The 72,089-nt window shown below is 42.3% G+C and overlaps 1 protein-coding gene across 3 annotated transcripts; it reads left to right on the top strand.

Moving 5' to 3' along the window:
* Positions 1 to 13,908: 13,908 nt before the first annotated feature.
* LOC135514429 (transducin-like enhancer protein 1) lies at positions 13,909 to 50,351 on the top strand. Of its 3 annotated transcripts, none has more exons than XM_064937924.1 (20): positions 13,909 to 14,937; positions 15,299 to 15,399; positions 15,846 to 15,909; positions 16,256 to 16,300; positions 32,419 to 32,481; positions 32,608 to 32,712; positions 34,239 to 34,425; positions 34,677 to 34,693; positions 38,575 to 38,691; positions 38,769 to 38,822; positions 41,216 to 41,368; positions 41,594 to 41,732; positions 42,060 to 42,268; positions 42,438 to 42,514; positions 42,642 to 42,891; positions 44,597 to 44,844; positions 45,101 to 45,248; positions 47,554 to 47,704; positions 48,632 to 48,708; positions 48,851 to 50,351. In XM_064937924.1, the coding sequence occupies exons 1-20, from the start codon at positions 14,914 to 14,916 to the stop codon at positions 48,956 to 48,958; spliced, it is 2,337 nt and encodes a 778-aa protein (XP_064793996.1). In that variant the 5' UTR covers positions 13,909 to 14,913; the 3' UTR covers positions 48,959 to 50,351. The 3 variants fall into 3 exon arrangements, with proteins under 3 accessions (XP_064793996.1, XP_064793997.1, XP_064793999.1); XM_064937925.1 differs by having other exon boundaries at positions 42,078 to 42,268; XM_064937927.1 differs by having other exon boundaries at positions 32,608 to 32,682.
* Positions 50,352 to 72,089: the final 21,738 nt, after the last annotated feature.

Raw genomic sequence — 72,089 nt, forward strand, 5'->3', positions numbered from 1 at the left:
CCATACGACACCATACACACTCCCTGCCATTTGCCATGTACAGTTGAAAGCTGGTTTTATCCGTGAAGAGCACACTTCTCCAGCGTACTAGTTGCCATCGAAGGTGAGCATTTTCCCACTGAAGTCGGTTACGAAGCCAAACTGCAGTCAGGTCAAAACCCTGGTGAGGACGACGAGTAAGCAGATTAGATTCCCTGAGCCGGTTTCTGACAGTTTGTGCAGAAATTCTTCGGTTGAGCAAACCCACAGTTTTATCAGCTGTCTGGGTAGCTGGTCTCAGACGATCCTGTAGGTGAAGAAGCCAGATGTGGAGGTCCTCGGCTGGCCTGGATACACGTGGTCTGCGATTGTGAGGCCATTTGGACGTACTGCCACATTCTCTAAAACAACATTGTAGGTGGCTTACGGCAGAGAAATTAACATTCAATTATCTGGCAACAATTCTGGTGGACATTCCTGCAGTCAGCATGCCAATTGCACGCTCCCTCAACTTGAGCCATCTGTGGCATTGTGGTGTGTGACAAAACTGCACATTTTAGAGTGGCCTTTTATTGTCCCCAGCACAAGGTGCACTTGTGTAATGATCATTCTGTTTAATCAGCTTCTTGATATGCCACACTTGTCAGGATGATGGATTATCTTGGCAAAGGAATAAATGCTCACTAACAGGGATGTAAACAAATTTGTGCACAAAAAGCTGAAAGAAATAAGCTTTTAGTGCTTATGGAACATTTCATGTTTGTTCAGTATAATAGCCTTAAAACGTTTGTGGTGGTATTATAACACCAGTCACTGTAAGGATCAACACTGAAGACGAGAAGCAGGTACAGGGAGTGAACATTTAATGAAACCCAGACATAAAACAGAACAGGAACAGCGTCTGGACAGAGGGAAAATAACGACATCAATGCTGACACAGGGCACAAAGTGAGGAGCAGACAAATATAGAGGGGGTAATCAACAAAGCAATGGAGTCCAGGTGAGTCCAATATTGCTCAGCTGCGCGTAATAATGGTGACAGGTGTGCGTAATGAAGGGCAGAGAGGGAGAGCGGGAGCGGACAGATCACCAATAAATATGACCACCTTTGTCTCTCTACTCTGACATATATTTCACTTAATCTCTCTCTGTTTCAGTCTCTCTCACACACACTCTCTCACACACTAACTGTTTCGTCATGTCCATAGGGGACACAAAGGCATGTGCCCCGTCAGATTTATACATTTAAATTGTTTTCAGATGTAAACTTAATTACTTAACTGAATTTTTAAGCCCACGTTTTATCATCATTATTTATAAAAGAACTGTCAGCTGTATTTTGTGGAGGGGGAACACTGACTGAACCAAGCAAAGGGTACCCCCGCCCCCTAGTAAGTGGTTCCTTCCAAGGTGCACAGAGCAAAGAGTTGCCTAGACAGGTGGAGGAGGAGAGAGCCTGTGAAGTGACACATGCAGTATTTTATTTGATTTTAGCTGCAGGTGATATGCAGGAGGCATGTTTGTAAATTAATTTTATCATCTAATTAAGATTACATTTGAAAAGGTACTACAGATGACAATTTGCTATCTCGTTAAATCTGGTGCATTGACATCTTGGTCCCTGACAATTAAAACAATTAAAAATACAAAATCAAGCTATGTAGCCGATTGATCCCTTCTTGATGAATTAATCAAACTAAAATGGTTTGTTTTTTCTCTGTAATACTATCCACCTAGCAATTTTATGAAGTTGGCTTTAGCTAGCCCGCTAGATATAGGTTCCCAATCTCATAACTACATATCAAGGCATTTCAGGCCATCAATCATGTTACCGTAGCTTGTCTAACTAAATATGCCTACTGGCAATGTTGCTAGACTTTAGGGTAATACTCTGACTACAACGTCCGCGTCGCGTGCGCGAGCATTGCAAATTAAATTTTGGAATCTATGTTATTCAATTATTCCACACTGCTCACGCGCGAGCCCACGAGTGTCTGCGTTTCCAACAGCTAAAAAATAAGTAATTCCTATTTCTGACACAGATCGCGCTGCAAGTCCTGCCTCTCCCATCTCCTCATTGGTTTATAGAAGCAGGTACCCACGTGCCATCTCCTCATTGGTTATACCCACATGGGTGATTAAAAGATGAACTGTTTTGTCGGTTGTCATGGTAATACTATGAATGTGTAGATGCCAATCACCATATAAATTCAAAGATGAAAAAGCCTAGAAGGAGGAGAGATGACTAGAAACGATTCGGTAGTCCGTTTTATGTGTGGATTAATTGTCAGAGAAGAGGACCTTGTGCATTTCAGGTAAAATAACAACTCAATGTTTCTATCCGAGGACAAATTAGCTAGCAACAGCAAGATAGCTAAATAGGACGAATTATCTAGCAAGTGCAAGCTAACTAGCTAAATTGCCATACATGTTTAATGCTTTTTGACCTGTCCCCAAATTAATGACATTGGTTCAGAGTTTGTTTTGATATTTTAACCTGTGCGTCGTGATCGCGTTTGTTGTAGGGGGACAAAATAAATGTATGCAAGATGGCGCACGCTCGCAGCCGGTATGGTTCCGTGTTAGGGATTGACAGACATTTAGATTGTTATTTTCAAAACTCATGTGACAATAAATAGATACACAATTGACAAAAATGACTTTAATTATTGGGTTAAGATACTATATACCAGTGTGGCAGTTGTACTAAATTCACAAGGCATAAAAGTTATTAAAATTCAATGTGCATCATGAATTAAAATGTTAATTGAACAGGTAAAGAGGTATGATTAAATAACCTATGTAGAAAAATAAACATGAATTGGGCATAATTATTATGGCTCTAGATTGCAGGAAAAAGCTGTTTCAGTTATTTGAAAAATGCTAAATTGCATGATGCCCCTGCACACACACACACACACACACACACACACACGCACGCACGCACGCACGCACGCACGCACACACACACACACACACACACACACACACACACACACACACACACACACACACACCATTTTGAGCCATTTTGAAAGAGGCCTTGATTATTGTTAATCCTGGATCAGATTGGGTTAACAGGAGCTGCTCAGTCTTGGGCCTGCAGTGCACACTGTTGTTGGATAACAGGCTCTTTTGAACTACTTTTGGAGTATGAGGTGCAGACCTGCTGTACTTTATTTGTACTACCCCTGCTGAGACTGAGGCTGTCCAAATATGGACACTGTACTTATGGATCACACAGTGGCTTCATTGTGAAACCTGGACCCATTGTGAAACCTGGACCCATATAAATCAGCTGGGCTAGACAATCTGAACCCTCTTTCTAAAATGATCAGCCGCCATTGTTGCAATCCCTATTACCAGTCTGTTCAACCTCTCTTTCGTATCGTCTGAGATCCCTAAAGTTTGGAAAGCTGCCGTGGTCATCCCCCTCTTCAAAGGGGGTTGACACTCTAGACCCAAACTGTTATAGACCTATATCCATCCTTCCCTGCCATTCTAAAGTCTTCAAAAGCCAAGTTAATAAACAGATCACTGACGATGTTGAATCCCACCATACCTTCCCCGCTGTGCAATCCGGTTTCCAAGCTGGTCATGGGTGCACCTCAGCCACGCTCAAGGTACTAAACAATATCATAACCACCATTGATAAAAGACAGTACTGTGCAGCCGACTTCATCGACCTGGCCAAGGCTTTCGTGTCAATCACCACATTCTTATTGACAGCCTTGTGTTCTCAAATGACTGCCTCACCAACTACTTCTCAGACAGAGTTCAGTGTGTCAAATCAGAGGGCCTGTTGTCCAGACCTCTGGCAGTCTCTATGGGGGTACCACAGGGTTCAATTCTTGGGCCGACTCTTGTCTCTGTATATATCAACGATGTCGCTCTTACTGCGGATGATTCCCTGATCCACCTCTACGCAGACGACACCATTCTGTATACATCTAGCCCTTCTTTGGACATGTGTTAACTAACCTCCAAACAAGTGTCAATGCCATACAACACTATTTCTGTGGACTCCAACTGCTCTTAAACGCTAGTAAAACCAAATGCATGCTTTTCAACCATTCGCTGCCCGCACCCTAAACTGTAAATACTTCGCTACTATGGCCTATTTATTGCCTACCTCCTCACGCCATTTGCACACACTGTATATAAAGTTTCTTTTTTTTCTATTGTGTTACTGACTGTACGCTTGTTTATTCCATGTGTAACTCTGTGTTGTTGTTTGTGTCGCACTGCTTTGCTTTATCTTGGCCAGGTTGCAGTTGTAAATGAGAACTTGTTCTGAACTTGCTTACCTGGTTAAATAAAGGTGAAATAAAAAAATAAAAAAATAAAAAAAATGTACAAACCTACATGAACAACCATTGTACAGTTGGTCAACCTCAGCTGTACTACAGTGACCTCCTGGGTTTTTGCTTTGATGCCTTGTTGTGTGACAAGTAGAGCAATCATTTCATTTCAGTGAAGAATTAGTGTTTACAAAGAGTAATGTATGTACCCACACAGACACACGCAGGCACATGCATAGATCCACGCACACAGACATGCACACACAGACAGACAGACAGACAGACAGACAGACAGACAGACAGACAGACAGACAGACAGACAGACAGACAGACAGACAGACACTTTTAATATGAAAACCAGTGATCTGTTTTGTGGAATGCGGGATCAGTCATGGGACGTGTTTGATGGCTCTAATAAACACCATGGATCATTGTAGAACATTAGATTAGGGCAAGAATGTGTCACAGTGGCTAGTTGCCATGATGACGGAGGAGCTTTATTGCCAAGGAGGTGATGTGGAGATCAGAGGATCAGAGAGAAGCCTTGTTCCTAGAGGAAGTAAACAAGAAAATGGATTCCGCACCATAACACATTACACAATAGCTCATTGTGTCCTCAGAAACATCAAACCATAAAAAATCCCTGAATGTCTGGTCTATGGCCTTTCTCCTTGTCAGGCAGGCAGAGAAAGGGCACCCCTCCATCCCTGTAGGCTGTATATCCTGTGTTCTTTGTAAATTTCATTTAGTATGGATCCATCAAGCAAACAGTGGAGGGGGGGGGGGTAAATCTGATTTGTTTTTTTCATATTGTTTCACATATTTCCCTGGGTGTAATCTGCTGTTGTGTGTGCTCCCCCGCCCCGGGCTCTGTGACCTCGTCTGATCTGCTGTGATCCGATTGCCTGGCAGGCAATGTGGGATGCAGGGCTAAGCCTATTTAGCACAAGTGTTTAATAACTCAGCAAAATCTGCTTACGTACCCCTCTTGTCCCCCCCCATACAGTCACTGCTCACTGTGATAGTCAGGATTTTGCACCCTTCCACACCAACACACACACACACTCCCACCCTCACAGAATAATCATGTGTTTTGAAACCAAAGTTATCATATTAAACTAAAATATTATCTTTGACACCAAAACTAACATCATAAATTATGTTCCGCTTTAGTTTTTTCTCTTCTGAACTTTGGGCAAAAATCCAATAAGGTTTTTGTGCTTTTTTCAAGCAGGTAAATGATGCCAGGAGATGGTGATGCAGTTTCTCTAGACAGACGGATTGTCTCCCGCAATGTACCAATGTTCCAGCATATACAGTGGGGCAAAAAAGTATTTAGTCAGCCACCAATTGTGCAAGTTCTCCCACTTAAAAAGATGAGAGACCTGTCATTTTTATCATAGGTACACTTCAACTATGACAGACAAATGAGAAAAAAATTCCAGAAAATCACATTGAAGAATTTTTTATGAATTTATTTGCAAATTATGGTGGAAAATAAGTATTTGGTCACCTACAAACAAGCAAGATTTCTGGCTCTCACAGACCTGTAACTTCTTCTTTAAGAGGCTCCTCTGTCTTCCACTCGTTACCTGTATTAATGGCACCTGTTTGAACTTGTTATCAGTATAAAAGACACCTGTCCACAACCTCAAACAGTCACACTCCAAACTCCACTATGGCCAAGACCAAAGAGCTGTGAAAGGACACCAGAAACAAAATTGTAGACCTGCACCAGGCTGGGAAGACTGAATCTGCAGTAGGTAAGCAGCTTAGTTTGAAGAAATCAACTGTGGGAGCAATTATTAGGAAATGGAAGACATACAAGACCACTGATAATCTCCCTCGATCTGGGGCTCCACGCAAGATCTCACCCCGTGGGGTCAAAATGATCACAAGAACGGAGAGCAAAAATTCCAGAACACACGGGGGGACCTAGTGAATGACCTGCAGAGAGCCGGGACCAAAGTAACAAAGCCTACCATCAGTAACACACTACGCCGCCAGGGACTCAAATCCTGCAGTGCCAGACATGTCCCCCTGCTTAAACCAGTACATGTCCAGGCAAGTCTGAAGTTTGCTAGAGAGCATTGATCCAGAAGAAGATTGGGAGAATGTCATATGGTCAGATGAAACCAAAATATAACTTTTTGGTAAAAACTCAACTTGCCGTGTTTGGAGGACAAAGAATGCTGAGTTGCATCCAAAGAACACCATACCTACTGTGAAGCATGGGGGTGGAAACATCATGCTTTGAGGCTGTTTTTCTGCAAAGGGACCAGGATGACTGATCCGTGTAAAGGAAAGAGTGAATGGGGCCATGTATCGTGAGGTTTTGAGTGAAAGCCTCCTTCCATCAGCAAGGGCATTGAAGATGAAACGTGGCTGGGTCTTTTAGCATGACAATGATCCCAAACACACCGCCCAGGCAACGAAGGAGTGGCTTCGTAAGAAGCATTTCAAGGTCCTGGAGTGGCCTAGCCAGTCTGGCTGACTAAATACCACTGTACGTCTGTAAAAGTACCTGCGTCAGTCAAGGCAGAAAGGAGTCAGAACAGGGAAGACAGTCACTGCCTTTTCCGGTGACGTCACCCCCTTATCCGCTTGCTGCCCTAGCATAAGCATCCCTTCCGGACACAAAGTAGTAGCTAGCTAGCGAGATGGAGAATGCAGAGGTTATTTGTAATGAGTGAATTTCGGTAGTTTGCACCATCTACTATTAAAACCGCGGCAAAGGTTTTGCTTCCAAACTTTGGTTTCAAATCGCAACGTTCTGAAATGTCTGCCTACAGACTACGGAAAGAGTTCAATTTTTCAGGATTGGCCCGGAGAGTCTGGAGACTTATCTGTCTGAAGAGGACCCTCCCAGAAATTTTTTCCCTCCGAAATGTCTGACATCCTCCCCGGACCTGGTGCTGTTGCTCTAGGTCTGGGATTTCCAAGACGACTAGCTATCACTAGCTAACAGGAAAGAAAAACAACCTACAACACACACATGGCTACTAGCCTTCCACGCATAGGCTACTTTCTGTTCCTAACACTTAAACTAAAACTGAAACTTAATATTATAAAAACGAAATAGAAATGTTTTATCAAACTAAAACTGAATAAAAACTAGTAAATTCAGTCAGAAAACAAAATTAAACTAAACTGAATTTTTCATAAAAATAGAAAAACACAAAACTATAATAACCTTGTCTGAAACTAATCACTTTGAATTTAGCCACATACAACAATAAACAAGCTGAGTTGTTGATTTAAGGTGACATAACAGACATAATAGAGTGGGAGAAACAGAGGGATTTAGACCAGCTTAAAGAGAGAGAGAGCAAGAGAGCAAGAGAGCAAGAAAGAAAGAAGGAAAGAAAGAAGGAAAGAAAGAAAGAAAGAAAGAAAGAAAGAAAGAAAGAAAGAAAGAAAGAAAGAAAGAAAGAAAGAAAGAAAGAAAGAAAGAAAGAAAGAAAGAGGGAGTGTCGGTCAGTAAAGCAGGCATAAGCAATTGAAAAGCGAGGTTTGGATACAGGAGGTTGAGAGGTTGTAAGGCATGTGTTTTTCCTGATGTTGCTTCTTACTTTATCCCATTTCTCAGTGTGTGTTTTAGTTTTGTTTAATTGTACTAGAGGTTACTCATAGGGCTGAGAGTCTCAGTGTCTAAGCCTGTCTACTGGATTAGAAAATCAGCTGAGGAGATTTCACACACATAAACACACACCATCCACACTCACCACATTCAAATTATACACACACAAATACAGACATGCAAAGTCTACAAACATATGAACCTCCCACAAACAAACAACGATATACAAAAACTATGCTGTATGCGCACACACACACACATGCATGCACACACATACACACAGGGCCATTAGTGTGAGTATAAGCCTTTATAGGGGCACATGACCACAGCAAGTTGCCATTATTAGCCTGAGTTAGGGTATTTCCCAAAGTGTGTTTTCATTAGTGTTAAAGAAATGTTGTTTATCCAACTATGGAGCCATCTTTGTTCCCCTTCAGCTTTACAGTGACCCATGTCGCTCAGATCACTGGTTCATTATAACTGAGCTCTCTGTAAAAACACAAAGTGAATGCCTTTTACAGAGAAACGTTTCAATGTATAGAGACACATCAAAAGTTGATTGAGCTATATGAATTTTTTTCTTTTACAGACATAAAATAATCTTATGCTGTTGAGTGAATTGACAAGTACAGCCCAGAAAAATACTGCTTTCTTTGTTATGTCGTCAGAAAGAGAATGTTTCAAAGAGAATGGGGAGATCAAGCAGAATGCTCTAACATACATAAGCACTGTCATGGTGTTTGCTTGAAAGAAAATGTACTTCTCGTGTGTGTGTGTGTGTGTGTGTGTGTGTGTGTGTGTGTGTGTGTGTGTGTGTGTGTGTGTGTGTGTGTGTGTGTGTGTGTGTGTGTGTGTGTGTGTGTGTGTGTGTGTGTGTGCACTTATCCCCCACCCCTCTGCAGGGAGAACATGACCAGTGCAGTTCAAACAGCCAAACCACAACAAGTCAAAAGTCAAAATAACAAAAAGCACAATACACACACACACTGGTGCTGGTACTCTGTCCTAACTGCACATAAGTAATTCTGTGTTTCATTGATGAAATTAAGCATCTGTCTTTATGCTTATGATAAATGTCATGCACTCCACCGGTTAGAGAGCTGTGAGCAGAACAGGGTTGCAGTATGGCCTGTGTGTTGTTGGGTCGTGTTAAGCATTTCTAATCGGAGGGTAAAGCCCCACCTCTTCGCAGAGAGTTTTATGAGTCACTCAGGTGTTGGACACCTGATTTGCATTATGAGTTCCACAGCTACACGTGTAAGGAAACACAGACAGAGCAACCACCACGCCCTCCTTCTCATCACATACACAAGCATGCATGCACGCATGCAACCATGTCACACACGCTCACACACGCACAAGCACACACACACACACACACACACACACACACACACACACACACACACACACACACACACACAGTGTTATATTTACAAATACCCTACTGAAAGTAACTAATCTGTGCGGGATACCCATCAGAACGGCTGTCGCCCATCTGGGCCCAATATCCCGGTCGGTACCAAAGCAGCTCCACATGTTGCCTTTGAAGTGGCTCTGAGCCCAGCTGAGGCTAATAAACCAGGGGGTTTATGTTGGTTCAGAGGTCGGCCTGGAGGGGGAGGGAGTGGGGAGGTGGGGGTGCACAGCGTGTCATTTCCATACTGTCTGGTACTCGCCCCCCACGTTTTCCATTTTTTTTCTTCTTCAGCCCTCCTGTGAAATCTCATAGCCCTTCTTGGGGTGGGGCTGCTGTGGCTGCTATATCACTGTGTGATCATGGGGTCCATCTGCTAGTGTCTCTGGTGGATTCACTCACCCTTCTGTGCTGTTCCTAAGTCAGTGGTAGACAAACACACAGACATAGTTTATTTTTGTCAAATTATGCCCTTGGATATTAAGACAAGACAGACAGGAATTGTGCCCCCTTTTTCTTTTCAGTTTCAACGCAATCAAACACAATGCATTCAGGGGCTATAAGGGAAATTAGTGCAATATAATGTGGCACCATCTATCAAAAATAAATATCTTACTTAGTCTTCACAATTGAATAACACCATCGTGTGGAACGTCCACCACTATGCCTGAATTACTGCACCATGAAGCCGAGTGAAACAAATGACTGGCTCCATAGAACAGCCCAACTGAAAACCACAAGACAATGTCCATTGCTGACACACCTCAGGACCATGACTCCTGCGTGGCAGTCCTCTCCTCTTCTATTGTGGTGAGTGACTAGAGTGGGATCACTCCATTTAGCCTCCCACACGAAGTTGCTCGTTCAGCCCTTATCTGTGAGAGTTTCTCATCACTACAGCAGGACTGACACGGTCACTGCTGAAATAGCCACTTCTCCTGGCTGTCTCTCTTGTTCTTTATAAAAGCACAGTCATTTGTTTAGCCACCAAATCAGAAATTAATGAACATTTGCAAACCAAATGGAGGCTTGCTTTGCTGGTTATATTTGTCCTTCAAAGCAGGCGATAATGGTGTGCGTCTCCACTCTAAACAAATGTAGGTGGGGGGAACAGAGAAACAGGCCAAAGAGTGGTTTGCGAGGGAAATGAAGTGACACTGATCATGTCATGTCAAGATCTACCCTGTCTGTCAAAATACAAACAGACCAAACATTGTTGAAAATGTCAGGCAGCGTTCTACCTTTGGGGTTTGCCTGGAATACACCTTCTTGTTTACACTAAACTGGATAGCACAGATGGAATCAACATATAGGATTGGATTGTAGGGTTAGTAAGTCATGCACTTACATCACTTACTTATTTCGACAAGCATAAGTACTTAGACGCTATAGATATAGCTATAGATAAGGTGTACGTATCTAGACGTATATGTGTGGCAGAAAGCGTATATACTAGTATACTAGTATACTTAACAGCTTGTTAAAGTCTACCCAGAACTCCCAATCCCCTTATCTACTCACTCAATACTATAGTTTCCAAATCTTGCCACAGGACAAACATCAATGAGAAAACCATCACAAATTCTAAGGTTGAATACATATTGTAAGGCTAATCCCACCTGTTTTATGACAAGACTAGCATTGGGTAAAGACGTGCAAGATTCAATCATAATGTCTACATGTCTATTATGGTTGGGAGAGGCTATACGGACACGCCTGCTGCCCAAATTGATGACGTTTGAGAGTCGAGTGGATACAAACGAATTCGGTTTAGGCAGTGGCTACACTATCTAGCTACTTCCCTCTCCTTACTGCGGCAAGTGGGAGCGAAGGACACTGTGCCCGGTGATGTTGTATTGTAGACTTGCAGCACAAACTCTCCCCATTGAGCAGTGTAGACTGTTTCCCTGTGACATTTTTATTTTATTTTATTTTACCTTTATTTAACTAGGCAAGTCAGTTAAGAACAAATTCTTATTTTCAATGACGGCCGAGGAACAGTGGGTTAACTGCCTGTTCAGGGGCAGAACGACATCAGATAGTTAGTATCAATATTACAAGTTATTAGTCATGTAGGCTTGCTATCCTACTCAAAATAAAAAGAGGGATGGAACAAATTGGAGATGGTGACCAAATCCAAATGGTGACCAATACTACAAGTTTTTTCTCCCACACCCATCAAAATAGACATCACTTTATTTGATAGGTTTTAACTAGCGCCATGCTGCTGTTGTTGCCATCTAGCAGGCATAAACTAGCAAGCTGCGATGGGCTTATCAGGACAACCGACTGAACCAAATCCATTTGTCGCCCCACTCAACTGTTGTCATGTGTTGTGTTGTTGCCTTAGGTTTCTCTTTATGTAGTGTTGTGGTGTCTCTCTTGTCGTGATGTGTGTTTTGTCCTTTTTTATTTATCCCAGCCCCGTCCCCACAGGATGCCTTTACATGTTGGTAAGCTGTCATTGTAAATAAGAATTTGTTCTTAATTGACTTGCCTGGTTAAATAAAGATGAAATAAATAAAACGTTTAATTCTTCTTCTTCTTCTTCTTTGGTATTATGGCGGTCCGCAAATAAATGTTATAGGTGCATGCCGCCACCTACTGTATTGGTTGTGTATCATTCTGTAGTATGAATTCATTACACTTTGTGAAAAAAAATGTGCACTACCAACTAACCCTACACCAATTAAAACCTCACCCCTATTCCATTACATTGTCCCCATCTAATCCTACAGCAGGCCAGCAGACTGGGAGGACAAGACATTATCGTTCAAAACACCTTGTAACTCTTCTGCAGTAAAATCTCGTACACCCAAGTACTTATCTGCTGCTGCCACCGCAACATCTAACATCTGTGATCTATGTTCCTTTCCTGATGTACAGTTGACAACCATGGCCATTAACGCCACCCCAAAAAAACAAAAACAAAATACTGGAGTACGTTATTCCTATCACTCTTTATTGGCCTTGGCCAACTCACTGGGATCCTCTTAGGATTCCTCACCCTGGACCCATCTTCCTCTACTACTCTCTTCACTGCCTCAGCATACAACACCTTCTGAACTACTCTGGTACTATTCTGATCCTGGCAACCTCAAACTGCCTTTGTCTCACCAACCTCCTCTGATCTCCAGCACTATGGGCATCCCTACAGTTTACACATACACATTTTCCCACCGATACTTACTACACATTCCTTTGTCCCATGTCCTCCTGCACACTTCTCACATCTAGGAATCTCCCTCCTACACACTACTGCCACATGACCATCAGCTTGACACCTAAGATACTGTAATGGGTTCGGGAAAAATCTCTCACAGGATAACTGACACATTCTAACTTGACTTTGTCTGGTAAAGTCTCTGCATCAAACCTCAGTAGTACAGACAGTGTGCAGACACTGTTTCACCACTCTCTCCACTGGGTCTGCGTTGCACCAAACGGCGTGCGTCACAGACACCGGCAATCTTCAACTTCAGTTGACCCTCCTCAACATTTAACGCCACTCCAGTACTGACTCTTTTCAACGGCGCCCTGAGAGGAACGCTAGTCACAGTTCTTGTCCCCAGTTACATGGGGCAGAGCACAAGCTCCCCTCTGGATGACAGAAACCCAACAACATCTACACAATTCCACTTTGAGTAACTGTCACCGACCCAACATTCCCCTACCTCTTCTCCACCCAACCTGACACCACATATGGATCCGGCCAGAAGGCAAGGATCCATTCTTCAAAAATCTTACTCCGACTGGGCTCAAACTCTGCGGTCTTCACCGCACCTGCCAGGCAGTTAATTCATCCTCACTCTCGTCATGTTCAATTTTCTTCTGTAGCACTCTATATTTATTCTTAATATGTTCCACTTTCTTCCTTTTTCCCTTCCAGCCTTCTTACCAACCTCTATGGGTTCCTCTGACCATTTAGGGGTATTTGCCATCTTCCCTATTCCTCAAGACTGCTGAGAAAACTTGAGACCACAACTTGTTCCTCTATACTATTGTTGTTTTTATCCCCACCAAGTAAATGTTTATGTTTATTTTCGCTTCCCTCATGGAACCCAGCCGTGTCAACGAATTCACTTTGTCAACCGGGCTACAGGAAGGGGTCATCACTGGTTACCACCAAGCCCCCAAACATGACTCTCAGCTGCGTGACATACGTCATCCATTTGGGAACCAGGCGTGTCTGTATAGCCTCCCATTATGGCTACAGTATATTCACCTGGTGAAGACACAACTACAAACTTCAAATAGCAGGGCGTTCAAGGAATTGGTCTGATGGGGGATTCGTGATGTCATCGCGCATTTAATGACCTTTAACGGCACCACGTTACTTTGATTGATAGCTGCGATCTGTCACTCTTCAGTAGCTAGCTGCTTTGTGCGCCATTCCTTGCTAAACCTATCAGTCATTCGGGATTGGCTAGTGTCTGTGTTGCTCAAACTAATCGCCAGGCTTGAATACATTTATAGAAAATCTATTGGTGGATTCTACAAATCGCATCATTTTGCCACGTGAAAAGACCTGTGGCTATTGGCCTGAGTAATTTTCGGGGGCGGTTCCTTTTCTGGTTAGCTAGCACTGGCTTTTCCCATTATCTGGCACTGGCTTTTCCCATGAGGTGAGCTTGAACCTGGGTGAAAAGGGATTGCATTCGTTATGGAACTGGGCTACCTCCGGGCGTGTGCCAGGTTCCCCATCCAAAACCCATGGCTAAATAGGTTCAAAACAAAAGTGAAGTAGCCTAGGCTAGATTAAGCACTTGTAGTAAAGATTTGCTTGATAAAAACGCTATATCTACCTTCCTAATGAAAATTCGTTTAAAAAAATCGAACATGTATTTTATGGACGATCGTTCTGTGCTGACAATTTGACCAAGCGGTACAGATTGCGGTTCGATTTGAGATAGGCGCTCCTCGCTGCGTTTGCCCGTTCACCATAGAGCGGTGCACCGCGGCTCAGGTTAATAGAACTCCCTCCGTCTGAAACCGGGTGAGAAAGTTGCCTTTGAGGCAAGCTAACATTATATTTTGTTGTGCTGGTATAGTGGGGGTTGTTATTACCAAAACATTTACGAAACCTTTCTTGCACAACACCCCCCACCCCCATTTACTCGAATACAGGTTATTCTTCGGATAACGAATATTAATTTATACCAAGCATTCACCGCAAGTCAAATTGCAATTAACTTCTGTGGATTTGTTTCAGCAGCCTACGCTTCTCATGACCGCGTTGTGGGTTTGGCTTGTTGACGAACTGGAGTTTCGGGCTATTCGGATATTGCTGGGTGGACAGGATTACACGGTCTACATGAATAGGAGGACTCGTAGGATACTTTTTTTTGTCCTCACCTGTTCTTTTTCTCCCTTCTATGGTTAATACATGATCGTATGCTGGAGTAGCCTACAGCGAGAGAAAAGGAGATTCTTACATGCATCATTCACCGGAGCACCGCTGATAGAGTTGACGGGAGATCTATGAGGACAAATGGTCGGACTTGTTTGTGGCATTTAACGGACAGTCTCGGAAGGAGCTAGGATGAGTTTATCGTAACCTGGAGCATCCTCGCGCCTGTCCCTATTTTGTTAGCAGACGGGTTTATCAGCAACCGGGCATCTGCCGAGGTAGAACGATGTATCCCCAGGGTCGACACCCGGTAAGGTTGGCCAGTGAAACGCATTTCCCATCCGCAGATTCTCTGCACTCATTTGTCATGTTGAACCATTTTAGCATTTGTATAGCTCTGTATGCCCACGATGGCGGGTTGGTCGAAGTTCCTTTGTTTGTCATTGCCTTTAGCGGCTGTCGGCATGTAACATTTCTGTAATGAGTTTATCATGATGCACTCCCAGTAATTAGGGCAAGACGTATATCGCACATGGCAGCGAATGCCATATAGCTTTTTGTTTAATTCACTACTAATTAGCCTACAGCTAAAGTATTTGAAATGCTTCATCAGATGCAGAAACACAGGTTTTGAATGATGTGTTTTCTTATTTAAATGTTCTTATTTTTAGACACCCCACCAGGCCCCAGGCCAACCTTTCAAATTCACCATCCCAGAGTCACTGGACCGCATCAAAGAGGAGTTTCAGTTTCTCCAAGCTCAGTACCACAGGTGAGTGGCTGTTCAACACACAAATACTCTGAGGCCAAGATGTCACTTTGCGTGCTCAGACTGTATAGGTCTAAGACATGCAGATGTAATTGTTGAGCCAGAGGGGTGGCGTCTGAGGTCAGATTATTATAAATCCCCTCTTATTCCCCATGTGTGCAACTGCATGTTGCTGTCTTTGGGACTAGTGAGGGGTAAAGCAGTGAGCTGGAATGCCCTGCATGATCACAGTATCAGGCAGTAGGCTATATTGCTGCTACTATAGCCCTAGACCTATAACTTCTGTTACTGGAAAAGTGTAAACAAATATTTCTCTTCCATGATTCCAAGAGGTTTAGATGACCATGTTTATCTGAACTGATTTTTGAATGTTTTCTGGTTGTGCTCAGGATTGGTGATGGTATCTGAGGCCTCTTACTTTGTTTTGATTGTGTCCCTGTCTTCGGCAGTTTGAAATTGGAGTGTGAGAAGCTGGCCAGTGAGAAGACAGAGATGCAGAGGCATTATGTTATGGTGAGTCCAATCAGCACAATCTATGTTCAACTCTCAACCAGTCAACTCGTAGATGTTAACACTGTCAATGTGTGGCTAGATATAATTGCCACATTGTACATGCAAGCTTACGGTTAACTCTTATTGTTGCTCACACACACATGAACAGGACGACACACTCACTCATCATTTACAAACACACATTGTCTTTCACATGCTGTGCTCAATGATTTCCAGTACATTATTGAGTTGAATACCACATTTTGAGGTTGTTTTGTCTCTCTTATGGCCAAGAAGCAGTCTACATTGAGATGTAGGAAATTGGAATTTACTGTAATCCTAGTAACTCCAACTCTGTCATCCACAGTACTATGAAATGTCTTACGGGCTGAACATTGAAATGCACAAACAGGTAAGCCTCACACACTCTTCTCTCTCTCTCTCTCTCTCTCTCTCTCTCCTCTATAGTGTGTGTGTGGGTTCACCCAGGGAATGAGCTTTTAGCCTGCCAGGGAACTGGAGTGTGTTTTATCAGAGTTTATCAATGATAGATGGTGCTCTGTTTCTCTCTAGTTAGACCCGGTGATACGAGCCCATAGGCAGGATGAATTACTCTGATTGATTGGTATTGTCTGGGGGAGTAGCCTGTTTTATTGCATTGAAGAGGCTGGGCTGGGGAAGGCATAGGAATCAATCACGGAACTCCCTGATCCAGGAAATGCAAAGGAGCACTCCCATATATCACACACACAAGTTTGCCCCACAGGACCAGAGCACTCTGGCTCATAGCATTTACCAGTAATTACCACAGAAATCGATTGGTCAGGACAGAGGAAATTGGAGGTGGATTGGCCTGGGTGGTTTGCTGAGGGAGGATTTATGTGGGTTCTATGTCTCTCCCCCTCTCTCTTTCTGATACTAATGCATGCCTCCTATTGTGAGGGAGATGCCGTTTCTGCTCATTGTCTCCAGAGGGGCGTATTGTGAGTGATGTATCCGTACTGCCTCCTCACTTTAGCCTGTTGCTCTGGCCACTCCAGCTCCAGGCTAATGTGGCCTCTCCTTGGAGCAGTGGAAGCTGCTGAGAGGAGGACGGCTCATAATAATGGCTGGAACGGAGCAAATGGAATGGCATCAAACGCATGGAAACTATTTAAACTGACATTTTTGTCCGATAGCTGATATTTTCCTTGCCAAAAAAAAACGATACTGATATTTAGAATTTTAGCAGCCTTTTTAAGCATAATAGTACAGTTAAATAGTTAACACACACATGGACGCAGCGGTCCAAGGCACTGCATCTCAGTGCAAGAGGCGTCACTACAGTCCGGTTCGAATCCAGGCTGTATCACATCCGGTCGTGATTGGGAGTCCCATAGGGCGGCCCACAATTGGCCCAGCGTCATCCAGGTTTGGCCAGAGTAGGCCGTCATTGTATGTCCCCCATTACCAGTAAAACATAATCAAAACCTATTTCTTTCACTTACTTGCTGTGCTGTTTCGTTGTTCCGTCATTTCATTCTGAACCAGGATTTCATCATGCATGTCAAGCAGTGAAGTTTTAGCTGTGTCTGTCCATGGCCTCGCTTCCTCAGTGCGCACTGTCGGTTTCCATCTTGTTCCGCTGTGTATGTAGCATTTCACATAAACCCTGTTTTTTTTTGTCTGCATTGAAGTAGTGGTCCTTGTACATAGCATTGTATTGAGCATGGTGGCGACACAGTAAAGCGAGTGCCACCGAATCGCTTGTTCACAGCCTGCGTGCGGTTTTGTTGCGCAGTCGTTTCAATGCCATGACAGTGGGTATCACATCTGCAGGTGATGAGCTTATTTCTTGAGTCAGTTGTTCGAATCGAGCTTGTGAGTGTGTTCATGTTCTTAAATTCCATTGAAATGGCAGCAGCGGTATGACTACCAGCACATTCATGAGCATGCAATACGACTTTTTTCAGTACGAAATCCTCAGCGACCCTCTGTGCTGTCAGATTCCAAATGCTCATGGGGCTGATATTGCTGGTCCAAATGTCAGTCGTGAGGCTAATAGCAGTGACGTAATTGTATTAAAATGTTTATTCTTTTAATTATTTTTTATTTTTTGCAATGATTGCTATTACTGTGTAACTCTGGTAGGGCAACATCTGAAAAATAGCGCTCTTGGTAGTGTGTACTGGTGCTCGATCAGTCTGCGAAAGCCAGGATCACCTACGACAGAGAATTGTTGATTGTCAAGGGCAATGAATTCCACTATCTTGGCATTTTAATTAAATTTAGCTTTTGAGTTCTCTAGATGAAATTTTCTTACTCTTTCAAATGACTGTTCAACTTGTTGACTGCTCGATCCACACAGCAGATATTGTGGGTAAGGTTAGGAATGCTGTGTTGCACGTGTAGCGCTAAATTTTACATTGCGTCATTACTTCATGTACCTACATTATACAGGTATGCACATCAGCTTTGATATCGGTTTTGCACATCGGCGTTAAACCAGATATCGGGCTGATGCCGACATTGGCATTTTTGGCTAATATCGGCCGATTCCGATAAGTTCACCGATATATTGTGCATCCCTAATGGAAACTAGAGGTCGACCGATTAATCGTAATGTTGTCAAGTTCAAGTTTTCATAACAATCGGTATTTTTGGACAGAGATTTGGCTGATTTTTTTTATTTTATTTATTGTTAATTATTATTATTATTTTTTGTACACCTTGATTTAATCTTTATTTAACTAAGTCAGTTAACACATTCTTATTTTCAATGACGGCCTAGGAACGGTGTGTTAACTGCCTTGTTCAGGGGCAGAACGACAGATTTTTACCTTGTCAGCTGGGGATTCAATCTTGCAACCTTACAGTTAACTAGTCCAACGCTCTAACCACCTGATTACATTGCACTCCACGAGGAGCCTGTCTGTTACGCGAATGCAGTAAGCTAAGGTAAGTTGCTAGCTAGCACTAAACTTATCTTATAAAAAACAATCAATCAAATCAATCATAATCACTAGTTAACTACACATGGTTGATGATATTATCTAGTGCTTCCTGTGTTGCATGTAATCGATGCGGTGCGTATTCATGAAAAAGCTGTTGTTGCTCCAATGTGTGTATGGTTAGGTATAACCATAAACATCAATGCCTTTCTTAAAATCAATACACAAGTATATATTTTTAAACCTGCATATTTAGCTAAAAGAAATCCAGGTTAGCAGGCAATATTAACCAGGTGAAATTGTGCCACTTCTCTTGCGTTCATTGCACGCAGAGTCAGTGTATATACGACAGTTTGGGCCGCCTAATTTGCCAGAATTTTACGTAATTATGACATAACATTGACGGTTGTGCAATGTAACAGGAATATTTAGACTTATGGATGCCACCCGTTAGATAAAATACCGAACAGTTCCGTATTTCACTGAAAGAATTAACGTCTTGTTTTCGAGATGATAGTTTCTCGACCATATTAATGACCTAAGGCTCGTATTTCTGTGTGTTTATTATATCATAATTAAGCCTATGATTTGATAGAGCAGTCTGACTGAGGTGGTGGTAGGCAGCAGCAGGATCGTAAGCATTCATTCAAACAGCACTTTACTGCGTTTGCCAGCAGCTCTTCGCAATGCTTCAAAGCATTGCGCTGTTTATGACTTCAAGCCTATCAATTCCCAAGATTAGGCTGGCAATACTAAAGTACCTATTAGAGCAGTCTGACTGAGCGGTGGTAGGCACCAGCAGGCTCGTAAGCATTCATTCAAACAGCACTTTTGTGCGTTTTGCCAGCAGCTCTTCGCAGTGCTTCAAGCATTGCGCTGTTTATGACTTCAAGCCTATCAACTCCCGAGATTAGGCTGGTGTAACCGATGTGAAATGGCTAGCTAGTTAGCGGGGTGCGCGCTAATAGCGTTTCAAACGTCACTCGCTCTGAGACTTGGAGTGGTTGTTCCCCTTGCTCTGCATGGGTGACGCTGCTTCGAGGGTGGCTGTTGTCGATGTGTTCCTGGTTCGAGCCCAGGTAGGAGCGAGGAGTGGGACGAAAGCTATACTGTAATACTGGCAGTACTAAAGTGCCTATAAGAACATCCAATAGTCAAAGGTTAATGAAATACAAATGGTATAGAGAGAAATAGTTATATCATTCTTATAATAACTACAACCTAAAACTTCTTACCTGGGAGTATTGAAGACTCATGTTAAAAGGAACCACCAGTTTTCATATGTTCTCATGTTCTGAGCAAGGAACTTAAACTTCAGCTTTCTTACATGGCACATATTGCACTTTTACTTTCTTCTCCAACACTTTGTTTTTGCATTATTTTAATTGATTTTATTGATGTATTATATTAAGTGTTCATTCAGTATTGTTGTAATTGTCATTATTATAAATAAATAAAAAATTGGCTGATTTTTAATCGGTATCAGCTTTTTTTTTGGTCATCAATAATTGGTATCGGCGCTGAAAAATCATAATCGGTCGACCTCTAATGAAAACCATGATGTATTTGATACCATTCCATCTATTCCACGCCAGCCATTACCACAAGCCCGTCCTCCCCAATGAAGATGCCACCAACCTCCTGTGGCTTGGAGCTCCTGTCTCTGCTGCCTGGGTGTTTTGAGTTTTAGGATAATTGAGAGCAGGCCCGTTGTCCTGCTCAAATAAAGGTATTGGGGCTGAATTCTAAACTCACTCCTAGGGACTTTACGTAGATCCTAACGGAATTGAATGGAGCGCCATTAACTGGTATGGTATTAGGTCTAGCTCCTTCTTGCCCTCTGATAGGTTGAAATTTAGCCTATCCAGTCCTCGGGTGAACTACAGAACCAGCAGTACCTGAGAGTTAAAGGGCGACTGCACTTCCTGATTTGACCTTGTTTTTCAGCACTGCTTATTAAGAAATGGTAGCGGCCTTGACTGAAGGTAAACGAGAGTTTGATTTGGGTGTCTTTGACATTCAATCTCAGCAAACTGTAGCTAGTCAATTTGAGTTACACCATTATTGAAAGCAAGCTGGCAACACACATCAAACGTCATCAGGTTTGCTTGATGATGAGCTAGCTAGCTTCCTCTCACATTACATGTTAAGGAGATGCTATGTAAACTCCTCTCACTGTCAACAGCAAACTTAACATGTGTAAATATTTGTATGAACATAAGATTCAACAACTGAGACATAAACTGAACAAGTTCCACAGACATGTGACTAACAGAAATTGAATAATGTGTCAATGAACAAAGGGGGGGGGTCAAAATCAAAAGTAACAGTCAGTATCTGGTGTGGCCACCAACTACATTAAGTACTGCAGTGCATCTCCTCCTCATGGACTTTGCCAGTTCTTGCTGTGAGATGTTACCCCACTCTTCCACCAAGGCACCTGCAAGTTCCTGGACATTTCTGGGGGGAATGGCCCGAGCCCTCACCCTCCGATCCAACAGGTCCCAGACGTGCTCAATGGGAATGAGATCCGGGCTCTTCGCTGGCCATGGCAGAACACTGACATTCGTGTCGTGCAGGAAATCACGCACAGACTGAGCAGTATGGCTGGTGGTATTGTCATGCTGGAGGGTCATGTCAGGATGAGCCTGCAGGAAGGGTACCATATGTGGGAGGAGGATGTCTTCCCTGTAACGCACAGCGTTGATTGCCTGCAATGACAACAAGCTCAGTCCGATGATGCTGTGACACACTGCCCCAGACCATGACTGACCCGCCACCTCCAAATCGATTGGCTAGTTTCATTACAGTATCATAGGCTATCAAATAATGGCCTGTAGCTGTTAATGAATAATCAACAAAACTTAGCTACTTACCAACACACCAGTCTCATGTTTGACAGTTGACAGCCCAAGTAGAAACTAGTCGGATGTAATCCATATCCTGGACATATGCCCATGATTGTTGATCAACTTTATGGAATCCCATTTTCTATAGAGTAGCTATTTCCTGAGAAAGGGCAAGTACTAATCACACGTTTTGTCTGGTGAAGAGGTTCCAGTCGACAGGTTTGTTTTGCGTGACCGGGTGCCCTTGGTGAGCATGACTTGCTCATTTTCAACCATTCCATTGGTCCTCCACCTGCACAGGGCACCAGGCCATGTAAAGGCAGCTCGCCCAGTCTTTTCACAGAGAACACTGGGTCACAATAGGCAAAAGGGGGAATGAATTGTTGACGTACAGTGTATTCAGACCCCTTCACTTTTTATATTTTGTTGCGTTACAGCCTTATTCTAAAATTGAGGGGGGAAAACAATTTAATCAATCTTACACTACCCCATAATGACAAAGCAAAAACAGGATTTTTGTTTTCTCAAATGTGTGTGTAATGTAAAACATAAGTATTCAGACCTTTTACTCAGTACTTTGTTGAAGCACCTTTGGCAGCGATCATCGCCTCGAGTCTTCTTTGGTATGACCCTACAAGCTTGGCACACCTGTATTTAGCGAGTTTCTCCCATTCTTCTCTGCAGATCCTCTAAAGCTCTGTCAGGTTGGATGGACTACTCAAGGACATTCAGACACTTGTTCCGACTCCTGCGTTGTCTTGGCTGTGTGCTTAGGGTCGTTGTCCTGTTGGAAGGTGAACCTTCGCCCCAGTCTGAGGTCCTGAGTGCTCTGGAGCAGGTTTTCATCATGTATCTCGCTCTACTTTTGCTCAGTTTATCTTTCCCTCGATCCTAACTAGTCTCCTGGTCTCTGCCGCTGAAAAACTTCCCCATGCTGCCCCCATGTTTCACCGTAGGGATGGTTCCAGGTTTTCTCCAGACGTGACGCTTGGCATTCAGGCCAAAGAGTTTAATCTTGGTTTCATCAGACCGGAGAATCTCCTTTAGGTGCCTTTTTAGCAAACTCCAAGCGTGCTGTCATGTGCCTTTTACTGAGTGGCTTCTGTCTGGCCTCTCAACCATAAAGGCCTGATTTTGGGGGAGTGCTGCAGAGATGGTTGTCCTTTTAGAAGGTTCTTCCATCTCCACAGAGGAGCTCTGACAGAGTCACCATCGGGTTCTTGTATAGACAGATGTGTGCCTTTTCTAAATCTTGTCCAATCAATTGAATTTACCACAGGTGGACTCCAATCAAGTTGTAGAAACATCTCAAGGATGGTCAATGGAAACAACAGGATGCATCGGAGCTGAATTTCGAGTCTCATAGCAAAGAGTCTGAATACTTATGTAAATAAGGTATTTCTGTTTTTTTTATTTTTAGTAAATGTGCACATTTCTAAGCCCGTGTTCACTTTGAAATGATGGGGTATTGTGTGTAGATTGATGAGGAAATTTTTTTAAATTTTTATCCATTTTAGAATAAAGCTGTAACGAAATGTGGAAAAAGTCAAGGGGTCTGAATACATCCTGAATGCACTCAAGTAAGCCAAACCAACCCCTTAAGTCATGACAGTCACTTACCAAACTCTGTTTATGACCCATATTATCCTAATTACACTTTAGTCAATTTTGACACTGGAATTCATGTTTCTGACCCGTATCGATGCCACAGGCCATTTCAAACCAGAGAAGTTGGTTATAAAGGGCAGTTGATATTAAAGAGAGTGGGGTGGTTCTGAAATTCAACATATGTCCTCCTCGTCCCTGCAGGGCTCACTTTCTCTGCCACCTGGCAGGCCCTGTTGCTCTGGTCACACCCTCCGACCTATGACCTGAAGGCCTCCAATCACTGATATCCTAGGTTATGACTTGAGAACTCATCATGATTGGGATGTGTGGTTTGTTTTGTCACCTACTACCCTAGTTGAATGCTCTGCGAGAGCGTCAGTCTACTCAATGACGACAGGCGATCCTTTCAATGTAACCCTCTGGCATGTGTGATAACCACCATACTGTCTTGACTTTTGGAGTGTGTTTGGATAAGACACAGGCAGGTAAATCACACTTACCCACTTTGGCCCAAAGCTCTGGGTCACATGATTATTTCCTTAACCATCCCTTAATTAATCCCGTTAGCTCCCTCTAGTGATGTTACGTTTGATGCCAGTGATCCGATTCATGCATTGAAATCGCTAAGCAGTTTACTTCGAAGCAGTGGGCAGATACTTGTCACTTTATCAGAAGCATGTAATCACTGACAATTGAAGCGTTCTTTTGTCGAACAGCCACCTGATTGGTTTGGTAGAAGGCAAAAAGGCTACCCTGGTGCGACGTCATCTATAATAATTTGGCTGCTCTAAATTATTTTGGCCAGCAGGTACAACTACTGTACACTGTGTTGATCAAAGCCTCAAGTACAATTGACTGGAAATGCTCAATGCTTCAGGAAGCTTAATTTCTCTGTAACGAGCTCCCTCCCGCGTGTTTAGGGTCCTGTGTGGCTCAGTCGGTAGAGCATGGCGCTTGCAACGCCAAGCGTCGTGGGTTCGATTCCCGCTGGGGCCACCCATATGTAAAAGTAGTGGCCCCAGCCGACTTGTAAGTCGCTTTGGACAAAAGCGTCTGCTAAATGGGATATATATATATTATTTAGCTTAGCGGGAGTGTACTGGACACAGCCTATTCCTGGCCTGCAGTACCTATCTGCTGGCTAAGAATACCCCTCAGACATTCTGGGAAAGCACAGTGGGAGAGGCAGGTATTTTATTGCCTAGCCAGGTATTATAGGTTGTCTGGTGTGTTTCAAGGAGCTTGCCTACAGTGTGTGTGTGTGTGTGCTAATGATAAGCCTGTCAGGCCGGGCTTCTGAGGGCGTGTCACATGAGGACATGGCCTATAGCTGGGCTGCTAGAAGACTGGCTGGAGGAACTCAATTCATCAAATGTATTTTATAAAGCCCTTTTTACATCAACAGTTGCCACAGTGCTTTACAGATACCTAGCATAAAACCCCAAAGAGCAAGCAATGCAGAAGCGCAGTGGCTAGAAAAAACTCCCTAGACGGCAGGAACCTAGGAAGAAACCGATAGGAACCAGGCTCAGGGATGGCAAGTCCTCTTCTGGTAAAGCTGTGTTTTTATTTTATGGAGATTTGAGGCTGTATGTATCAAGCGTCCCAGAGAAGGAATGCTGATTTTAGGCTCAGTTTTGCCTTTTAGATCACAATGAATACAATTACATGGACAGGGGGGACCTGATCCTAGGTCGTCACTTCTGCAATGACAAACTTGATACATATGGCCCGCACTCCATTTTTCTCACCAGCTTTTCAAAGGAAAATGGTCTGCGTCGTGAGTGTCTGTGCGAGTGTGTGCATGTGTCTGAGTAATATCCCATTACTGCATTCGGAGGCTCCTCTAGTTCCCCCTGTACCCTGGCCCGCCTCGTATCAATTTGTTTGGCCGATATGTAATTTCAGCTGGATCATCTGATTTGCCCCCTCTGTGGGGATATAGGATATCCAGCCAATCGCAGTCACCTCCGGGGGCCGGATGCCCGGCCATGGTTATGAGAGTGGGACCAAATTAAATTAGTAGTGATGAGATTATTTTAAGCGCCGATGGGAGTGGAAGAATAGAAGAGTGAGACACGGTGAAACCTAATCTAAGGCTGACATGATAGCAAGGCTGGGGCTAGTCTTTGATTCACTGCTTTGTGTGTCTGTGTCTGCACCAGAGTATGTGAGCAAAGCTGGAGTGGTGCTAGGAACAGAGCGTGTCCATTTTTAAATGGAGTGCTGGAGCATCGTCCTTCTCGCCTGCTCCAGTAGAGCTCAGGGCATACCCGTCCCAGCATGCATTTGTAGGCTACTTGTGTGCTGCAATATCCCCTAGCGTTAGCTGCTGTCATGGAATTCACAAAATATTTTCATAAGGAAACTGTTAAAACACTTGGGTGCAAAATCATGGTGACTTACAAAGATGAGGAGCACCAAGAGGAAGAGCGGGAGTGCAGTGATGTAGTGTTCACAACAAAAGAGTCATTGTGAATCTGAAAATATATGGTGTACTTACGTGCACTTGCTAACAGAAAGGAATGAGGTGGGTAGCTAGTGTGTATAAATAAAAAATCTGATCTCTTAAGTTGATTTCATTTTCGTTCTATTATCTATTCAATAGGCTATTGTTGATTTTGGCTCAATAGGCCTGACATATATTACCTCTTTCATGGAGCATTCTGTTTTGCTAGGGTTATTTTGGCTAAAAACATTTAGGCCTACCTAATAGAGAAAAAAAAAATGTATGCCTCCTGCCGAGCCTGGCAAGAGTGTGTTCTCCGCTGCTGGCCTTCTTTCCAGGCACCATTGCATGAGCCTGAAGCTTGACGTTCATGCCAAACTAGTATGTCACACACGCAAATGCTTTACAATTGTATTTACAGTGGGGCAAAAAAGTATTTAGTCAGACACCAATTGTGCAAGTTCTCCCACTTAAAGATGAGGCCTGTAATTTTCATCATAGGTACACTTCAACTATGACAGACAAAATGAGAAAAAGAAATCCAGAAAATTACATTGAAGGATTTTTAATGAATTTATTTGCAAATTATGGTGGAAAATAAGTATTTGGTCAATAACAAAAGTTTCTCAATACTTTGTTATATACCCTGTGTTTGCAATGACAGAGGTCAAACATTTTCTGTCTTCACAAGGTTCACACACTGTTGCTGGTATTTTGGCCCATTCCTCCATGCAGATCTCCTCGAGAGCAGTGATGTTTCGGGGCTGCTGCTGGGCAACACGGCCTTTCAACTCCCTCCAAAAACTTACTACGGGGTTGAGATCTGGCGACTGGCTAGGCCACTCCAGGACTTTGAAATGCTTCTTACAAAGCCACTCCTTCGTTGCCCGGGTGGTGTGTTCGGGATCATTGTCCTGCTGAAAGACCTGAAGATGTTCTTATAGGCACTATAGTATTGCCAGTGTAACAGTATAGCTTCCGTCCCTCTCCTCGCCCCTACCTGGGCTCAAACCAGGAACACCTCGACAACAGCCACACTCGAAGCAGCGTTACCCATCGCTCCACAAAAGCCGAGGCCCATTAGGCTGATGGGCTTGAAGTCATAAACAGCGCTGTGCTTGCGAAGAGCTGGTGGCAAAATGCACATGCTGTTTCAATGAATGCTTACGAGCCTGCTGCTGCCTACCATCGCTCAGTCCGACTGCTTTATCAAATCAGACTTAATTCTATCATAATAACAGACAGAAATACGAGCCTTTGGTCATTAATATGGTCGTATCCGGAAACTATCATTTCGAAAACAAAACGTTAATTCTTTCAGTGAAATACGGAACTGTTTGGTATTTTAAATATTCTTGTTACATTGCACAACCTTCAATGTTATGTCATAATTACGTAAAATTCTGGTAAATTAGTTTGCAATGAGCCAGGCGGCCCAAACTGTTGCATATACCCTGACTCTGCGTGCAAAGAGAAATTACACAATTTCACCTGGTTAATATTGCCTGCCAACCTGGATTTCTTTTAGCTAAATATGCAGGTTTAAAAATAGATATTTCTGTGTATTGAATTTAAGAAAGGCATTGGTGTTTATGGTTAGGTACAGTCGTCCAACATTTGTGCTTTTTTTGCAAATGCGTTTGTTAAATCATCCCCCAGCATTGCATCGATTACGTGCAACGCAGGACATGCTATAACTAGTAAATATGATTGATTGGTTGTTTTTTATAAGATAAGTTTAATGCTAGCTACCAACTTACCTTGGCTTCTACTCCATTCGCGTAACAGGCAGGCTCCTCGTGGAGTGCAATGAGAGGCAGGTGGTTAGAGCGTTGGACGAGTTAACTGTAAGGTTGCAGGATTGGATCCCCCAAGCTGACAAGGTAAAAATCTGTCGTTCTGCCCCTGTTCCTAGGCCGTCATTGAAAATAGGAATGTGTTCTTAACTGACTTGCCTAGTTAAATAAAGGTATAAATAAAATAAAAAATCGGCGCCCAAAAATACAGATTTCCGATTGTTATGAAAACTTGAAATCGGCCCTAATTAATTGGCCATTCCGATTGAATCGGTCAACCTCTAACATGGTTTGCGGGTGTGAGGTCAGTTGGACGTACTGCCAAATTCTCTCAAACAACGTTGAAGGTGGCTTGTGTTGTAAAAATGAACATTATTAAGTGCTCTGGCAACAGCTCTGGCGCACATTGCTGCAGTCACAGCATGCCAATTGCACGCTCTCTCAACTTGAGACATCTGTGGCATTGATTTGTGTGACAAAACTGCACCATTTAGTGGCCTTTTATTGTCCCCAGTAGGGTTGCATATTTTGGGATATATTCAGAGGCGGGAATTAACGGAAATATATGCAAATTAATACCATTTAAATGTAGATGTTTTTTGCATTGGATATATTTACCATATCATGTGGAGACAGAAACATAAACCATTTACCTTATAATAAGTAGAGATTGCAAATGATTAAATCCCTCCAATAGAAATAAAAAAATAATTTAGTTACGAATTGAACTTTAATTAAATTAGTTAACTCTTCACATAGGATGATTTCACCAAACAACAAAAGAAAGGGAATATTGAATGATCCCCAATGATCCATCGCATCTCCCTAAAGTATTTTCAACATAATGATAGTCTAGACACTAAAGCTTTGGTTGTCTTCCTCTCAGGCTTCCATGTCTTCTCCCTGGACCTCCTCATTGTCCACCTCTTGAACATCAGACTCTGAGGCCTCATCTTCACTCTCACTTTCCAACCTTGTTGATGATAGCTCGTTGTCAGGCTCAAAAAGCCAAAAATTTGGCCGGATAGCGACCAATTTCTCAACCCTTGTATTGGTCAGCCTGTTGCGTGCTTTGCTTTGTGTGTTCCCAAACAAGGACCAATTGCACTCTGAGGTGGCTGATGTTGGTGGGATTTGGACGATGATGGAGGCAACAGTCCCCTCAGATCCACAGTCCCTTCCACCAGGTGGCTGATGAGATGTTGGCATGACTGCCATATTGGAAGTGTACTTCACCAGACTGCCGAGAACCTTGCCCTCATCCAGGCCAAGGTGGCGAGACACGGTAGTGATGACACACCATAGGCCTTGTTGATCTCTGCAACCGACAGGATGCTCTTGCCGGCATACTTGGGGTCCAACATGTATGCTGCTGCGTGTATCAGCTTCAAGCAGATGTCTTCACGCTTTTTGATGTATTTCAGAACTGCAGTTTCCTCTGTTTGGAGCACAGTGAAGTGGGCAGGGCAGTACGGATTTCTTCTCTTACATCTGCAAGCAGAGTCTGAACATCAGACAGGATGGCATTGTCTTCCTCAATCCGTGCAATGGCTATTGCTATAGGTTTTAGGCTGCTTACCACTCTCTCCCAAAATACATCATCCAGTAGGATCCTATTGATGGGGCTGTCCATATCTGCAGACTGTGATATGGCCATTTCTTGGAGAGACTCCTTCCCCTCCAGGAGACTGTCAAACATGATGACAATACCACCCCAACGGTTGTTGCTGGACATCTTCAATGTGGTGCGCTTATTCTTTTCACTTTGCTTGGTGAGGTAGATTGCTGCTATTCCTTGATGACCCTTCACATACCTAATCATTTCTTTGGCTCTCTTGTAGAGTGTATCCCTTGTTTTAGGTGCCAGGATGTCATTGTGGAGCAGATTCAATGCATGAGCAGCACTACCAATGAGTGTGATGTGAGGGTAGGACTCCTCCACTTTAGGCCAAGCAGCCTTCATGTTCACAGCATTGTCTGTCACCAGTGCAAATACCTTCTGTGGTCCAAGGTCATGGTTGACTGCCTTCAGCTCATCTGCAATGAGACCGGTGTGTCTGTTGTCGCTTGTCTGTGCTCTTGTAGAGGTAAGAAGTTTTAGGTTGTAGTTATAAGAATTATAGGACTATTTCCCTCTATACCATTTGTATTTCAATAACCTTTGACTATTGGATGTTCTTATAGGCACTTTAGTATTGCTAGTGTAACAGTATAGCTTCCGTCCCTCTCCTCGCTCCTCCCTGGGCTCGAACCAGCAACACAACGACAATTAGCGCTCGCTAACTAGCTAGCGATTTCACTTCGGTTACACAAGCCTCATCTCGGGAGTTGATAGGCTTGAATTCATAAACAGCGCAATGCTTGACACACAACGAAGAGCTGCTGGCAATATGCACGAAAGTGCTGTTTGAATGAATGTTTACCCTCCTGCTTCTGTCTACCAGTCAGATACTTAGATACATGTATGCTTGTATGCTCAGTCAGATTATATGCAACGCAGGACACGGTAGATAATATTTAGTAATATCATCAACCATGTGTAGTTAACTAGTAATTATGATTGATTGTTTTTTTATAAGATAAGTTTAAAGCTAGCTAGCAACTTACCTTGGCTTACTGCATTCGCATAACAGGCTCCTTGTGGAGTGCAATGAGAGAGGCAGGTCGTTATTGCGTTGGACTAGTTAACTGTAAGGTTGCAAGATTGGATCCCCCGAGCTGACAAGGTGAAAATCTGTCGTTCTGCCCCTGAACAGGGCAGTTAACCCACCGTTCCTAGGCCGTCATTGAAAATAAGAATGTGTTCTTAACTGATTTGCCTAGTTAAATAAAGGTATTTAAAAAATATAAATAAACATTTAAATAAAAAAAATCGGAGCCCAAATATACCAATTTCCGATTGTTGTGAAAACTTGAAATCGGCCCTAATTAATCGCCCATTGCGATTTAATTTGTCGACCTCCTTCCAATACACGTTGCCTGTGGGCATCAGAGGTGAACCAGTTGCATATACAGCTCAAACGAGACATTCATCACCATTTCTCTGACTACGTTCCTCCATTAAGTAAAAAAAACTTCGGAATCCAGGAGAACCATGAACTGTTGCTATCGATAAGGTGTCTGATTTCATAATTTTCACCTTGAATAGAAGTAGAGGGACTTTTGTCAGAGGTTGTTTGCTGTGAGCGCTGATGGAACTTTATACACTTGGCAAGATGATTCTGCTTCTTTGTTGCATTCTTTACATATGATTTGGCACAGCTTTTGCAAATGTACACAGCTTTTCCTTCTACATTAGCTGCAATGAAATGTCGCCACACATCAGATAGTGCCCGTGGCATTTTCCTGTAAAGATTAGAAAAAACGAGTAGAAAAAAGACAATTCCATGTACAGATAAATAGTTAAGCAGTTAGATTAAACAACTCCTTTGTAAGATACATGTTTTAAAATTAAACATGTATGGAAACAGGTGAATTTACTAATTAACAAAAAATAATGTATTTGTTAAATCCCAAATTGTTTGCATAGTCAACTTACACACACGCTTATCCCACCAGACATACCACCAGGGGTCTTTTCATAGTCCCCAAATCCAGAACAAATTCCAGAAACGTACAGTATTATATAGAGCCCTTATTGCATGGAACTTGCTCTCAAATATTGCTCAAATAAACAGCAAACCTGATATCAAAAAACAGATAAAGCAACACCTCGTGGCACAACGCCTATTTGATCTAGATAGTGTGTGTGTATGCATTGATATGTAGGCTACTTGTGCCTTTTTAAAAATGTATGTAGGTCTGTCCTTGAGCTGTTCTTGTCTAATGATGTTCTGTATTATGTTTTGTGTGGACCCCAGGAAGAGTAGCTGCTGCTTTTGCAACAGCTAATTTGGGATCCTAATAAAATACCAATTACCAAAAATCTCATTAGTGTACAAGATCTTGAAAATCAGCTGCACACATGTGGTGGAAGATGCAGAGAGTTGCAATTCTGTTGAATTGGGGATAGTTCAACCAAAATATGTTAAGACCTAGAATTGCCTTGTGTATCCCACAAAAATGGTTCACTGTTATAAGCTAACTTTTTTTGAAGAATTTTAAGCAAAATTCCTCAAACTTCACATGGAATATTTCAGGCTAAATTTCATGTAGCCTATTTGAAATGATGAGCGCTTCTTACTGTCACATTTTCATGTTTATTAAAGTACTTTTCATTAAAATCAAATGGTTTTGTTTCAATACTTCAAAGCCAAATGGTAGGTCCAAGTAGTCACAAAAATAGATTGTTGGTTAAATTGTGATTTTTAATTTTGAAATTGATGGAGCGAATTTGGAGTAGCAGCTTTTCCTCACTGCTTGGATTTCCAACAGCTAAACTCCACTCACATGCTCTTATTTGCACACGTATGTCTGTGGTGCACTCGAACGTATGTATGCGCACAACTGCATGTGCCCCCCCCAAGTTAATTGTGTGAATGGAGTCATTCATACCCATATTGACTAATATGTGTTGTGTGCATTGAGCCCATGTCGTGACCGATAGCAGCAGTTGCTCCTATGAGCAGTTAGATGTCTGCCTTCTCCTTCACATACATGGGGATATCAGGTGGAGTTGACCTATGGTGTACTTGGAAGCAATCAGGCTGAAACGGGGAGGGACATGCCTGAACTTGTCCTCTAATTTTCATTGCACAACCTTCTTGTTGCAAAAAGTTTTGCTATGGAGTGCACTAATGCTTACACCCCAGGTGGAGTTGACCTGAACATACTAGCTGTGAATACAATCGGGAATCCCTTTGGATCTCCGTGCACGGCTGAATGTAGTTGTGCGGCTATTCCAGGTTGTTGTTGACATTGCCCATATTTATCCATCCATCCTCTACTCTATCCAACAGACCGAGATTGCCAAGAGGCTCAATACCATCTGTGCACAAGTCATCCCCTTCCTCTCACAGGAGGTAAGTGTGTGTGTGTTCACAGTACAATGAAAGGTCTTACGTGCTGAACATTGAACGGCACAAACAGGTAAGCCTCTTGAAATCTTCTTTCGCTCCCCTGTATTGTGTATGTGTGTGCCCATGCAGCACCAACAGCAGGTGATCCAGGCCGTGGAGAGGGCCAAGCAGGTCACCATGGGCGAACTCAATTCTGTCATCGGGGTACGTGTCCTTCCCGGTCTACCACCCACAGTAAATGCACTCTTACTACAACTTCCTGTGTTTGTGTGTACTGTGATGGTGTGTTTATGTGACATTTTATTACGGAGTCATTTACCCAAGGATATGATACTACTGTGTTTGGCAACCATAAGGTCTGCTGTGTGTAGGCTGGTTCAACGGTTCTGGGAAGCTTTGGGGGGTGGGGGCTTTGCTTGATGGCTGTGGCAGGGGGTGGCAGTTGCCATTTGTGTCTTAATTGCAGGATTCTAGTGTGTGTATAAAGAGGGTTTGAGCGTCTGGTCCTCTCACCAAGCTGTCAGTCACCCTGTTTATGTGTGTTAAATGAGTGTAATGAAGCGTGGCCACCCTCTCACCTCTCCCCCCCCCGGGGCTTACCCTAAAGGCGTCAGCATTCTTCAGTTCGGCTGGCACATACTCCCTTAAGACCTTTGCTTGAAAAACAAGAAAAATGGCAAGAGTGTGTACTCTCTCTCTATTTGGAGACGTAGAATTAATCTAAGATGACTCAATTTTACATCTAACTATGTAAGATGTTTTGTGCAGTGTTTCTCAATAAAAAATGCATGAAAATGATTCGTCTCTCATTGAAGAATCCCTACTGTTAACCAATCCCCAATGAAGGGGTGTAGATAATATATGCACAAACTCTTCCAAACTGTTTTGGCTGGGAAGCATGTGGACACCTTAACACCCCCTAACACACAGGGCTTCCCTTGCCTCTACCAATACCTCCCCTCCATTGACTCTCACCGTGTGTGTGTGAGAGAGCGTCCTTTGCTGTGCTGTTTTGGCACAGCGAACAAGGGCTTGGATGGTGCGTGTGTGTTTGAGGGCAAGCCCAGGGATTAGCGCTGTGAATGAGTAGGCATGGAGATGGGGATAGAGTGCTGTGGCGTCTCTCCTGTGGTTCTCTGAAGGGGGGTTGCTTAGTCAATTAGGTGAGATAAAGAGGGTTGACCTTCACCACCGCCCCTCCCCCACTCTACTGCTGAAATCTCCCTCCCCCCGTGGCAAACCTCAGGGGTTTGATTCCCGTGGCTACTGTCTGAAGACGCAATAATTTATGTTTTGGAACACAAAAGCATTTCACGCTCAGACGAGCACCTGATTTGGTGTGAAAGACACCAAGACCTGACAGCTAACGCCCCCAATCCAGCAGAGCCCCCACCCTCCCTGGCCTGCAGGCAGCAGCTGTAGCTCTCTAACCTCCTCCTCTCATAACCTCCCTCAGGCTCTGGGCTGTGATCCCAGCTGTCACCATTGTTTATTGTTTGACCCCAGAGGGAGGTGTTTGTGTGTGTGTGTTAAAGGGGAGGTTTACTGCCTCTGACATTATTTGTAAGCATGCCACGTTGTTGAAAGCTGCTCTTGATGGAAACACTGAAGGGTCATGAATTCCTCTATATATTTTCACATTGATCACTCGGCTCCGTTTGTGTATTAATGCCTTGTCGTATTGATTGACACACTTTCCAGTGGTAGGCCATATTGATTATGGATTAGTAATTGATTGCTTCTCCCTCTCTCTCCTGTAGCATCAGCATCTGTCCCACGCGCACGGCCCCCATGTCCCCCTCACCCCCCACCCGGCTGGGCTCAACCCAGCCCACTTGGGGGGAGGGGCCAGCCTGCTCGCCCTGTCCAGTGCCCTGGGGGCGCCGCCGCACCACCTGGTGGGCAAAGAGGACAAGAAACACCCGGTGGATGCCGAGCAGCTAAGAGGTGAGCAGCAGCCACACCCACTGTTACTGGGCCTGCACCTAAGGAGTCGTCTGTCTAGCCCGCCCACATAGACAGACCAAACTGACACGACTGTATCATCGTTGGGTTTGTTTATAATAAATATACTGAACACCACAAGTGCATGGCTCAGGATTAGAATTTCTTTCTTTTTGTGTGTTTTGTCGTGCCTCCCTCGTGCGCCCTGATGACCTTATCACCTTGATGCTGTGTCATCGTTGCTATGGGAACAGAGCAAGAGCCGGGCACAGTAAGTACTTCCTGTTACCTCTGGCTGCATCCTCCTCCTCATACCCTCCCCGACTCATTCCAACGTTCACACCTGTGTATATATGTATATTATCTGTCTCTGTTGGAAGTTTACATTCACCTATACATTTAAACTCAGTTTTTCACAATTCCTGACACTTAATCCTAGTAAAAATTCCCTGTCTTAGATCAGTTAGGATCACCACTTTATTATAAGAATGTCAGAACAATAGTAGAGAGAATTATTTATTTCAGCTTTTATTTCTTTCATCACATTCCCAGTGGGTCAGAAGTTTACATACACTCAATTAGTATTTGGTAGCATTGCCTTTAAACTGTTTAACTTGGGTCAAATGTTTTGGATAGCCTTCTACAAGCTTCCCACAATAAGTTGGGTGAATTTTGTCCCATTCCTCCTGACAGAGCTGGTGTAACTGAGTCAGGTTTGTAGGCCTCCTTGCTCGCACCCGCTTTTTCAGTTCTGCACATAAATGTTCTATAGGATTGAGGTCAGGGGTTTGTGATGGCCACTCCAAAACCTTGACTTTGTTGTCCTTAAGCCATTTTGCCACAACTTTGGAAGTATGCTTGGGGTCATTGTCCATTTGGAAGACCCATTTGCGACCAAGCTTCAACTTCCTGATGTCTTGAGATGTTGCTTCAATATATCCATATAATTTCCCTGTCTCATGAAGCCATCTATTTTGTGAAGTGCACAATTCCCCCTTGCAGCAAAGCACCGCCACAACATGATGCTGCCACCCTCGTGCTTTACGGTTGGGATGGGGTTCTTGGGCTTGCAGGCTCCCCCTTTATCCTCCAAACATAACGATGGTCATTATGGCCAAACAGTTCTAGTTTTGTTTCATCAGACCAGAGGACATTTCTCCAAAAAGTACAATCTTTGTCCCCATGTGCAGTTGCAAACCGTAGTCTGGCTTTTTTATGGCGGTTTTGAAGCAGTGGCTTGTTCCTTGCTGAGCGGCCTTTCAGGATACGTCTAAATAGGACTCATTTAACTGTGGATATAAATACTTTTGTACCTGTTTCCTCCAGCATCTACACGTGTTCTGGGATTGATTTGCACTTTTCGCATCAAAGTACGTTCATCTCTAGGAGACCGAACACGTCTCCTTCCTGTGCGGTATGACGGCTGCTTGGTCCCATGGTGTTTATACTTGCGTACTATTGTTTGTACAGTTCAACGTGGTACCTTCAGTTGTTTGGAAATTGCTCCCAAGGATGAACCGGGCTTGTGGAGGTCTCCAATTTTATTTCTGAGGTCTTGGCTGATTTCTTTAGATTTCCCATGAGTTCAAGTAAAGAGACACTGAGTTTGAAGGTAGGCCTTGAAATGCATCCACAGGTACACCTCCAATTGTCTCAGGCTAATTGACATCATTTATCAGAAGCTTCTAAAGCCATGACATTTTCTCCAATTTTCCAAGCTGTCACAGGCACAGTCAACTTAGTCCATGTAAACTTCTGACCCACTGGAATTGTGATACATTGATTTACAAATGAAATAATCTGTCTGTAAACAATTGTTGGAAGAATTACTTGTCATGCACAAAGTAGATGTCCCAACTGACTATAGTTTGTTCCCAAAACTATAGCTTGTTCACAAGAAATTTGGAGTGGTTTAAAAATGAGTTTTAATGACTCCAACCTAAGTGTATGTAAACTTCTGACTTTATGTGTGTATGTATATCACACACACACCAGTCAAAAGTCTGGACACACCTACTCTTTCAAAGGTTTTACTTTATTTTTACTATTTTCTACATTGTATAATAATAGTGAAGACCTCAAAATTATGAAATAAAACACATTGAATCATGTAGTAACCAAAAAAGTGTTAAACAAATCAAAATATATTTTAGATTATTTAAAGTAGACACCCTTTGCCTTGATGACCGCTTTGCCAACTCTTGGCATTCTCTCAACCAGCTTCACCTGGAATACTTTTCCAACAGTGTTGAAGGGTTTCCCAGATATGCTGAGCACTTGTTGGTATGCAGTTGCCATACGAAGCGGTGATGCAGCCAGTCAAGATGCTCTCTTTGTAGGCTGTGTCATTGTCGATCAAGATTACCAAAGTGATGTGGTCTTCAAACATAATGATGGTTTTGGAGTCATGCACAGCAGCGCAGTTGTGGGTGTACAGGAGGGGACTAAGCATGCCATGACCAGCATTTCAAAGCTCCCTTACTGCCCCTGAATTGTGAGCAGATTGCTCCTCCCACTCTCCTAATCCCACGCTTAAAGGGTCTCATTGTGTTTAATACAGCCACTGACAGGGGGGAGCATTGTATAACCTGAGAGAACGGCGGGAAATTGCTTGTGTTTTGTGGGTCAGCAATCTGCTTTCTAAAGCCTTTAAATAATGTTCCCCCTGAGAGGGCGGGTGTGTAGGAGTCTTTGGCTGGGGACAAGGAGAGGGGAGGCATGGGGAGAAAGAGGGGGGCCTCCCTCTCCCACGGCCTGTCTGTTGGGGCTGTGTGTATGTCTCTGCTGCTCCTGGAGGCACATTTTCAATAACAGATTTAGGCCTAAATGGACTCTAACATGATGGGCTAATCCACAGAGTCAGGGGAACTGGGGGAGGGGATGGTGGAAGTGAATCACACACACACACACAAGTACACACTGCCCTTTAGCTGCCGCTGTAAAAGCTGGACAGAGCTAGGAGAGGGAGGACTGATAGAGCGGCAGAACAACTCGTACTAATCAGGGCCTTCTTGCTGTGTTGCTCCAATGTGCCCGAAATTAATATGTATGTGTAACCCCACCACTATCCAAATGGTGTAGTTGTGGGGACTGCATGACACAAGGGCTTTGACTGAAGACTGGCAGAAAGCCCCACCTTGGCCTATAGCACATACAGTGGGGAGAACAAGAATTTGATACACTGCCGATGTTGTAGGTTTTCCTACTTACAAAGCATGTAGAGGTCTGTATTTTTTTAATCATAGGTACACTTCAACTGTGAGAGACGGAATCTAAAACAAAAATCCAGAAAAAAACATTATGATTTTAAGTAATTAATTTGCATTTTATTGCATGACATAAGTATTTGATCATCTACCAACCAGTAAGAATTCTGGCTCTCACAGACCTGTTAGTTTTTCTTTAAGAAGCCCTCCTGTTCTCCACTCATTACCTGTATTAACTGCTGCACCTGTTGGAACTCGTTACCTGTATAAAAGACACCTGTCCACACACTCAATCAAACAGACTCCAACCTCTCCACGACGGCCAAGACCAGGGAGCTGTGTAAGGACATCAGGGATAAAATTGTAGACCTGCACAAGGCTGGGATGGGCTACAGGACAATAGGCAAGTAGTTTGGTGAGAAGGCAACAACTGTTGGTGCAATTATTAGAAAATGGAAGAAGTTCAATCCCAATAGAAAATCTTTGGAGGGAGCTGAAAGTCCATATTGCCCAGCGACAGCCCCGAAACATGAAGGATCTGGAGAAGGTCTATGGAGTAGTGGGCCAAAATCCCTGCTGCAGTGTGTGCAAACCTGGTCAAGAACTACAGGAAACGTATGATCTCTGTATTGCAAACACAGGTTTCTGTACCAAATATTATGATCTGCTTTTCTGATGTATCAAATACTTATGTCGTGCAATAAAATGCTAATTAATTACTTAAAAATCATACAATCTGATTTTCTGGATTTTTGTTTTAGATTCCATCTCTCACAGTTGAAGTGTACCTATGATAAAAAATGACAGACCTCTACATGCTTTGTAAGTAGGAAAATCTACAACATCGGCAGTGTATCAAAAACTTGTTCTCCCCACTGTATATGCTATTTCCTTATTTTTTTCCACCTTGCCCATTCTTCTCATCCTCTCTTACTGTCTTTGGCAGAGTAATACCCTGCTGGTTGCTGACAGTTTGAGGAACTCAGACAAGCGACGCAACGGACCTGAATTCCCAAACGACACCAAGAAGAGGAAAATAGAGGACAAGGACTCTAGTCATTATGTAAGCAGCAGCAGTGAGGTTGATAACTGTGTGTGTGAACGGTGAATGACATTGACAAACCCTTTTTGTCCCCACAGGATAGTGATGGAGAGAAGAGTGATGACAACCTGGTGGTGGATGTCTCCAATGAGGTACGTGTGTGTCAAATAAAATCTAATTTTAATTGTCACATGTATTTAGCAGATGTTGTTGCAGGTGTAGTGAAATGCTTATGTTCCTAGCTCCAACAGTGCAGTGGTATCTAACAATACACACATCTCAAAGTAAAAGAATGGAATTAAGAAATATATTAATATTAGGACGAGCAATGTCGGAGTGGTATTGACTAAAATACAGTACATTACAATATATACATATGAAATGAGTAAAACGATATGTAAACATTAAAGTAACCAGTGTTCTATTATTGAAGTGACCACTGATTCCATGTCTATGTACAGTGGGGCAAAAAAGTATTTAGTCAGCCACCAATTGTGCAAGTTCTCCCAATTAAAAAGATGAGGCCTGTAATTTTCATCATAGGTACACTTCAACTATGACAGGCAAAATGAGAAAAAGAAATCCATCAAATCACATTGTAGGATTTTTAATGAATTTATTTGCAAATTATGGTGGAAAATAAGTATTTGGTCACCTACAAACAAGCAAGATTTCTGTCTCTCACAGACCTGTAACTTCTTCTCTAAGAGGTTCCTCTGTCCTCCACTCATTACCTGTATTAATGGCACCTGTTTGAACTTGTTATCAGTATAAAAGACACCTGTCCACAACCTCAGTCACACTCCAAACTCCACTATGAGCAAGACCAAAGAGCTGTCAAATGACACCATAAACAAAATTGTAGACCTACACCAGGCTGGGAAGACTGAATCTGCAATAGGTAAGCAGCTTGGTTTGAAGAAATCAACTGTGGGAGCAATTATTATGAAATGGAAGACATACAAGACCACTGATAATCTCCCTCGATCTGGGGCTCCACACAAGATCTCACCCCGTGGGGTCAAAATGATTACAAGAACGGTGAGCAAAAATCCCAGAACCACACGGGCGGACCTAGTGAATGACCTGCAGAGAGCTGGGACCAATGTAACAAAGCCTACCATCAGTAACCCACTACGCTGCCAGGGACTCAAATCCTGCAGTGCCTGACGTGTCCCCCTGCTTAAGCCAGTACATGTCCAGGCCCATCTGAAGTTTGCTAGAGAGCATTTGGATGATCCAGAAGAAGATTGGGAGAATGTCATGTGGTCAGATGAAACCAAAATATAACTTTTTGGTAAAAACTCAACTCGTTGTGTTTGGAGGACAAAGAATGCTGAGTTGCATCCAAAGAACACCATACCTACTGTGAAGCATGGGGATGGAAGCATCATGCTTTGGGGCTGTTTTTCTGCAAAGGGACCAGGACGACTGATCCGTGTAAAGGAAAGAATGAATGGGGCCATGTATTGTGAGATTGAGTGAAAACCACCTTCCATCAGCAAGGCATTGAAGATGAAACGTGGCTGGGTCTTTCAGCATGACAATGATCCCAAACACACTGCCCGGGCAACGAAGGAGTGGCTTCGTAAGAAGCATTTCAAGGTCCTGGAGTGGCCTAGCCAGTCTCCAGATCTCAACCCCGTAGAAAATCTTTGGAGGGTGTTGAAAGTCTGTGTTGCCCAGCAACAGCCCCAAAACATCACTGCTCTAGAGGAGATCTGGATGGAGGAATGGGCCAAAATACTAGCAAGAGTGTGTGAAAACCTTGTGAAGACAGAAAACGTTTGACCTCTGTCATTGCAAACAAAGGGTATATAACAAAGTATTGATAAACTTTTGTTATTGACCAAATACTACCATAATTTGCAAATAAATTCATTAAAAATCCTACAATGTGATTTTCTGGATTTCTTTTTCTCATTTTGTCTGTCATGGTTGAAGTGTACCTATGATGAAAATTACAGGCCTCATCTTTTTAAGTGGGAGAACTTGCACAATTGGTGGCTGACTAAATACTTTTTTGCCCCACTATACATAGGGCAGCAGCCTCCTAAGGTGCAGAGTTGAGTAACCAGGTGGAGGCTGGTTTTTGATGGCTATGCTGTCTGATGGCCTTGAGATAGAAGCTGTTTTTCAGTCTCTCTGTCCCAGCTTTGATGCACCTGTACTGACCTCACCTTCTGGATGATAGCGGGGTGAGCAGGCTGTGACTCGGGTGGTTGTCCTTTGGCCATCCTGTGACTCTTTCTAATGTATACATGCCGGTCTTTTAGGGAAAGGAAAAGGAGTGTACCTAGTCAGTTGCACACCTGAATGCATTCAACTGAAATGTGTCTTCCAGATTTAACCCAACCCCTCTGAATCAGGCCTCGCTATATGGCTCAAAGCAACTCTATGGATGCCGTATGGGCCCTGGTCAAAAGTAGTGCACTATATAAGAAATAGAGTGCCATTTGGGACACATGATAATTTCACATCAGGGGAAGGAGGGCGCTGAGTGTGAGTCAGTGTGTGTGTGTGTGTATGACCCCCCCCTCTCCAGGATCCTGCCTCCCCTCATGGTACACCCCTGCCCTCCCCCAGAGAGAACGGGCTGGACAAGACACGCCTCCTGAAGAAGGACCAATCCTGTAGCCCCGCCTCCACAGCCTCCTCTGCAAGCTCCTCCTCCCTCAAGTCCAAAGAGATGGGAATGGTGTGTGTGGCCAAAACTCTCCATACACTAATACTTTTAGCTGTCTGAAGAAGTCTTTAATGCTGGGTCACAGAAACACACACTTTTTAATGGACCTTCCCATTTCCCTCTAAAGAGTGGGTGGAATATCTTATCTCTTACCACCTTTCTCAATCCATCCCTTGATTTCTCTCTCTTTAATGGTGTGATATCTGGGTAACGACAGCCTATATGTTTCCATGTCAGCGTGACAAGCCGGGTACGCCTCAACCGAAGTCGAGCACTCCTACTCACCGAGGAGACTCCACACCCGGACCCAGTGCCACACCCACTCTCCGCCCCAGCCTATCCAAGCCCCCCTCCATGGAGCTACCTCACCCACCTAGTAAGAGAAACTTCACCCCATTTTAATTTACCTCAGTCCCTTTTCCTATCATACCTAACAGCCTACAGTACAGGCTACCTACTAATATGCATTTGTTTAGTTTAATTAAAGGCATACTACACTCAAACTATATTTTAATATTTTGTTCATTAGTCCACTGTTAATACAATCCCAAAAATGTTTTGCATGTCAGCAGTCAAGTTTTGAAGACGGAGCACTTTCAGTAAAGAGTTCAAACTTGCCTTTATGATGCGTTTTGTGTCATATGGTTATGAATATGCTGCACACTGACTGCACTGCAGATACATTAAACCCATCTGAAAACAGCTCTTGTCTACTCCCTAGCCGCTGGTCTGCGGACTCCGCTGGCGGTGTCAGGGCCATACCCCGGGCCGTTTGGCATGCTGCCTCACGCCGCCATGAATGGGGGGGAGCTGGCAAGTGCCGGCGCAGGCTACGCCGGCCTCCACAACATGTCCCCTCAGATGAGCGCTGCGGCGGCCGCCGCTGTGGCTGCCTACGGACGCTCCCCTATGGTGGGTGTGTGTGTGCTAGTGTGTCTCTTATTCCATATTGTGCGATCATTGCGTGTCTCAACGGCTAAATGTTGGTATGTTTATGTAGGATCCGTTGCTGTATCTACTGACCTCATTTCTCTGGTGTGTGGCTGTTTGAGTCATCATCACTCTGTGTGTTCTCCCTCAGGCTGGCTTTGACCCTCATCCTCACATGAGAGTCCCTGGAATGCCCCCAAGCTTATCAGGCATCCCTGGAGGCAAACCGTGAGTTGCGTGTGTTCCGTATATAAACTGTAGGAGAGTGTCTTTTAGCACTATGTTCTCCGTAGTAGCAAGACAAATATCCCCTCAATTCCACCTTTCCCCCTCTTACTAAACCTTCTCCTCTCAGAGCCTACTCCTTCCATGTTAGCGCCGATGGACAGATGCAGCCGGTACCGTTCCCTCCAGATGCCCTGGTGGGCCCTGGCATCCCGCGCCATGCACGCCAGATCAACACACTGAACCATGGTGAGGTGGTCTGTGCTGTCACCATCAGCAACCCCACGCGCCATGTCTACACAGGCGGCAAGGGCTGCGTCAAGGTCTGGGACATCAGTCACCCTGGCAACAAGAGTCCTGTGTCCCAACTGGACTGCCTGGTGAGTGCTAGACCTAATATACACACTGTTATCCAAAATCGCACAGTTAAAGCATGTATTCAGTATCATTGTTTTTCAACCAACATCACAGGATGTGTGTTTGTGGGTAGGGCACATGCTTTAAATATACACCTACAGTAGCAGTCAAGTTTGGACAAACCTACTTTTTCTTTATTTTTACTATTTTCTACATTGTAGAATAATAGTTAAGACATCAAAACTATGAAATAACACATATGGAGTCATGAAGTAACCAAAAAAAGTGTTAAACAAATCAAAATATATTGGCATTCTCTCAGCCAGCTTCAGGAGGTACGTTAGTCACCCGGAATACATTTCAATTAACAGGTGTGACTTGGTAAGTTAATTTATGGAATTTCTTTCCTCCTTAATGCATTTGAGCAAATCAGCTGTGTTGTGACAAGGTAGGGGTGGTATACAGAAGAGAGCCCTATTTGGTAAAAGACCAAGTCCATATGGCAAGAACAGCTCAAGTAAGCAAAGAGAAACGACAGTCCATTACTCTAAGAGATGGTCAGTCAATGCAGAAAATTACGGATTTTGAAAGTTTCTTCGTGCAGTTGCAAAAACCATTGAGCGCTATGATGTAACTGTCTCTCATGAGGACCTCCCACAGGAAAGGAAGACCCAGAGTTACCTCCGCTGCAGAGGATAAGTTCATTAGAGTTACCAGCCTCAGAAATTGGAGCCCAAAAAAATGCTTCACAAAGTTCAAGTAACAAACGCATCTCAACATCAACTGTTCAGAATAGACTGTGAATCAGGCCTTCATGGTCGAATTGCTGCAAAGAAACCATTACTAAAGGACACCGATAAAAGAAGAGGCTTGCTTGGGCCAAGAAACACAAGCAATGGACATTAGGCCGGTGGAAATCTGTCCTTTGGTCTGATGAGTTAAAAAAAATTGGTTTGAATTTTGGTTTGAACCGCCGTATCTTTGTGAGACGCAGAGTAGGTGAAAGGATGATCTCTGCATGTGTGGTTCCCACCGTGAAGCATGGAGGAGGTGGTGTTGGTGTGCTTTGCTGGTGATACTGTTGATGATTTATTTAAAATTCAAAGCACAATTAACCAGCATGGCTACCTCAGCATTCTGCAGCGATACGCCATCCCATGTGGTTTGCTCTTAGTGGGACTATCATTTTGTTTTTCAACAGGACAATGACCCAACACACCTCCAGGCTGTGTAAGGGCTATTTGACCAAGAAAGAGAGTGATTGAGTGCTACATCAGATGACCTGGCCTCCAAAATCACCTGACCTCAACCCAATTGAGATGGTTTGGGATGAGATGGACCGCAGAGTGAAGAAAAGCAGCCCCCAAGTGCTCAGCATATGTAGGAACTCCTTCAAGACTGTTGGAAAAGCATTCCAGGAGAAGTTTGTTGAGAGCATGCCAAGAATGTGCAAAGCTGTCAAGGCAAAGGGTGAATACTTTGAAGAATCTCAAATATAAAATATATTTTGATTTGTTTAACACTTTTTTTGGTTACTACATATGTGTTATTTCATAGTTTGGATGTCTTCACTATTATTCTACAATGTAGAAAGTAGTAAAAATGAAGAAAAACCCTTGAATGAGTAGGTGTCCAAACTTTTGACTGGTTCTGTACCACTTTGTGTACCACTTTGTGTGCATAGTTTGTGTATTAGAGACAAAAAATAACTTTGCACGCGCTTGTCAGAACCGAGACAACTATATCCGCTCGTGCCGGCTGCTCCCCGACGGCCGGACGCTCATCGTGGGGGGCGAGGCCAGCACACTGTCAATCTGGGACCTAGCCACGCCCACTCCACGTATCAAGGCGGAGCTGACCTCCTCAGCCCCGGCCTGCTATGCCCTGGCCATCTCCCCTGACTCCAAGGTGTGCTTCTCCTGCTGCAGCGATGGGAACATTGCCGTCTGGGACCTGCACAACCAGACCCTGGTCAGGTAAGGACCACATGGGAGAATACATTGCCAATAGGTTGCAGGTAGAAATTTGTAGCCTCTGGTCCAGTGTCAGATATTGTTTCATCCCCCTAATGAAACAGTCATGTCATGTGTGCATACATTTTCATATGGGTGGCTCCATATGAATTGAACCCACAGCCCTTGGCATTGCAAGGGCTGTGCTCTACCAACGGAGCCACACAGGACCACGTATTTTTGATAACATCTGTTAATTGTGTGTGTGTGTTTATCACAGACAGTTCCAGGGCCACACAGACGGAGCCAGCTGTATTGACATCTCCAACGATGGGACCAAGCTGTGGACGGGGGGTCTGGACAACACCGTACGCTCCTGGGACCTAAGAGAGGGACGCCAGCTGCAGCAGCACGACTTCACCTCACAGGCACGCATACACACATCCCTGAAAGACACACAACCGCTCAAGCTGCACGACTTGAACCACAGGTTCACACACACCCCGCAAACACACAGGAAGGCCTCTAAAGTGCGATCAATTTGGGCGAATGTTCAACCAAATATTTTTGCTGTGTGACCAGTGGTTGTATTTTAGGAGCACAGTGCGACTATGATAAAAGTATCCCAGATAATACTTGTTGTAATGATAAGGCTTCGCTGTACCGTTGTTTTTGAGTGCCCTGAAGGGTAAAGCGAGTGCAAATTCGTTAGCGTCATGGTTGCACCATAACTACAGCGAAAACGCCTTGCTTCTAGCCCTACCAGGTCAAGAGATCTAACCTATATTACCGCCACAACATTTTTATCTACCTATAGTGTATCGCCGGGACCTTCTACATTCATAAATCACGCTGTGGGCTGTTCTAAAACTACTTGTGTGTCGACGTTATTAACCGTTTTGATGACATTTTGTTCAGTCCTATTACCTCATTGGCTAGCTAAGAACCTGGTAACTTTATTAGGGCCCTATGAAATCCGTTTTTTTTCTTCTCCCAAATTCTGTTTCTATCTTTCTGAATTTATTTACGATTTACGTTAATTTTATCATCAAGATTGTCTAATAATACGACTGAAATAAAAAGTCAATTTAATAAGATATAACAGTAGATTTGTAATGATGCAACACACTTGTGCACAATTTTTTTTATCAAGGAAAGTGCTTCAATACAGAGTTCTACTAAGTGTTTCATTATAAATGGAAAATAAGTCATGCAAGAATCTAGGCAACAATGTAGCAACCTTCTCTGTTTCCAGCTGGCTGAGGATGTTTGTGACTGCTTGGGAGGACGACTTTTTTGCCACCAAAAACTCTCTGTACAGATGAACATGCTCTGCATGGTACTTCACTATCTCAAACCAGCTATTCCATCTGGAGCTCACTGCTTCAGGAGCCTTGACCTACACAAACTCTTCAAAATGAGGAAGCTCACCGATCTTCTCTTTCTGGCAGGCTTCTTGAAGAAGACTGATGTCATCCATGCTACAAGTGATGCAACTTCAGATAAACATTTGTAGTGCGGTCATGTCTCACCCACCAGATTCATGACATGGCAGAGTTCCTTTCAGAACCTCCTTGAATGCCTTCAGGCATTAGGAGGCATTATCTGTGACCGCTGCCCAGGCATCATTCAGGTTCAGATTGTTGCTGTGGAGGGAGGCTAGTATAGCTAGGGAAAACGTTGAGTCGGTCTGTCCACAAAAATGACATCCACCAGAAAGCACTGGTTTTCAACACCTACAATGAAAGATAAGGAAAAACTTTAATTCTGTTTTTACCCAAAATAATATTGTGAAACTAAGTGTTATTTAAATTAAGGTTAAACACAATATAGATACACAAAAATGTTCGACCAAATGGTATGAGATCATTCCTCATCACTGTTGAGGAATGATCTCATACCATTTGGTCGAACATTTTTCCTACAATGGCCAAAGATTCAACATGCATTTCCCCCAAATACCACGCAGAGAGAGTGGTTGCTAAGTTGGAGTATATGTCAATTCTGATAGGATTGAAAGAAAGGAAGTGCTGCTCTCAGATCAGCTTTCTCCATTCACATTTTTCCTTAACATTAGAATTATTTCACAATTCTGATGAGGGATCAGCTCATCGAGACTTCCATCTACGGTTGTAAATATTGAGGCACCTTATTCTTTTTACCCAATAAAAATGTACAAATTCACCATGTTAGGCTACACCATTAAATGTATTGAGACAAATTAGACAGTAGACTACAAGTAGTGAAATGGAGCTCAATTGATTGAACGTTAAATGTATTTCAATTGGATTGAAATAGGCCTGTAGCCTACAGTTTTATGTTTTTATGCTTTCATCTAATTTTTCATTTGAAGTGTATTTATATCGCTTGTTTGTATCAATTGCGAACACATTGGTAACTTTGTATTTGTTGTGAACTTTGTTCGGAAGTCACAAGGAGACTGATAAATCATATGTTTCTATGTTCTTCTCTGTATAAAGTGACACGGGAGGGCAAAAAAAGCATCTAATGACACACTTAGCTGTTCTACCAGTGGTCTGAGGCAGGTGTTTAAATTACGAGCGTTTTAAAGTGCAACATTAATAACGATGCTTTTGGGAAACCGGGCCCTGGTTGTCCCCTGCCCTTTTTGTAAATCTTCTCTCTGGGGTACTACTGTATGTATCTGTCTATCTCTCACGCACATGAACATACACACACACTGACCATGTTGTCCCTCTGCCCCCTCTCCAGATCTTTTCTCTGGGGTACTGTCCGACGGGAGAGTGGCTGGCGGTGGGCATGGAGAGTAGTAATGTGGAGGTGCTCCACGTCACCAAGCCAGACAAGTACCAGCTCCACCTCCACGAGAGCTGTGTGCTTTCCCTCCAGTTTGCTTCCTGTGGTAAGGCCATGTCACCAGAGCTCTGGCTGACGTGCTCAAGATTTGTGTATGGGTGTGTCTCAAATGGCACCCTATTACCTATGTAGTGCACTACTTATGACCATGTTCAACAGAGCATCGAGGAAAATTTGGGACGCATACTATGTCTTTGTTAGCTGTGTACTGTAACTTGATATACAGTATCAGTCAAAAGTTTGGACACCTACCCATTCAAGGGTTTCTTTATTTTTACTATTTTCTACATTGTTGAATAATAGTGAAGACATCAAAACTATGAAATAGCACAAGGAATCATGTAGTAACCAAGAGTGTGCAAAGCTGTCATCAAGGCAAATGATGGCTACTTTGAAGATTCTGTATGGTCGATGCATCTTAAAAACAACAATGTTACCGGCTTTTGTCTCCATGTTATGTTGGCATTTTCTAACTGATGGAACTAGCCCCCAAATGAGTCGCCTTTCCCTGGTTAATTTTCCACTTTGAACCGAGATGTATTAAACTCCCTGTTTTAATACAGGTATTCAGTTCAACTTTTTTATTGACCTAGTAGACAGCCTTATATTCTGTTTTCATTGGAGAATCTCAATTGTATTTTGTATTTAGTTGACTCCTCGTGTCCTCTCTCCTCAAAATCCATTGGAGGAGAAGGTCAGAGGGGAGGGACTTCTGACTTTATCATCCAGTGGGTTTTGAGGAGAAAAAAGGAGGTGAGGAGTCAAGGAAATGCAATTGGCTCTCTCCTTGTCTCTTCATATACAGTAGCTCTAATCCTAACGTGATGTGATTTGATTGTTTTTTTTATTCATTTTATTTATACTCTGGGTTCTCTGGGATTTGGCCCCTGCATCCACAGTAGTATCTGTCCTAGCTCTACTGTATGTCTATGTGATTCCTAAAGCTCTGTCTCCTATTTCTCTGCCTGCCCAGGAAAATGGTTTGTGAGCACAGGGAAGGATAACCTGCTGAATGCGTGGAGGACACCGTATGGAGCCAGTATATTCCAGGTACACACACACCTGTCCACTTGGACAACCGTCTGTTCACTCCGACGGCCTTCCTACCAACATGTTTTTTATTTATCTTGTATCAAGGCTGGGTGTTGAGCTTGCTCTAATCTTTTTCGCTCTCTTTCCTATCTAACTCTAGTCGAAGGAGTCTTCGTCAGTGCTAAGCTGTGACATCTCAGTGGATGATAAGTACATAGTTACAGGTTCTGGAGATAAGAAGGCCACTGTCTATGAAGTCATCTACTAGACTGCACTGGTGGGCACTAGGATCAGCAACTGACAACCCAAAGTAGCTTTCACTGTCCTAAAACCAACCCTGGGTCAGGGGATACTGCAGAAAGTTCTACACCCTTTGACTTTTTCCACATTTTGTGTTACAGCCTGAATTTAGATTTATTTTTGGTCACTGGCCTACACAAAATACCCCATAATGTCAAATGGGTTTTTAGTCAATAAGTATTCAACCCCTTTGTTATGGCAAGCCTAAATAGGAGTAAAAATGTGCTTAACATGTCACACAATAAGTTGCATGGACTCTGTGTGCATGGACTCTGTTTTAAAATGATTTATGAATGACTACCTCATCTCTGCACCCCACACAGTGCAATTATCTATAAGGTCCCTCAGTTGAGCAGTGAATTTCCAACAACGATTCAACAACAAAATACCAGGGAGGTTTTCCAATGCGTAGATGGATGAAATTGAAAAAACAGACATGAAATATCCCTTTTTAAATAACTTCCCATAGTGAAGTTATTAGTTACACTTCGGGTGGTGTATCAATACACCCAGTCACTAAGATACAGGCATCCTTGCTAACTCAGTTGCCGGAGAGGAAGGAAACCACTCAGGGATTTCACCATGATGCCAATGGTGACTTTAAAATAGTTTAATGGCTGTGTTAGGAGAAATCTGATGATGGATAGCATTGTAGTTACTCCACAATGCTAACCCAATTGACAGTGTGAAAAGAAGGAAGCCTGTACAGAATACAAATATTCCAAAACATGCATCCTGTTTGCAACAAGGCAAAGTAATACTTCAAAAAATGTGGCTAAGCAATTAACATTTTGTCCTGAATACAAACTGTGATGTTTGGGACAAATCCAATACTTATGTAAATGAGATACTATTTTATTTTCAAGAAATTAGCAAACATTTCTAAAAACATGTTTTCACTTTGTCATTATAGGATGTTTGGTGGGTGCCTTTAAACAGTTTGGAAAATTCCATAAAATGTCATGGCTTTAGAAGATTCTGATACGCTAATTGACATCATTTGAGTCAAGAGGTGTTCCTGTGGATGTATTTCAAGGCTTCCCTTCAAACTCAGTGCCTCTTTGCTTGACATCATGGGAAAATCAAAAGAAATCAGCCAAGACTTCAGAAATAAAATTGGAGACCTCCACAAGTCCGGTTCATCCTTGGGAGCAATTTCCAAACACCTGAAGGTACCACGTTCAACTGTACAAACAATAGTACACAAGTATAAACACCATGGGACCACGCAGCCATCATACTGCTCAGGAAGGAGACGCGTTCTGTCTCCTAGAGATGAACATACTTTGATGCGAAAAGTGCAAATCAATCACAGAACAACAGCAAAGGACCATGTGAAGATGCTGGAGGAAACGGGTACAAAAGTAGGTGGACCGATTATGATTTTACAATGCCGATACCGATTTATTGGACGACCAAAAAAAGCCGCTTCCGATTAATGGGCAAATTTTATACATATATTTGTAAAAATGACAATTACAACAATACTGAATGAACAATGAACACTTTTTTTATTTTAACATAATATAAATACATCAATAAAATCAATTTGAAAAATAAATAATGAAACATGTTAAATTTGGTTTAAATAGTGCAAAAATAATGTGTTGGAGAAAAAAGTAAAAGTGCAATATGTGCCATGTAAACAAGCTAACGTTTAAGTTCCTTGCTCAGAACATGAGAACATATGAAAGCTGGTGGTTCCTTTTAACATGAGTCTTCAATATTCCCATGTAAGAAGTTTTATGTTGTAGTTATTATGACTATTTTTCTCTCTACCATTTGTATTACATATACCTTTGACTATTGGATGTTCTTATAGGTACTTTAGCTGAATCTCGGAAGTTGATAGGCTTGAAGTCATAAACAGCGAAATGCATGAAGCATTGCGAAGAGCTTCTGGCAAACGCAGGACAGTGTGTTTGAATGAATGCTTACGAGCCTGCTGCTGCCTACCACCGCTCAGACTGCTCTATCAAATCATAGACTTAATAACATAATAACACACAGAAATATGAGCCTTAGGTCATTAATATGGTCAAATCCGGAAACTATAATTTCGAAAACAAGATGTTTATTCTTTCAGTGAAATATGGAACCGTTCCGTATTTTATCTAACGGGTGGCATCCATAAGTCTAAATATTGCTGTTACATTGCACAACCTTCAATATTATGTCATAATTACGTAAATTCTGGCAAATTAGTTCAACTAGCCAGGCGGCCCAAACTGTTGCATATACCCTGACTCTTGCAATGAACGCAAGAGAAGTGACACAATTTCCCTGGTTTAATATTTCCTGCGAAATATGAATTTATTTCAACTAAATATGCAGGTTTAAAAAAATACACTTCTGTGTATTGATTTTAAGAAAGGCATTGATGTTTATGGTTAGGTACATTCGTGCAACGATTGTGTTTTTTTTTTGTAAATGTGCTTTTGTTAAATCATCCCCTGTTTGGTGAAGTTGGTTGTCTTTGTTTGGAAGAAATGGTCTTCACACAGTTTGCAATGAGCCAGGTGGCCCAAAATGCTGCATATACCCTGAATCTGTTGCACAGAACGCAAGAGAAGTGACACAATTTCCCTATTTAAAAGAAATTCATGTTAGCAGGCAATATTAACTAAATATGCAGGTTTAAAAATATATACGTGTGTATTGATTTTAAGAAAGGCATTGATGTTTATGGTTATGACAGTGCTTTTTTTCGTGAATGTGCTTGTTAAATCACCCATTTGGCAAAGAAGGCTGTGATTCAATGATAAATTAACAGGCACCGCATCGATTATATGCAACACAGGACAAGCTAGAAAAACTAGTAATATCATCAACCATGTGTAGTTAACTAGTGATTATGTTAAGATTGATTTGTTTTTAATAAGATACGTTTAATGCACTTTACCTTGGCTCCTTTTTGCTCTCGCACAACAGGTAGTCAGCCTGCCACGCAGTCTCCTCGTGGAGTGCAATGTAATCGGCCATGATCGGTGTCCAAAAATGCCGATTACCGATTATGAAAACTTGTAAACGGCCATTCCGATTACTCGGTCGACGTCTAGCATCTATATCCACAGTAAAACGAGTCCTATATCTACATAACCTGAAAGGCCGCTCTGCAAGGAAGAAGCCACTGCTCCAAAACCTCCATAAAAAAGCCAGATTACGGTTTGCAACTGCACATAGGGACAAAGATCGAACTTTTTGGGGAAATGTCCTCTGTTCTGATGAAACAAAAATAGAATTGTTTGGTCAGATTGACCATCGTTATGTTTGGAGGAAAAAGGGGGACGCTTGCAAGCCGAAGAACCCCATCCCAACCATGAAGCACAGGGGTGGCAGCATCATTTTGTGTGGGTGCTTTGCTACAGGATGGACTGGCGCGCTTCACAAAATAGATGGCATCATGAGGTAAGAAAATGATGTGGATATATTGAAGCAAAATCTCAAGACATCAGGAAGTTAAAGCTTGGTCGCAAATGGGTCTTCCAAATGGACAATGACACCAAAGTTGTGGCAAAATGGCTTAAGGTATTGGTATTGGAGTGGCCATCACAAAGCCCTGACCTCAATCATATAGACAATTTGTGGGCAGAACAGAAAAAGTATGTGCTAACAAGGAGGCCTATAAACCTGACTGTTGCACCAGCTCTGTCAGGAGGAATGGGCCAAAATTCACCCAACTTATTGTGGGAAGCTTGTGGAAGGCAATCTGAAACGTTTGACCCAAGTTAAACAATTTAATGGCAATGCTACCCAATACTAATTGTGTGTATGTAAACTTCTGACCCACTGGGAATGTGATAAAAGAAATAAAAGCTGAAATAAATCATTCTCTCTAATATTATTCTGACATTTCACATTCTTGAAATGAAGTGGTGATCCTAACTGACCTAAGACAGGATTTTTAGTTGAATTAATTTTCAGGAATTTTGAAACTGAGGTTAAATGTATTTGGCTAAGGTGTATAAACGTCCGACTTCAACTGTATATTTAATCCAATTTTGAATTCAGGCTGTAACGCAACAAAATGTGGAATAAGTCAAGGGGTATGAACTTTCTGAAGGCACTACTGTATATACGTGACCTTTGAACTGTACAACTGATCCTACAGAACATTCTCTATACATGACCATTCATGGGCAGAGCTTCCAGAACAATTGATGATGGACAGACAGTCGGATGGATGCATGGATATAGAGAGATGGACCAAAACCTCATTATAGACAGATGGACAAAAAGGCAGACTGAAACCTCAGAGGTGCCGAATTAATGGCATTGTAGTTTATTTTTACAGACAAAGAATGTGAATGTCCTGGTGACCTCTACCATTTGTGACCTCAGCTTGCTCTTCTTTCAGACATGACTCTCCACTCAGACCTTTCACACCCTAGTACTGTGTCCCTTCCTACATGTCCGCTATTGCTATCATGTAATTCGTTTTCTTTTCTTTGTATTTTATCGGTCGAGTACTTGTAAAAAGTGTATATATTTGTTTTCTTACAGTAATTGCTTTAGAAATAACAAATGTTTGGTATGTCTTTTACATGAAAAATATCTAACCAGGAAAATACACTAAATGGTCTTACTGCTAGCTAATATAAATCAATTGAAATGTCTAGATAATAAATGTTCTTTTTATTCTAGCAAACGTCTTTTCTCTGGCTTCCAAAGTGAATTGTGACGTTCTTGTTCTTGGGCATGGTCTTTAATCCAAGAAGGCCTATATTCAAAGACTACATGGGTTAACTCGCATGTAGAGACTAATCAGATATGGGTGAGAATGTCAAATGGCACTCATTGCTATAGTCATAATCTTGATTTTCATCTTAAAGCTCATCAATGGCAGACGCGTTGAGGTTAACGTTGAGAACATAGACGTCTGAATGGTTCCTCTGGGAGGTTCATTAGCTGAGCACAGCAGAGCAGGCGGTTACAAGTGTTGAGCAGTTCCATTCACACAGTGATTGTGGGTTAATGCTAACGCAATTATCATTAACGTGCGGTGTGGAGGTTAATTTGCAGGCTAATGACCATTAGAGGAGGGCTTCCAGGGGGAAGTGGAGGATGTGCTACTGAATAATGAGCTGCTCTTCAGAGCAATGAAACTGGCTACATCTGCAATTGGAGACTGTGCAGTTGCGTCAACATTTATTTGTCATCAACACAGGATACAGCAAAGTGTACACAGTACAATTAAATGCTTGTGTGCATGTTTGTGCGTGCAGGACTGTGGAGCACTGCTTAGTGACTATGGACCTTTGTGCTAGTGTTGCATGGTATACTGACATTTTTAGATGAAAAAACAATTTTTATACATTCGTTAGGCTACTTCTGTCAAATGTCTTACATGATTGAGAGGATCAACTTTATCAGTTCAGCCCCTTTTTATAGTGAGAAGAGCAAAGTGCCAGGTCCACTTCTTTTGGGGCCGGTAAAGTAACCTATTCATTGACGTCTAAACTGGTTCCAGAGTGCTTTTTACTAAAAATGTTTTTGGTATAACTTGAAGTAGCAGAATGAATAGGGAATGTGTCAAAGCAGCCAGTGAGGATGATATACATATAAAAGATTTTATCTTCAACCAAGCTGGAATAATATGTGGGGTATCTGCACGGATCCAGTACTGAATTACACGAAAGTTGGCAGCCCAATAAGCAAACTGGAAATTAGGTAGGGCCATGCCCCTAAGGGTTTAGGCCTTTTTAAAGGAACACCTTGCGGATCCTTAGATTTTTTAAAAAATAAATCCAGAAAGTGGGATAATTACCATCAAGTTTGCGTAAAAAAGATTTGGGAATAAAAATAGGTATACATTTCAAGAGTTAGAGAGGGTATTCATTTGAACCACATTAATCTAACCAGCTAATGATAGGGGGAGTAGTGAACAATGTCACAAATAATTGAACACACAAAATTCTTAACTCTGAGAAGTGTAATATGAGCTGATCTGCATTTTAAACTGACATTCTTATTGCTATATCCCACACGTTACTCTCTTTCGATCCTCTCTCTCTCACCCTCTCACTCTCACACACGCTGTCTTGACATCTGAATGCTCGGCTATGACAAGCCAACTGGCATTTACTCTTAAGGTGCTGACCAGTTGCACCCTCTATAACCACTGTTTTATATTATTTGACCCTGCTGGGTTTGAACAGCTTAAAAAATGATCTAGCCTTATTGGCCATGTACTCTTATCTCCAACCTGTTCGGATTTAAGTTTTAACTTTAGTATGACTGACACCTTTTAGAGAGAGGTCTAATACTTTAATAATTTCTACCCTCTGAATTAATATTCATATATAAATAGACCCATGTGCACCTTGATGTTGGAGACGGAGGTGGGAAGACCTGGTTCACCAGCAACCCAAGCAACATGTAGATGCAGGGAACCGAGTTTGGGCGAGAGACTAAGCCAACCTTCCGGCCCAGAACTCCGCACCGAGGGAAGGGAGAAGCGGAGAGCGTGGGCCCACTAACCAGTCCTCAGAGTCATAGATACTCCCGCCGTTTACCCGTGCCTCATTGGTCTTTCGCTTGGTGACCCTCCGATCTGCACTCGTTAGATGGCCCTCCGACCTGCAACTGTTTTCTACGGTTGTATTAACTCAGCAAAAAAAGAAACAGGACCCTGTCTTTCAAAGATAATTCGTAAAAATCCAAATAATTTCACAGATCTTCATTGTAAAGGGTTTAAACACTGTTTGCCATGCTTGTTCAATGAACCATAAGCAATTAATGAACATGCACCTGTGGAACGGTTCAGAGACTAACAGCTTGCAGACGGTAGGCAATTAAGGTCACAGTTATGAAAACTTAGGACACTAAAGAGGCCTTTCTACTGCGTGAACGTGCCTTAGGCATGCTGCAAGGAGGCATGAGGACTGCAGATGTGGCCAAGGCAATAAATTGCAATGTCCGTACTGTGAGATGCCTAAGACAGCGCTACAGGGAGACAGGATGGACAGCTGATAGTCCTCGCAGTGGCAGACCACGTGTAACAACACCTGCACAGGATTGGTATATCCGAACATCACACTTGCGGGACAGGTACAGGAAGGCGGCAACAACAACTGCCCGAGTTACACCAGGAACGCACAATCCCTCCGTCAGTGCTCAGACTGTTCACAATAGGCTTAGAGAGGCTGGACTGAGGGCTTGTAGGCCTGTTGTAAGGCAGGTCCTCACCAAACATCACTGGCAACAACGTCGCCTATGGGCACAAACCCACCGTCGCTGGACCAGACAGGACTGGCAAAAAATGCTCTTCACTGACGAGTCTCAGTTTTGTCTCACCAGTGGTGATGGTTGGATTCGCATTTATCGTCGAAGGAATGAGCGTGACTCCGAGGCCTGTACTCTGGAGCGGGATCGATTTGGAGGTGGAGGGTCCGTCATGGTCTGGGGCGGTGCGTCACAGCATCATCAGACTGAGCTTGTCATTGCAGGCAATCTCAATGCTGTGCTTTACAGTGAAGACATCCTCCTCCCTCATGTGGTACCCTTCCGCAGGCTGACATGACCCTCCAGCATGCCACCAGCCATACTGCTCGTTCTGTGCTTGATTTCCTGCAAGGCAGGAATGTCAGTGTTCTGCCATGGCCAGGGAAGAGCTCGGACTCAATCCCATTAACCATGTCCGGGACCTGTTGGATCAGAGGGTGAGTGCTAGGGCCATTCCTCCCAGAAATGTCTGGGATCGTAAAGGTGCCTAGTTGGAAGAGTGGGGTAACATCGCACAGCAAGTACTGGCAAATCTGATGCAGTCCATGAGGAGGAGATGCACTGTAGTACTTAATGCAGCTGGTGGCCACACCAGATACTGACTGTTACTTTTGATTTTGCTGAAAATATACACAGTTGACAGTGAGAGGACGTTTATTTTTTTTGCTGAGTTATATTATATATATACATTTTTCCAGAAAATTAACCATGCATGTTCTCTTGTTTTGTACTGTTCTGTAATTTTGACCTAATGATTCGTCTGACAAAGAACTTTGCGTCCTGCAGGCCCAGATCAAAGCCTACTTTTCCAATATTTCTGTCATTCAGGGATATTTATTCCCATAGCATTTCGTTATGGATACATAATGAAATAAACATCTGCGTTTTGAAAGAGTATTTTTATCATTATTTTATTAACGAAGGCATAAAGATGTTTATGAAGAAGCCACATTCACCTTGGGATCCATCCCAGTTGGTATTCTGTGAAACCATGCATTTTTTTTCGGTGCAGCCCGTTGTCCAGCCCTTTGTCCACTGATCGCCATGGCTGGTTGTCAGCATGGTTGTATACTCTGCAATAATACATTCTTCCCTTACCCTCCTTGGCAAGAGTCTATTGTCCTGCAAATAGCCCATAATTGGTGGATGGATGGCTTCTTTTGTATTCTAATGTATTGAATGAGTGTGTTCATTTTTTTTCATAACACTGCCATTTTGTGTCATTCAAATGTACTTTTTATTATGTTTTATTTGGACGTTATTTTTTTTTACTTTTATCTTAGAATGATTGTCAATCTCCCACACAGCAACTCCTTTCCCACGTGTCTCCAATTCCACATACCAACCTTCAGCTTCCCTCAGCCCATCACATCTATCTCTGCTTGCCACCCAATTCAGGTTTCTACGTAACACATCTTTCAACTATGCTGTGATGTTTAACGTACAATTTCAATCTATCTAATCGGATAGAATCTACGGATTGCGGGTTGAAGATAAATACTTTTACGAAGAGTATTAGTAATTGACTGACCCGGTCTCTCCAGATCTCCTAACAAATACCATTCCTGGCTTCTTGTGTTTCATGATGTTCTATTATTTCTAGTAGTTGTCGTATATTGTCTCCAATGTATCGTCCTTGTAAAAAACCTGTCTGATCAGGATGAACAACACCTGGTAAAACCCTTTTAATTCTGACTGCTATGCATTTTGCTAGTATTTTTGCATCACAACATTGAAGTGTAAGGGGCCTCCAGGTTTTTAGATAGACTGGGTCTTTTATATTTGCCATTTGGGTCTTGTTTTAATAATAGAGAAATCAGACCTTCCTACTGAGGACCTGACAGACTACCATTTCTATAGCAGTAGTTAAAACAATCTAACAATGGAGCTTTTAGTATATAAAAAAATACTTGATAAACCTCTACCGGTATGCCATCAAGCCCTGGGGTTTTTCCAGACTGAAAGGATTTAATAGCCTCAAAGTTCTTCCTCTGTAATTTGGCCTTCGCACTGGTCTTTCTGTACATTTTGGTAATTTTCCATTTTTTTATATTATTTGGAAACAATTCCTGACCTTAATCTTCATTCAGTGGGAAAGGATGAGACGGAAAAGAGAACATCTGCCTAAAATAATTGGCTTCCTCTTTTAAAATATCATTCAGAGAATCATAAATGACTGTCTTCAGTAACGAGTTTCAGCAAATTCTTTTTGTTAGCGTTCCTGTATTGGAGATTCAGGAATAATTTTGTGCATTTTTTTTCCCATATTCCATCCAGTTTGCTTTATTTATGTAATAGATTACCTTAGATCGTTCTTGAATAAGTTCCTCAAGTTCTTTTTATTTTTCCTCAAACTTATTTTGTATCTCTGTAGTATAATTTTTATTGCTATCTACCTGTACTATTAGTTAATGGATTTCCCTTGTTAGTCTTGTTTCTTTAGCCAGAAACTGCTTTTTTTTATTATTAATGAATATTGAATTGAATGACCCCTAAAGGTACATTTTAAAGGTATCCCAAACAATAAGGGTATTTGCTGAACCTAACATTATACTGGAAAAATTCATTTATGAATTCTTTTAAGTTTATTTTTATTTTTACAGGGACAGTGAACATTAATCAACGTTTCAGTAAAAGTGCCGGTTTTAGCCAACCGGCTAATTTTCAACCACAACCCGTCCATGTGGAAAATCTAAGAGTTATGTGAATGCCAATTAGATGATGATCCGATCTCATTCTGTCTACTATTAAAACTTTTTAACCTTTGATGCAAGAGACAAAGTAGTCAAGATGACTAGCTTAAGTCTCCATGTATATCTCACTCGGTCAGGGTTTTTTTAGTCTCCAAATATCCCCTATTTCTAATGTGTCCATAATATTTGTGATTTCCTTAATGGCACGGGGATGATAGTTTGTGGAGTGATTACCTTTACGGTCCATTGAGGTACTTAACACTGTTATAGTCTCCTACCATAATGATTAGACCATTTGTTCCCTGTAAGTTCAATAAATTGGTATAAATGTTTGAAGAAGTGTGTATCATCCTGATTTGGACCATATATATTAATGAGCCAAATCTCCCTTTTGTCACTTTCATATTCAAAAGGAACCACCTTCCTTGAGAATCATTCCTGACTATTTGCACATTCAGAACTGTTTTGTTGTTGTTATAAACTTGTAGACAAATACATAAAGAGAGACAAACAAACACATTAAATTAAAAAATGCTTCTTGACAATATAGGTAGAGAAGAGAGAGATCAGGTGTGTATGTGTAAGCAAGAATGTAATTGAGTATGTGTGTGTTCATATCCACTTCATAATGTTCAGATATTTTTACAGTTCCCATACCTTTTTTTGTGTGACCTGAAGTCCCTGTAGAATTTAGTACAGCCATGATGTTATGGAGTTGTCTCGGAATAGCTGTCCATCTATAAATTGTTTGTCCACAATGATAAAGCCACGCTTATCTTATGACGTTTGTTTATTTCCCTTGGAAATTGGTCATTGAGACTAAATTTGGTCCCTTTAAGCTCCATTCCCCTGCTTTTGAACAGCTCATTTTGTTGGTAGTGTTCAAATTTTGCGATAATTGGTCAGGGCCCCTTGGTCTTGTCGCTCCAAGTCTGTGTACTCGGTGAAAAGCCGCCTTGTTCACAGTCTAGAAAGGAAGTTTCAATGCGGATTGCATGAATTCTCTGATCGTGCCCTCTGGATTATTGGATGCGTCCTCAGGAATCCCAGAAAAAAATAGATTTTCACGCATGCTACAACTTTATATGTCTAGAAGCGACTCCATCACCCTGTTTTCCCTGAGTAGACAATCCATGTTGGAATCATGTATTTTTACCTTGGCTGTGAGTGTCTTTTTTTCTCTTTGGAGCGTGAGAATTTCACTCTGGCTGAACTCCAAACTCCCCCTCAGCCCTGCTACCTCCTCACAACTTTTCCATTGTTGCATGGATTCTGGCCAGAGCACTCGTCTCTACCTCAATGGCAAGTAAATCGTCCATGTCTGTAGAGGAATCTGTTTTTCTTTCATTTTTGTCGGGGTAAAGTTACTTTGTGAGGTGGTCGGATCTTTCCATGATGGAGTATGTTGTTCCTCCATAGCGTAAAGCTGTTGGTACTTGTCGATTTCCCTCAGTATCTTCTTGGTATCCAGATTGGCTCTTTACTGCAACCAGTTGTTTTACGAAAAGATAACAATGAGTCTTTCTCATGACGACGACATGTGTCTGTAGTACAGCCAGCTAGCACTCGTGGAATCTACGCAAAAAAAAAGGAACACAAATTGCAGTCCCAGCCGTAAAGGCTAACCGCGTCGTGGAATTCTTAACAAAACTTTAGTTCCGATCAAAATCGATTTAATGAAAATGTTTTAATATAAACAACAAACCAATTGTAGACAGTACAATGTTCTGTTGCGCGCTCTGATGACGTACCAAGGGTTAGCTACGCTGCCAGATACCAAATTAATGTATTCATTCATAATTTACCGTTCTCGGACTGGAAACATTGTTTCAAAATCTCATTTTCAAGTCCTTGTTTAACCTGTTGCGTCGCGCAATCCCAGATCCGGGATTCTATTTATAGCCTCAAGCTCATTAGCATAACGCAACGTTAACTTCATGAAAATCGCAAATGAAATGAAATAAATATATTTGCTCTCAAGCTTAGACTTTTGTTAACAACACTGTCATCTCAGATTTTCAAAATATGCTTTTCAACCATAGCTAAACAAGCATTTATGTAAGAGTATTGATTGCTAACATAGCTATAAGCCTAGAATTCAGCCAGCAACATTTTCACAAAAACAAGAAAATCATTCAAATAAAATCATTTACCTTTGAAGAACTTCAGATGTTTTCAATGAGGAGACTCTGTTAGATAGCAAATGTTCAGTTTTTCAAAAAATATTATTTGTGTAGGACAAATCGCTCCGTTTAGTTCACGTTTGGCTATGAAAAAAACCTGTATACAGTTATAGCCTCAAGCTCATTAGCATAATGTAACGTTAACGATTTCTGAAAATCGCAAATAAAATGAAAATAATGCGCCTGCTCTCAAGCTTAGCCTTTTCTTAACAACACTGTCATCTCAGATTTTCAAAATATGCTTTTGAACCATAGCAATTCACTAATTTGTGTAAGAGTATGCTAAGCTAGCTTAGCATTTTGAGTAGCATTTAGCACGCAACATTTTCACAAAAACCAGATAACCAAATAAATAAAATAATTTACCTTTGAAGAGCTTCGGATGTTTTCAATGAGGAGACTCTCAGTTACATAGCAAATGTTCAGTTTTTCCTGAAAGAATCTTTGTGTAGGAGAAATCGCTCCGTTTTGTACATCACATTTGGCTACCGAAACGAACCGAAAATTCAGTCACCAACAATGTCAAATTTTTTCCGAATTAACTCCATAATATCGACCGAAACATGGCAAACGTTGTTTGGAATCAATCCTCAATGTGTTTTTTCACATATCTCTTCATTCATTGATATATCGTTCGTGGAAGCCTGCTTTCTTCTCTGAATTCCATGGAAAAATACTTGCAGCTGAGGTTTGCGCACCAATTTCGGCGCAGGACACCGGGCGGACACCTGGTAAATGTGGTCTCTTATGGTCAATCTTCCAATGATATGCCTACAAATACGTCACAATGCTGCAGACACCTTGGGGAAACGACAGAAAGGACAGGCTTATTCCTCTCGCATTCACAGCCATATAAGGAGACAATGGAAAACGGAGCCTCAAAAATCCTGCTGGTTTCCTGGATGCCGTTTCATCTTGGTTTTGCCTGTAGCTCCCGTTCTAGGGAACCCACAGAGAATATCTTTGCAGTTCTGGAAACGTCAGAGTGTTTTCTTTCCAAAGCTATCAATTATATGCATAGTCGAGCATCGTTTTGTGTCACAAATATTGCGCTTAAAACGGGCACGTCTTTTTATCCAAAAATGAAATAGCGCCCCCATAGCATCAAGAGAAAACCGATATTTTGGAGATTTTGTTTTCAAATAACCCAACGTGAGCAATCTGAATAAAGGGAACAAGGCCATTATTGAACATGGGGTGAGACAATAGGCCCCTTTTAATTTTGTCTGGCTTGCCATTCCAAATAAAATGTAATATTTCTTGCTCAAATAATTTAAACGGGTCGTTGTTTAAATTCTCTCTAAAAGCTGGCAGCGTAGCTAACCCTTGGCTGTGAATGGAAAATGACATGCGCAAGAGACGGCGGTAATATTTTTCATTTTATAGACTATTATACATGGCATCCAGGTCAGGGTAACCAATAATATACACAAATCACTAACCCTGACTCATTTTTTAAGTGTTCATAGGTCTAAGTCTATATATTCCTATTGTTTTTCTAACAAACGTTACTTATTTTAGTTAAACGCTCTTCACAGACCGTGCTTATTTGAAGACCAAAACTAGCCATCTATTGTAGTCGTGACTTTTTATAATCACTTTTATTTGCAATTTTCACTTCTAGACTATCAGAAAGAATGTTGGTACTTATTTATTTTGATCCAAAGCCATGAGTGAGTGAGTCCCTCAGCTTATGTAGGTGCCGAGGCTATTATGTCTGCGCCATCAACTTGATTTAGCAAACATCAATTGCTGCTTATATTCAGTCAACACATATTTTTTTAAGAATATCATGGAATATATATATTTATTTTTTCGAAGATTTTTTTACATCTTCTAACTCCCTCTTGTGGTGGTCTGGAGAAATGAAGCAGTGACGCATGGTACTAAACCACAAATTACCTCTAAATCCTGCGGCATAATCTCAAAACTTTTCAGTGAGGAACCACTGTAGGTGCAATAAAATGTAACAATCTGTGTAAATGGAATCTATTAAATGGAGACAAATCTGCTGCTAAATAGTTACAACCACTGCAACTAGACTAAATCAGCACAGTACCGTATTTGGTCAATATCTGACTATTCCACTAATTCTCAGAGTAAAAAACAGAAAATGTCAAGCCTAAATTCCATCCATCTGTACTCTGAGAGCATTCTCTTTTGATCTGCGCCAAGGCTGGCCCTCATATCTGAAAGGATTATTTCTCTAAATCTCTCTCAAATCCGTAATCCCATTTATCCCGACTGCACACCAAAGGTGTTCTCAATGCGTGTGTGTTTGTGTCCGTGTCAGTCTCCAGCTCCTTGTGTCCAATGTATGTCTCAAACAGTAGCACAGTATTTGAAGGCCTCAGCATATTTTTCACAATATTCTAGGATCATGTTCTCCTAGATATTATATATTTGATGCTACCCTAATTGGATAGAACAGAACCCATTAAACATCTAGATGTAGGATTGCGGTGTTCTGAGCTGCTGTGCAGTTCTCTCCTCACCTTCCCTCTCTCTACTCTCGTATTTCCCATTCATATGTACTGCCCTCTCTGCTGTGGTGTTCAGTGAGTAGCACTGTGACTGTGTGTGTGTTAGCAGGCTAATGAGTTTGCCTCTGTCTCCCAACCTGAGGCGCTGAGCCATACTACGCCTGATCAGCGCTGTTTGAGCTGCAGGTATCTGACAGAAACACCTGCCTGGGTCTGTACACCTGTCTTGCATCCCCTCCACCTCCTCCCTCCATTCCTGCCGCCACACCTCCCCACACGGCAGATGGCACAACTCAGTCCTGTCAACACACAGGATAATCAGCAGCAGGGATTCTGCGTAATAATCCCTCACATGGAAAATGGAAAGCATCAGTTATTCAATGGGATAGAGATAAAGGTGGAAAAACTACTGTGTGGTATGTGTGTGTGTTACCGTCTGGCTGCTGGCTGTGAATGGAGATTGTGTGTACCAGATGTGTGTATGTTCATGTGAAATTACCAACAATATTTCAGGGAAAGAAAAAATGATGTATGCAGAGCCCTCTAAATCCCAGAGAAGCAACCACTGCTCGACACCCTTCAACAATAACCTCCTCTTAATTTTAAGTCAATCCCCAAAAGCCTAATTTAGTCAACTGCAACAGATAATTTAAAATTCTCATCTTAATCAAGCACCTCAGTCTGAGACAAATCTCATGAGCCATATAAAATCATATATATATGTTCTGTTTTTATAAAGCTAATTATGATGCCATATACTGTGTGAATGTCGGCTCATGTGCGAACATTTCCGTGTTAATGTCAGAGAAAAGGAGCGCATCAGAGAGACCGAGAAGAAATGAACACTGAATGTTAATGACCTCTTCACTCTCTCTATCCCTCTTTTCTCCTCTTTCATCTCATCTCTCTTTTCTCCACTATTGGGATGATTAGTGTAATCAGCTGCCTGTGAGAATTATGTTGTCATTAACTGGTCCACTGTCAGAAGGCTTTTTGGAGCAGAGGAGGATTGTGGGAGCAGGCAGGGATTGCGTACCTTCATTTCAGATAAGTGGCTAATCACTCAATTCTAATCGCTCCTTTAGAGTCTTAAAGAGGGAGGCTAAGAAATATCTCTAAACTACAGAGGCAAAAATGCAGAGAATATCACAAATACATTGAGCGCACAACACAAACCCTACCACTCCAAATACCTGACCCTCTATGCCGCTCTTCTCACCCATTGCTATTCATCATGAGTATAAAGCCCTGACATAGTGTATTCAGAAAATGTTCAGACCTTTTTTGACTTTTTCCAAATTTTGTTACATTACAGCCTTATTCTAAAATGTAATGCATTGTTTTTCCCCCTCATTAATCTACACAAAATACCCCATAATAACGAAGCAAAAAAAGTTATTTTTGCTAGCACATTTTTACAAATAAATAAAAAAAGGAAATATTGTATTTACGTAAGTATTAAGAACCTTTTACTCAGTACGTTGTTGAAGCACCTTTGGCAGCGATTACGGACTTCTTAGGTATAACGTTACAAACTTGGCACACCTGTATTTGGGGAGTTTCTCCCATTCTTCTCTGCAGATCCTCTCAAACTCTGTCAGGCTGGATGAGAGATATTTTCAGGTCTCTCCAAAGATGTTAGATCAGGTTCAAGTCCGGACTCTAGCTGTGCCACTCAAGGACATTCAGATTTGTCCCAAAGCCATTCCTGTGTTGTCTTGGTTGTGTGCTTAGGGTCGTTGTTCTGTTGGAAGGTGAAACTTCGTCCTGAGTGCTCAGGAGCAGGTTTTCATTAAGGATCTCTATGTACTTGCTCCGTTTCTTCTTTCCCTCGATCCTGACTAGTCTCCCAGTCCCCGCTGCTGAAAAACTTCCCCACAGCATGATGCTGCACCCACGCTTCACCGTAGGAATGCCAGGTTTTCTCCAGACGTGATGCTTGGCATTCAGTCCAAAGAGTGAAGACTAAAGACTTGTTTCTCGTGGTCTGAGAGACCTTTAGGTGCAGTAGCCATGGCAAAATGCATAGAATTGCAGAAAATTTGCTTTAAAACAGCAAAATGTTCTCTACGCCATCAAGATACCTTTCTAGCTAATACTATAGATTTTTATTTTACACTTCATCTTCCAATTAACTGTAGGGAGGTCAGAATAATGAAACTGTCTACCAAATCTATTCATTTTAAAATGTTGCTCTCATCTACTCGCCTTTATCATTCACCTGATAAGGCCAAATGTGCAAGAAAAAATTTGGTCGAACATGATGCGTCTCCCTGGGTTTCCGGTTTGCGTGGGCGGCGGGGGTCCCTGGACTAGAAAAGTTTGGAACCCTTGGTCTAAATCATGTAAAACCTTTGTTAATTATGTTTTGGGAAATAATCGCCAACGGCCATGGAGCCTGAGCCCAGCAGTCCCTCCCCAGAGCTCAGATTTCGAGGGTTTTAATCGGTGGAATGTGTGCATGTGACATCACTAATCTCAAAGTAATGTCAGATACTTTTTATAGGATTGCACACAGCAGCGGGATTACACCCTCACAGATCAGACCTCATTTACATAATCCTCTGATTCTGATAAAATAAATGTGCAACTTGATCTTAATGTCAGAATGTCACTTCCTCCCGTTGCCATTGAAGGGGCAGTGCAGTTAAAAACATAAGATCGAAATAACACTCTGAAATTATGATAATTCTGTGTAAGAGCCGAATTTCCTGGAATTTTGGTCTGTTCAGGTGGGATGGAGTTTTTGGCCCGCCGCATGTCGATCTGATTAAACTTGACCAATGACTGTTAATCTGTTATTTGCGTACAGTGCATTCAGAAAGTATTCAGACCCCTTGACTTTTTCCACATTTTGTTACATTGCAGCCTAATTCTAAAATGGATTTTAAAAAAATTACCTCCAATTCAAACACCATAATGACAGCGCAAAAATAAACTGATATTGCATTTACATAAGTATTCAGACCCTTTACTCAGTACTTTGTTAAAGCACCTTTGTCAGCGATTACAGCCTCACATCTTGGCACACCTATTTTTGGTGAGTTTCTCCCAGATCCTGTCAAGCTCTGTCAGGTTGGATGGGGAGTGTCGCTGCACAGCTGTTTTCAGGTCTCTCCAAAGATGTTCAATCGGCTTCAAGTTCGGGATCTGGCTGGGCCACTCAAGAATATTGAGACTTGTCCCAAAGCCACTCCTGCGTTATTTTGGCTGTGTGCTTAGTGTCATTGTCCTGTTGGAATGTAAACCTTAGCCCCAGTCTGAGATCCTGAAAGCTCTGGAGACTATTTTCATCATGGATCTCTCTGTACTTTGCTCCGTTCATCTTTCCCTTGATCCTGACTAGTCTTCCAGTCCCTGCCGCTGAACAACATCCCCACAGCATGATGCCTAATGACCATGCTTCACCATAGGGATGGTGCCAGGTTTCTGCCAGATGTGACGCTTGGCATTCATACAAAATAGTTCAATCTTGGTTTCATCAGATCAGAGAATCTTGTTTCTTGTCATCTGAGTCCTTTAGGTGCCTTTTGGCTAAGTCCAAGAGGGCTGTCATGCCTTTTACTGAGGAGTGGCTTCCATCTGGCCAATCTACCATAAAAGCCTGATTGGTGAAGTGCTGCAGAGCGTTTCCTGCTAGAAGGTTCTCCCATCTCCACAGAGGAACTCTGGAGCTCTGTCAGAGTGACCATCGGGTTCTTGGTCACCTCCCTGACCAAGGCGCTTCTCCCCCGATTGCTCAGTTTGGATGAGTCTTGGTGGTTCCAAACTTCTTCCATTTAAGAGTGGAAGAAGGCCAATGTGCTCTTGGGGACCTTCAATGCTGCTGAAATGTTTTGGTACTCTTCCCCAGATCTGTGCCTCAACACAATCCTGTCTTGGAGCTCCACTGACAATTCCTTCGACCTCATTGGTTGGTTTTTGCTCTGACATGCACTTTCAACTGTGGGACCTTTATATAGACAGGTGTGCCTTTCCAAATCATATCAAATTAATTGAATTTTCACCTCCCAATCAAGTTGTAGAAACATCTCAAGGATGATCAATGCAAACAGGATGCACTTGAGCTCAATTTTGATTCTCATCGCAAAGGGTCTGAATACTTATGTAAATAAGGTATTTCTGTTTTTGTATTTGTAATACATTTGCAAATATTTGTAAACCTGTTTTTGTTTTCTCATTATTGGTTAATGTGGGTAGATTGAGAAATTATTTTGATTTAATCCCTTTTAGAATAAGGCTGTAACGTATCAAAATGTAGAAAAGGGAAGGGGCCTGAATACTATCTGAATGCACTGTATATCGTCCTATACTGCTGCTGGCCACGCCTGGTCATAATTTACATTCCATTCCTGTTGGCAGTGTACAGAGTTGAGTGTTTATCATAGTCCAAAACTGCTGTGCGTGAGCATACAGGTTTTCTAGAATATTGGATCGCTTTCATTCTTTCCAAATTCTCAGGGCAGTTCAAGCAATTTCTCCCACTGTCTGCGCATTCAAATGAGTAGAGGAAACGTACTGGAGCTGCGTTGGTTGGGAATTGTGGGGAGGTGCGTGTTTGGACTCAGCGTCTGGACTACAATTTACACTTTAGGCGTACATTATTGATAGTCCGGCGTCCCATTATGATATAGCCACAGGGTTCTGAGACCATCTGCAGGAGATGCCATTTCAAAGGAAGGAATATAATAAATTGGAAAATCTTTTGTCATCATTGTTGTGTCCCCACCAAATTTTAGCTAGCTAACATTAGCATTGCTAGCTATTTTTTACAGACTTGGCAAGCTTACGGCAACTTTATCTCTTTAAAGTAAATTTGACCACATCATAGTGATGGCAGTTGTTTACTATTAATTATTTGCGTACTTCAGCATTGTCATATTTCCAATTTAGACAAAACAGTAATTAGCTAGCACCATATGTCTAGCTGGCTAGCTATGTTTTAGTAGCAGCGTCGTCATCATCAATGCTTCATTGTTAAACTGATGAAAAGCTCATTTACAATTGCAGCCACTTGTGTCTGCAACTGTAAACTTGCTCACTTTTTATGCAATTAACCAACTTATCAATATTGAATGGGAGGCTACCCATCCCTCTTGAACAGTTGACTGTATTTTCCATGCATTAGCAAGAAAGTACAGCTACCTCCGGTAAGACAAGGGGTGATGGTCTGTGTATTTGTCAATTACAGCTGGTGCTCGAAATCTAATAAATAAGTCTCAAAGTTTTGCGAAAAACCTTTACTCTGAGGTAGAGTATCTCATAAGCTGACCACACACCTCCATTTGGCAAATCTGACCATCATTCTATCCTCCTGATTCCTGCTAAAAACTAAAGAAGGAAGTACCATTGACTCGTTCAATACGGAAGTGGTCAGATGATGCAGATGCTAAGCTAAAGGACTGTTTTACTAAGACTGACTGAAATATGTTCCGGAATTCATCTAATGGCATTGAGGAGTATACCACATTAGTCAATAAGTGCATCAATTACGTCGCCCCCATAGCGTTCGTACGTACATACCCCAACCAGAAGCTATGGATTACTGGCAACATCCTCACTGAGCTAAATTGGTAGGAGCTGCTGCTTTCAAGGAGCGGGACTCTAATATTAGAAATCCCGCTATACTGCCAGACGACCCATCAAACAGGCAACGTGTAAATACAGGACTAAGATTGAATCCTACTACACCGGCTCTGACGCTCGTCGGACTTGCAAATTATTATGGACTACAAAGGGAAGTCCAGCCGCGATCTTCCCATTGACACGAGCCTTCCATACGAGCTAAATGACTTCTATGTATACTACTGTTCAAAAGTTTGGCTTCACTTAGAAATGTCCTTGTTTTTTAAAGAAAAGCACTTTTGTCCATTGAAATAACATAAAATTGATCAGAAATAGTGTATGCATTGTTAATGTTGTAAATGACTATTGTAGCTGGAAATGGCTGATGTTTTAAGGAATTATCTACATAGGCATACAGAGGCCCATTATCAGCAACCACCTGTGTTCCAATGGCATGTTGCGTTAGTTAATCCAAGTTTATAATTTTAAAAGGCTAATTGATCAACAGAAATTCTTTTGCAATTATGTTAGCACAGCTGAAAACTGTTCTGATTTAAGAAAGCAATACAACTGGCTGCCTTTAAACTAGTTGAGTATCTGAAGCATCAGCATTTGTGGGTTCGATTACAGGCTCAAAATAGCCAGAAACAAAGACCTTTCTTCTGAAACTCGTCGTAGTACCCGCAAAACACCAGTGTCAATGTCATCAGTGAAGAGGAGACTCCAGGATGCTGGCCTTCTAGGCAGAGTTGCAAAGAAAAAGCCATATCTCAGACTGGCCGATAAAAAGAAAAGACTAAGATGGGCAAAAGAACACAGACACTGGACAGAGAAACTCTGGCGTCACCAGGTCCTCCCTCTCCCGTCCTGGTGCTAAAACCCTCATTCATCTCCCCCCAACAAGACTACACTACTCTGGCATCAACACCAGCTCCCTTTTATGAACTCCAAATGTTTCAAAACTCACACAAACCAATTCCTGGCAGCGCATCTTCTCTTATTACTTTTTCAGTGTAGTGATTTAAACCACAACAATTATTAGGAATTGTCAATGGGTATGGTTTATGTCTGTGTTTGACTGTATGACTATTTGAAGACACATTTGTAGTGTGTGTATAGGGTCTCTGATGATTACAATGTAAATAAAACCACAACTTTTTTGGACTTTTCCCACTGACTTCTCTGTACCTATATTTGCACTATATATGATTATGTTTAGCTAGCACCCTCTTACTCTCACCAATAAAGTAAGCTATAATCTTCAGTATCAGAAGTCTATTTTGCAATATAATGAAATAGACAGTGATTATTCTGAAGATACCATGGGCCTCAATCTCATCTCAGTATTACTTACATGCGTAAATTCCATTTTAAAAGCACAGGGCTTGTGCAAAGTAATTTTTCGACCTATTTATTGATAATATATTCCCGGTCTGATTCCAAGTTCCTCCACTAGATAGCAGAAGGAGATCTCTTGTCCTGTTGTGTCTGGTTTGGGTAGTGAGTAACTGTGCCAAAATGGCTGAATGAATTTTCAAGCCTGTCATCTTAAAATGGCCCTAGCAATCAGGGCTATCAAGTTTAGTTTACATTTTTAAATAAGATCAACAGGTGAGGAAACTTCAAACTTGATTCAATACGGCCCACGGAATCATGTTCAGATTACAAAAATAATTTGCGAAAGTCAACTTTTGAAAAACGTGTATGTTATTCAAATTCAAAGCCCAATGATTTGATCTGAGCATGATTCCGCGGGCTGTATTGAATCAAGTTGGAAGTTTGTGTAATGATTCAACTCCCACCGTTTGTGGGACATTTATTTTGAAGCCACATATAGATAACTGCAAGGATAGACAGGGACTGACACACACGTCACAGTTACAAATAGTAGCTAGCTTGTAAATGAGGTAAAAGAAAACTAAAGTAGACAATGAATGTAGGGTGTTCCAGCAAGAGTGGATATCAATAGATTTTTTTTATTGAGGTATCAGGGAAAGCTGTGTGCTTAGTGTGCAAAGAGAGCATCGCTTGAATATAGCTTGTCCCGACACTTCCAGGCGAAGCATGCAGAGAAATATAGGAATATGTCTTCTGAGCAGAGGGCAAGTGCATCGAAAGAGTTGCCTTCTCAGTTGCAAAAGCAGCAATGGCGTTTCACAAAACTGCATTCAGAAAACGACGGCGTTACGAGAGCTAGTCCCACAAAATTGCTAAACATAGCAAGCCATTCGCTGAGGTCGAATTCATTAAATGTTTAATTGCCTCGGCAGCAATACTTTTCCCCGACAAGAATGAGTTGTTTGAAATTGTTTCCCTGTCACGACGAACAGTGACACGGCGTGTTGAGGATATAGAACAGTTGAAAGACTAGGTAAAGGATATCACCTATTTCTCCTTGGCCCTGGATGAGAGCAGTGATGCGTGTGACACGGAGCAGTTGTTGATTTCACAGACTTTGAAATTACAGAGGAGCTTGCTTCAACGTAGTCAATGAAGAGCACAACCACAGGGAAATATTTATTGGAGGAGGTTAATAAGTGTGTGGCAAAGCTGTGACTGAGTTTTGAAAAGTTATCCAGTGTGACCACTGATTGGTGCCCAAGCTTGACAGGAAAAAATGTTGGCCTTTTCAAAAGGATACAAGATCAGAAAATGATCTTCTTGCATTGCGTTATCAGGAGGTGCTGTAAATGTGTTCTGAAAATGAGCCATGTTGTGGATACAGTCACTGAAGTGGTAAACTTCATAAGAGCAAAATCTTTAAACCACAGGCAGTTTGTCTCACTGTTGGAAGAGAGTCGGGTCATGCAGATCTCCCCTACCACACAAACGTGAGATGGCTGAGTTTGGAGGTGCTTGCAATGGTGTGGGACCTGAAATCGGAGATTGCTGAGTTTTTGCAAATGAAAGGAAAATATGTGGATATCCCTCAACTGCAAGATAAAGAATGG

The sequence above is a fragment of the Oncorhynchus masou genome, chromosome 25 (assembly GCF_036934945.1).
Source record: "Oncorhynchus masou masou isolate Uvic2021 chromosome 25, UVic_Omas_1.1, whole genome shotgun sequence".
NCBI classification, from domain to species: Eukaryota; Metazoa; Chordata; class Actinopteri; order Salmoniformes; family Salmonidae; genus Oncorhynchus; species Oncorhynchus masou.

Excerpts from the sequence above, each read along its gene's own strand:
- LOC135514429 (XM_064937924.1), top strand. The coding sequence starts at position 14,914 with ATGTATCCCCAGGGTCGACACCCG. Across the intron at positions 15,400-15,845 it reads CTCCAAGCTCAGTACCACAG|TTTGAAATTGGAGTGTGAGA; the intron begins GTGAGTGGCTGT and ends TGTCTTCGGCAG. Across the intron at positions 42,892-44,596 it reads TGTCCCAACTGGACTGCCTG|AACCGAGACAACTATATCCG; the intron begins GTGAGTGCTAGA and ends CGCGCTTGTCAG.